A 72,089-nucleotide genomic window follows, 5' to 3' on the forward strand; every position below is an offset into this window, starting at 1 on the left:
TCCGATAAATTCTATGCTTGCAAGATGGAGGAGAACTTGTCTGACAGTGAACACGTGCTCAAAATGTCTGGGTACTCAAACCGTCTAGCTGAACTGGGGATTGAACTCCCGCAAGAGGCTATCACTGACAGAATCCTTCAATCACTGCCGCCAAGCTATAAAGGCTTTGTGTTGAACTACAACATGCAAGGGATGAAAAAGTCACCCGACGAGTTGTTTGCGATGCTGAAAGTCGCAGAGTTTGAACTCCGTAAAGAGCATCAAGTGTTGATGGTGAATAAGACCACTAGTTTCAAGAGAAACAGCAAAGGCAAGAAGGGTAATTCAAAGAAGAGCGGCAAGCCTGTTGCCAATCCGACGAAGAAACCCAAAGCTGGACCTAAGCCTGAAACAGAGTGTTACTATTGCAAGGGTATGGGTCACTGGAAGCGCAACTGCCCCAAGTATCTGGGTGATAAGAAGGCGGCCAAAGAAAAATCAGGTATATTTGATATACATGTTATTGATGTGTACTTAACCGGCTCTCGTAGTAGTGCCTGGGTATTCGATACCGGTTCTATTGCTCATATTTGCAACTCGAAACAGGAACTCCGGAATAGACGAAGGCTGGCGAAAGATGAAGTGACGATGCGCGTAGGAAATGGTTCTAAGGTTGATGCAATCGTCGTCGGCACAGTTTCACTTCAGTTACCATCAGGATTAGTTATGAACTTGAATCATTGTTATTTAGTGCCTGCGTTGAGCATGAACATTATATCTGGATCTTGTTTATTGCGAGACGGTTACTCTTTTAAGTCAGAGAATAATGGTTGTTCTATTTCTATGAGTAACATCTTTTATGGTCATGCACCCAATGTAAGAGGATTGTTCATATTGAATCTTGATAGTGATACACACATACATAACATTGAGACCAAAAGAGTTAGAGTTAACAATGATAGCGCCATATTTTTGTGGCACTGCCGCTTAGGTCATATTGGTGTAAAGCGCATGAAGAAACTCCATGCCGATGGACTTTTGGAGTCACTTGACTTTGATTCACTTGACACGTGCGAACCATGCCTCATGGGCAAGATTGTTGGAATTATGCCCTAGAGGCAATAATAAATGTATAGTTATTATTATAATTCATGTATCAAGATAATAGTTTATTATCCATGCTATAATTGTATTGAATGAAGACTCATTTACATGTGTGGATACATAGATAAAACACCGTCCCTAGCATGCCTCTAGTTGGCTAGCCAGTTGATCGATAATAGTCAGTGTCTTCTGATTATGAACAAGGTGTTGTTGCTTGATAACTGGATCACGTCATTGGGAGAATCACGTGATGGACTAGACCCAAACTAATAGACGTAGCATGTTGATCGTGTCATTTTGTTGCTACTGTTTTCTGCGTGTCAAGTATTTATTCCTATGACCATGAGATCATATAACTCACTGACACCGGAGGAATGCTTTGTGTGTATCAAACGTCGCAACGTAACTGGGTGACTATAAAGATGCTCTACAGGTATCTCCGAAGGTGTTAGTTGAGTTAGTATGGATCAAGACTGGGATTTGTCACTCCGTGTGACGGAGAGGTATCTCGGGGCCCACTCGGTAATACAACATCACACACAAGCCTTGCAAGCAATGTAACTTAGTGTAAGTTGCGGGATCTTGTGTTACGGAACGAGTAAAGAGACTTGCCGGTAAACGAGATTGAAATAGGTATGCGGATACTGACGATCGAATCTCGGGCAAGTAACATACCGAAGGACAAAGGGAATGACATACGGGATTATACGAATCCTTGGCACTGAGGTTCAAACGATAAGATCTTCGTAGAATGTGTAGGATCCAATATGGGCATCCAGGTCCCGCTATTGGATATTGACCGAGGAGTCTCTCGGGTCATGTCTACATAGTTCTCGAACCCGCAGGGTCTGCACACTTAAGGTTCGACGTTGTTTTATGCGTATTTGAGTTATATGGTTGGTTACCGAATGTTGTTCGGAGTCCCGGATGAGATCACGGACGTCACGAGGGTTTCCGGAATGGTCCGGAAACGAAGATTGATATATAGGATGACCTCATTTGATTACCGGAAGGTTTTCGGAGTTACCGGGAATGACGAATGGGTTCCGGGAGTTCACCGAGGGGGGGGGGGCAACCCACCCCGAGGAAGCCCATAGGCATTGGGGGAGCCACACCAGCCCTTAGTGGGCTGGTGGGACAGCCCACAAGTGCCCTATGCGCCAAGGAGAAGAAAATCAAGAGAGAAAGAAAAAAAAAAGAGGGAAGAAGTGGGAAGGGAGGGGGACTCCTCCCACCAAACCAAGTCCAACTCGGTTTGGGGGGGGGGGAGTCCTCCCCCCCTTGGCTCGGCCGACCCCTTGGGAGTCCCTTGGACCCCAAGGCAAGGTCCCCCTCCCTCCTCCTATATATATGGGGCTTTTAGGGCAGATTTGAGACGACTTTCTCACGGCTGCCCGACCACATACCTCCATAGTTTTTCCTCTAGATCGCGTTTCTGCGGAGCTCGGGCGGAGCCCTGCTGAGACGAGATCATCACCAACCTCCGGAGCGCCGTCACGCTGCCGGAGAACTCTTCTACCTCTTCATCTCTCTTGCTGGATCAAGAAGGCCGAGATCATCGTCGAGCTGTACGTGTGCTGAACGCGGAGGTGCCGTCCGTTCGGTACTAGATCGTGGGACTGATCGCGGGATTGTTCGCGGGGCGGATCGAGGGACGTGAGGACGTTCCACTACATCAACCGCGTTCTCTAACGCTTCTGCTATACGATCTACAAGGGTACGTAGATCACTCATCCCCTCTCGTAGATGGACATCACCATGATAGGTCTTCGTGCGCGTAGGAAAAATTTTGTTTCCCATGCGACGTTCCCCAACAGTGGCATCATGAGCTAGGTTCATGCGTAGATGTCTTCTCGAGTAGAACACAAAAGGTTTTGTGGGCGGTGATGTGCGTTTTGCTGCCCTCCTTAATCTTTTCTTGATTCCGCGGTATTGTTGGATTGAAGCGGCTTGGACCGACATTACTCGTACGCTTACGAGAGACTGGTTTCATCGTTACGAGTAACCCCCTTTGCTCAAAGATGACTGGCAAGTGACGGTTTCTCCAACTTTAGTTGAATCGGATTTGACCGAGGAGGTCCTTGTATGAGGTTAAATAGCAACTCATATATCTCCGTTGTGGTGTTTGCGTAAGTAAGATGCGATCCTACTAGATACCCTTGGTCACCACGTAAAACATGCAACAACAAAATTAGAGGACGTCTAACTTGTTTTTGCAGGGTATGATTGTGATGTGATATGGCCAACGATGTGATGTGATATATTGGATGTATGAGATGATCATGTTGTAATAAAAATATCGACTTGCATGTCGATGGTACGACAACCGACAGGAGCCATAGGGTTGTCTTTATACTAACGTTTGTGCTTGCAGATGCGTTTACTATTTTGCTAGGATGTAGCTTTAGTAGTAATAGCATAAGTAGCACGACAACCCCGATGGCAACACGTTGATGGATGATCATGGTGTGGCGCCGGTGACAAGAAGATCATGCCGGTGCTTTGGTGATGGAGATCAAGAAGCATGTGATGATGGCCATATCATGTCACTTATGAATTGCATGTGATGTTAATCCTTTTATGCACCTTATTTTGCTTAGAACGACGGTAGCATTATGAGGTGATCTCTCACTAAAATTTCAAGACGAAATTGTGTTCTCCCCGACTGTGCACCGTTGCTACAGTTCGTCGTTTCGAGACACCACGTGATGATCGGGTGTGATAGACTCAACGTTCACATACAACGGGTGCAAAACAGTTGCGCACGCGGAACACTCGGGTTAAGCTTGACGAGCCTAGCATGTGCAGACATGGCCTCGGAACACATGAGACCGAAAGGTCGATCATGAATCATATAGTTGATATGATTAGCATAGGGATGCTTACCACTGAAACTATACTCAACTCACGTGATGATCGGACTTGGGATAGTGTAAGTGGATCATGAACCACTCAAATGACTAGAGAGATGTACTTTTTGGGTGGGAGTTTAGCATATAATTTGATTAAGTTGAACTCTAATTATCTTGAACATAGTCTAAGTCCACTTTGAATATATTTGTGTTGTAGATCATGGCTCACGCAAGTGTCATCCAGAATTTTAATACGTTCCTAGAGAAAGCTAAGTTGAAAGATGATGGAAGCAACTTTGTAGACTGGGCTCGTAATCTTAAGCTAATCTTACAAGCTGGAAAGAAGGATTATGTCCTTAATGCTGCGCTAGGAGATGAACCACCCGCTACGGCTGATCAGGATGTTAAGAACGCTTGGTTAGCGCGTAAGGAGGACTACTCAATAGTTCAATGTGCAGTCTTGTATGGCTTAGAACCGGGACTTCAACGTCGCTTTGAGCGTCATGGAGCATTTGAGATGTTCCAGGAGTTGAAGTTTATCTTTCAGAAGAACGCCCGGATCGAGAGGTATGAGACCTCCGATAAATTCTATGCTTGCAAGATGGAGGAAAACTCGTCTGTCAGTGAACATGTGCTCAAAATGTCTGGGTACTCAAACCGTCTAGCTGAACTGGGGATTGAACTCCCGCAAGAAGCTATCACTGACAGAATCCTTCAATCACTGCCGCCAAGCTATAAAGGCTTTGTGTTGAACTACAACATGCAAGGGATGAACAAGTCTCCCGGCGAATTGTTTGCGATGCTGAAAGTCGCAGAGTCTGAACTCCGTAAAGAGCATCAAGTGTTGATGGTGAGCAAGACCACTAGTTTCAAGAGAAACGGCAAAGGCAAGAAGGGCAATTCGAAGAAGAGCGGCAAGCCTGTTGCCAATCCGCCGAAGAAACCCAAGGCTGGACCTAAGCCTGAAACAGAGTGCTTCTATTGCAAGGGTATGGGTCACTGGAAGCGCAATTGCCCCAAGTATCTGGCAGATAAGAAGGCGGGCAAAGAAAAATCATGTATATTTGATATACATGTTATTGATGTGTACTTAACCGGCTCTCGTAGTAGTGCCTGGGTATTCGATACCGGTTCTGTTGCTCACATTTGCAACTCGAAGCAGGAACTGCGGAATAGACGAAGGCTGGCGAAAGACGAAGTGACGATGCGCGTAGGAAACGGTTCCAAGGTTGATGCAATCGCCGTCGGCACAGTGTCACTTCAACTACCATCGGGATTAGTGATGAACTTAAATCATTGTTATTTAGTGCCTGCGTGGAGCATGAACATTATATCTGGATCTTGTTTATTGCGAGACGGTTACTCTTTTAAGTCTGAGAATAATGGTTGTTCTATTTTTATGAGTAGCATCTTTTATGGTCATGCACCGAATGTGAGAGGATTGTTCATATTGAATCTTGATAGCGATACGCATATACATAAAATTGAGACCAAAAGAGTTAGAGTAAACAATGATAGCGCCATATTTTTGTGGCACTGCCGCTTGGGTCATATTGGTGTAAAGCGCATGAAGAAACTCCATGCTGATGGACTTTTGGAGTCACTTGACTTTGATTCACTTGACACGTGCGAACCATGCCTCATGGGCAAGATGACTAAGACTCCGTTCTCCGGATCAATGGAGCGTGCAAGTGACTTGTTGGAAATCATACATACCGATGTATGTGGTCCAATGAGTGTGGAGGCACGCGGCGGATATCGTTATTTTCTCACATTCACTCACGATTTAAGTAGATATGGTTATGTCTACTTGATGAAGCACAAGTGTGAAACATTTGAAAAGTTCAAGCAATTTCAGAGTGAAGTGGAAAATCATCGTAACAAAAGGATCAAGTTCCTACGGTCTGATCGTGGGGGTGAATATCTGAGTTTCGAGTTTGGTACTCACTTAAGACAATGTGGAATTGTTTCGCAGTTAACACCGCCTGGAACACCACAGCGTAATGGTGTGTCCGAACGTCGTAATCGTACTTTGTTAGAGATGGTGCAATCTATGATGTCTCTTACTGATTTGCCGTTATCATTTTGGGGTTATGCATTAGAAACAGCTGCATTCACTTTAAATAGGGCACCATCGAAATCCGTTGAGACGACACCATACGAACTGTGGTATGGCAAAAGGCCAAAGTTGTCGTTTCTTAAAGTTTGTTGATGTGATGCTTATGTCAAAAAGCTTCAGCCTGAAAAGCTGGAACCCAAAGCGGAAAAGTGCGTCTTCATAGGTTACCCAAAAGAGACAGTTGGGTACACCTTCTATCTCAAATCCGAGGGCAAAGTGTTTGTTGCTAAGAACGGAACTTTTCTCGAGAAGGAGTTTCTCTCGAGAGAATTGAGTGGGAGGAAGATAGAACTTGACGAGGTTGTCGAACCTCTCATCCCTCTGAATGGTGGCGCAGGGCAAGGGGAAACCTCTGTCGTTGCGACGCCGGTTGAGGAGGAAGTTAATGATGATGATCATGAAACTCCAGTTCAAGTTTCTGTTGAACCACGCAGGTCGACGAGATCACGCGCTGCTCCAGAGTGGTACGGTAATCCCGTCTTGTCAATCATGTTGTTAGACAACAATGAACCTGCAAATTATGAAGAAGCAATGGTGGGCCCAGATTCCAACAAATGGCTAGAAGCCATGAAATCCGAGATAGGATCCATGTATGAGAACAAAGTGTGGACTTTGGAGATACTACCTGAGGGCCGCAAGGCTATTCAGAACAAATGGATCTTTAAGAAGAAGACGGACGCTGATGGTAATGTGACCGTTTATAAAGCTCGACTTGTGGCAAAGGGTTTTTCACAAGTTCCAGGAGTTGACTACGATGAGACCTTCTCACCCGTAGCGATGCTTAAGTCCGTCAGAATCATGTTAGCAATAGCTGCATTTTTCGATTATGAAATTGGGCAGATGGATGTCAAAACGGCGTTCCTTAACGGTTTCCTTAAGGAAGAGTTGTATATGATGCAACCCGAAGGTTTTGTCGATCCTAAAAATGCTGACAAGGTGTGCAAGCTCCAGCGATCCATTTATGGACTGGTGCAAGCATCTCGGAGTTGGAACAAACGCTTTGATGAGGTGATCAAAGCATTTGGGTTTATACAAGTGGTTGGAGAATCTTGTATTTACAAGGAAGTGAGTGGGAGCTCTGTGGCGTTTCTAATATTATATGTGGATTACATATTACTGATTGGAAACAACGTAGAGCTTTTGGAGAGCATAAAAGGTTACTTGAATAAAAGTTTCTCTATGAAGGACCTAGGAGAAGCTGCTTACATTCTAGGCATTAAGATCTATAGGGATAGATCAAAACGCCTGATAGGACTTTCACAAAGCACATACCTTGATAAAGTTTTGAAGAGGTTCAAAATGGAACAGTCCAAGAAAGGGTTCTTGCCAGTGTTACAAGGTACGAGATTGAGTAAGACTCAGTGCCCAGCAAATGATGAAGATAGAGAGCATATGCGCTCCGTCCCCTATGCTTCAGCCATAGGCTCTATCATGTATGCAATGCTGTGCACTAGACCGGATGTTAGCCTGGCCATAAGTATGGCAGGTAGGTTCTAGAGTAATCCAGGAGTGGATCACTGGACGACGGTCAAGAATATCCTGAAGTACCTGAAAAGGACTAAGGAGATGTTTCTCGTGTATGGAGGTGACGAAGAGCTCGCCGTAAAAGGTTACGTCGATGCAAGCTTTGACACAGATCCGGACGACTCTAAGTCGCAAACCGGATACGTATTTATTCTTAATGGGGGTGCAGTAAGCTGGTGCAGTTCCAATCAAAGCATCGTAGCAGATTCTACATGTGAAGCGGAGTACATGGCTGCCTCGGAGGCGGCTAAGGAGGGTGTCTGGATGAAGCAGTTCATGACGGATCTTGGAGTGGTGCCAAGTGCACTGGATCCAATAACCTTGTTCTGTGACAACACTGGTGCCATTGCCTTAGCAAAGGAACCAAGGTTTCACAAGAAGACCAGACACATCAAACGACGCTTCAACCTCATCCGCGACTACGTCGAGGAGGAGGACGTAAATATATGCAAAGTGCACACGGATCTGAATGTAGCAGACCCGCTGACTAAACCTCTTCCACGGCCAAAACATGATCGACACCAGAACTGTATGGGTGTTAGATTTATTGCAATGTAATTCACATGGTGATGTGAGGGCTGGATTATTGACTCTAGTGCAAGTGGGAGACTGTTGGAATTATGCCCTAGAGGCAATAATAAATGTATAGTTATTATTATAATTCCTGTATCAAGATAATAGTTTATTATCCATGCTATAATTGTATTGAATGAAGACTCATTTACATGTGTGGATACATAGACAAAACACCGTCCCTAGCATGCCTCTAGTTGGCTAGCCAGTTGATCGATGATAGTCAGTGTCTTTTGATTATGAACAAGGTGTTGTTGCTTGATAACTGGATCACGTCATTGGGAGAATCACGTGATGGACTAGACCCAAACTAATAGACGTAGCATGTTGATCGTGTCATTTTGTTGCTACTGTTTTCTGCGTGTCAAGTATTTATTCCTATGACCATGAGATCATATAACTCACTGACACCGGAGGAATGCTTTGTGTGTATCAAACGTCGCAACGTAACTGGGTGACTATAAAGATGCTCTACAGGTATCTCCGAAGGTGTTAGTTGAGTTAGTATGGATCAAGACTGGGATTTGTCACTCCGTGTGACGGAGAGGTATCTCGGGGCCCACTCGGTAATACAACATCACACACAAGCCTTGCAAGCAATGTAACTTAGTGTAAGTTGCGGGATCTTGTGTTACGGAACGAGTAAAGAGACTTGCCGGTAAACGAGATTGAAATAGGTATGCGGATACTGACGATCGAATCTCGGGCAAGTAACATACCGAAGGACAAAGGGAATGACATACGGGATTATACGAATCCTTGGCACTGAGGTTCAAACGATAAGATCTTCGTAGAATGTGTAGGATCCAATATGGGCATCCAGGTCCCGCTATTGGATATTGACCGAGGAGTCTCTCGGGTCATGTCTACATAGTTCTCGAACCCGCAGGGTCTGCACACTTAAGGTTCGACGTTGTTTTATGCGTATTTGAGTTATATGGTTGGTTACCGAATGTTGTTCGGAGTCCCGGATGAGATCACGGACGTCACGAGGGTTTCCGGAATGGTCCGGAAACGAAGATTGATATATAGGATGACCTCATTTGATTACCGGAAGGTTTTCGGAGTTACCGGGAATGTACCGGGAATGACGAATGGGTTCCGGGAGTTCACCGGGGGGGGGGGGGCAACCCACCCCGGGGAAGCCCATAGGCTTTGGGGAGACACACCAGCCCTTAGTGGGCTGGTGGGACAGCCCCAAGGGGGCCTATGCGCCAAGAGAAGGAAATCAAAGGAAAAGAAAAAAAAAGAGGGAAGAAGTGGGAAGGGAGGGGGACTCCTCCCACCAAACCAAGTCCAACTCGGTTTGGGGGGGGGGGGGGAGTCCTCCCCCCCTTGGCTCGGCCGACCCCTTGGGAGTCCCTTGGACCCCAAGGCAAGGTCCCCTCCCTCCTCCTATATATATGGGGCTTTTAGGGCAGATTTGAGACGACTTTCTCACGGCTGCCCGACCACATACCTCCATAGTTTTTCCTCTAGATCGCGTTTCTGCGGAGCTCGGGCGGAGCCCTGCTGAGACGAGATCATCACCAACCTCCGGAGCGCCTTCACGCTGCCGGAGAACTCTTCTACCTCTCCGTCTCTCTTGCTGGATCAAGAAGGCCGAGATCATCGTCGAGCTGTACATGTGCTGAACGCGGAGGTGCCGTCCGTTCGGTACTAGATCGTGGGACTGATCGCGGGATTGTTCGCGGGGCGGATAGAGGGACGTGAGGACGTTCCACTACATCAACCGCGTTCTCTAACGCTTCTGCTGTACGATCTACAAGGGTACGTAGATCACTCATCCCCTCTCGTAGATGGACATCACCATGATAGGTCTTCGTGCGCGTAGGAAAAATTTTGTTTCCCATGCGACGTTCCCCAACAAAGATGACTAAAACTCCGTTCTCTGGAACAATGGAGCGTGCAAGTGACTTGTTGGAAATCATACATACCGATGTGTGCGGTCCGATGAGCGTAGAGGCACGCGACGGATATCGTTATTTTCTCACCTTCACTAACGATTTGAGTAGATATGGTTATGTCTACTTAATGAAGCACAAGTCTGAAACATTTGAAAAGTTCAAGCAATTTCAAAGTGAAGTTGAAAATCATCGTAACAAGAAGATCAAGTTCCTATGGTCTGACCGTGGGGGTGAATATCTGAGTTTCGAGTTTGGTGCTCACTTAAGACAATGTGGAATTGTTTCAAAGTTGACACCGTCTGGAACACCACAGCGTAATGGTGTGTCCGAACGTCGTAATCGTACTTTATTAGAGATGGTGTGATCTATGATGTCTCTTACCGATTTGTCATTATCGTTTTGGGGTTATGCATTAGACACAGCTGCATTCACTTTAAATAGGGCACCATCAAAATTCGTTGAGACGACACCATACGAACTGTGGTATGGCAAAATGCCAAAGTTGTCGTTTCTTAAAGTTTGGGGATGTGATGCTTATGTCAAAAAGCTTCAACCTGAAAAGCTGGAACCCAAAGCAGAAAAGTGCATCTTCATAGGTTACCCAAAAGAGACAGTTGGGTACACCTTCTATCTCAAATCCGAGGGCAAAGTGTTTGTTGCTAAAAACGGAGCTTTTCTCGAGAAGGAGTTTCTCTCAAGAGAATTGAGTGGGAGGAAGATAGAACTTGATGAGGTTGTCGAACCTCTCATACCTCTAGATGGTGTCGCAGGGCAAGGGGAAACCTCTGTCATTGCGACGCCGGTTGAGGAGGAAGTTAATGATGATGATCATGAAACTCCGGTTCAAGTTCCTGTTGAACCACGCAGGTCGACGAGACCACGTGCTGCTCCAGAGTGGTACGGTAATCCCGTCATGTCAATCATGTTGTTAGACAACAATGAACCTGCAAATTATGAAGAAGCAATGATGGGCCCAGATTCCAACAAATGGCTAGAGGCCATGAAGTCCGAGATAGGATCCATGTATGAGAACAAAGTATGGACTTTGGAAGTACTACCTGAGGGCCGCAAGGCTATTCAGAACAAATGGATCTTTAAGAAGAAGACAGACGCTGACGGCAATGTGACCGTTTATAAAGCTCGACTTGTGGCAAAGGGTTTTTCACAACTTCAAGGAGTTGACTACGATGAGACATTCTCACCCGTAGCGGTGCTTAAGTCCGTCAGAATCATGTTAGCAATAGCTGCATTTTTCGATTATGAAATCTGGCAGATGGATGTCAAAACGGCGTTCCTTAACGGTTTCCTTAAGGAAGAGTTGTATATGATGCAACCCGAAGGTTTTGTCGATCCTAAGAATGCTAACAAGGTGTGCAAGCTCCAGCGATCCATTTATGGGGTGGTGCAAGCATCTCGGAGTTGGAACAAACGCTTTGATGAGGTGATCAAAGCATTTGGGTTTATACAAGTGGTTGGAGAATCTTGTATTTACAAGAAAGTGAGTGGGAGCTCTGTGGCGTTTCTAATATTATATGTGGATGACATATTGCTGATTGGAAACAACGTAGAGTTTTTGAAGAGCGTAAAGGATTACTTGAATAAAAGTTTCTCTGTGAAGGACCTAGGAGAAGTTGCTTACATTCTAGGCATTAAGATCTACATGGATAGATCGAAACGCCTGATAGGACTTTCACAAAGCACATACCTTTATAAAGTTTTTGAAGAGGTTCAAAATGGAATAGTCCAAGAAAGGGTTCTTGCCAGTTTTACAAGGTACGAGATTGAGTAAGACTCAGTGCCTAACAACTGATGAGGATAGAGAGCATATGAGCACCGTCCCCTATGCTTCAGCCATAGGTTCTATCATGTATGCAATGCTGTGCACTAGACCAGACGTAAGCTTGGCCAAAAGTATGGCAGGCAGGTTCCAGAGTAATCCAGGAGTGGATCACTGGACGGCGGTCAAGAATATCCTGAAGTACCTGAAAAGGACTAAGGAGATGTTTCTCGTGTATGGAGGTGATGAAGAGCTCGCCGTAAAGGGTTACGTCGATGCAAGATCCGGACGACTCTAAGTCGCAGACCGGATACATATTTATTCTTAATGGGGGTGCGGTAAGCTGGTGCAGTTCCAAGCAAAGCGTCGTAGCAGATTCTACATGTGAAGCGGAGTACATGGCATCCTCTAAGGCGGCTAAGGAGGGTGTCTGGATGAAGCAGTTCATGACGGATCTTGGAGTAGTGCCAAGCGCACTGAATCCAATAACCTTGTTCTGTGACAACACGGGTGCCATTGCCCTAGCAAAGGAACCACGGTTTCACAAGAAGTCCAGACACATCAAACGACGCTTCAACCTCGTCCGCGACTACGTCGAAGGGGAGGATGTAAATATATGCAAAGTGCACACGGATCTGAATGTAGCAGACCCGCTAACTAAACCTCTTCCACGGGCAAAGCAGGATCAACACCAGAACTGTATGGGTGTTAGATTTATTACAATGTAATTCGCATGATGATGTGAGGGCTAGATTATTGACTCTAGTGCAAGTGGGAGACTATTGGAATTATGCCCTAGAGGCAATAATAAATATAGTTATTATTATAATTCCTGTATCAAGATAATCGTTTATTATCCATGCTATAATTGTATTGAATGAAGACTTATATACATGTGTGGATACATAGACAAAACACTGTCCCTGGCAAGCCTCTAGTTGGCTAGCCAGTTGATCAAAGATAGTCAGGGTCTTCTGATTATGAACAAGGTGTTGTTGCTTGATAACTGGATCACCTCATTAGGAGAATCACGTGATGGACTAGACCCAAACTAATAGACGTAGCATATTGATCGTGTCATTTTGTTGCTACTGTTTTCTGCGTGTCAAGTATTTGTTCCTATGACCATGAGATCATATAACTCACTGACACCGGAGGAATGCTTTGTGTGTATCAAACGTCGCAACGTAACTGGGTGACTATAAAGATGCTCTACAGGTATCTCCGAAGGTGTTCGTTGAGTTAGTATGGATCGAGACTGGGATTTGTCACTCCGTGTGATGGAGAGGTATCTCGGGGCCCACTCGGTAATACAACATCACACACAAGCCTTGCAAGCAATGTGACTTAGTGTAAGTTGCGGGATCTTGTATTACGAAACGAGTAAAGAGACTTGTCGGTAAACGAGATTGAAATAGGTATGCGGATACTGACGATCGAATCTCGGGCAAGTAACATACCGAAGGACAAAGGGAATGACATACGGGATTATATGAATCCTTGGCACTGAGGTTCAGACGATAAGATCTTCGTAGAATATGTGGGATCCAATATGGGCATCCAGGTCCCGCTATTGGATATTGACCGAGGAGTCACTCGGGTCATGTCTACATAGTTCTCGAACCCGAAGGGTCTGCACACTTAAGGTTCGACGTTGTTTTATGCGTATTTGAGTTATATGGTTGGTTACCGAATGTTGTTCGGAGTCCCGGATGACATCACGGACGTCACGAGGGTTTCCGTAATGGTCCGGAAACGAAGATTGATATATAGGATGACCTCATTTGATTACCGGAAGGTTTTCGGAGTTACCGGGAATGTATCGGGAATGACGAATGGGTTCCGGGTGTTCACCGGGGGGGGGGGGCAACCCACCCCGGGGAAGCCCATAGGCCTTGGGGTGACGCACCAGCCCTTAGTGGGCTGGTGGGACAGCCCAAGAAGTCCCTATGTGCCATAGGAAGAAAATCAAAGAGAAAAAAAAGAGGAGGTGGGAAAAGGGGGAAGGACTCATCCTTCCAAACCTAGTTGGATTCGGTTTGGAAGGGGAGGACTCCCCCCTTAGCTCGGCCGAACACCTTGAGGGTCCTTGGACCCCAAGGAAAGGCTCCCCCTCTTCCCTCTATATATACGGAGGTTTTAGGGCTGATTTGAGACAACTTTGCCACAGCAGCCCGACCACATATCTCCACGGTTTTACCTCTATATCGCGTTTCTGCGGAGCTCGGGCGGAGCCCTGCTGAGATTAGGTCACCACCAACCTCCGGAGCGCCGTCACGCTGCCGGAGAACTCATCTACCTCTCGTCTCTCTTGCTGGATCAAGAAGGCCGAGATCATCGTCGAGCTGTACGTGTGCTGAACGCGGAGGTGCCGTTCGTTCGGCACTAGATCGTGGGACTGATCGCGGGACGGTTTGCGGGGCGGATCGAGGGACATGAGGACGTTCCACTACATCAACCGCGTTCACTAACGCTTCAGCTGTGCGATCTACAAGGGTACGTAGATCGAATATCCCCTCTCGTAGATGGACATCACCATGATAGGTCTTCGTGTGCGTAGGAATTTTTTTGTTTCCCATGCGACGTTCCCCAACATTTTCTACTATTTTATCATTGGTTATCGTGCGTGTAATTTTACTAGTTTCCTTGGTCTGAAAGCCTTACCATCATTTTGTTCTTGCATACGGCAATGGTAAGAGCATATTGTGCAGAGGAAGAGGATGAGAAGAAAGTTGTGGTTCTCATCCAATCTTTGTGAAACTCTCTTTATGTGCGATTATGCACTTGTTCGGTCCTTTTTTCTTGCACTTGCAGAAATATTCTGTTGTGCACATGTAAAATTATTTTGATGTGCCCTTGTTAGGCGTTGAACCTTAATGCTTGGAGTCGGTGGATGATGTTTTGTATTTATGTGATATGCTACTGAAATGAAATATATATTTTATTTGCAATCTTTTATTTTGTTATACTTATTTTTAATGGGCCTATCCTGAGATATGCGTGCTTCTAGAAAAAAAATGCTTCAACCCAAACAAATCATACATTTTCAATAGTAAAATAGGTATTGGGCCAGGATCTGAAATTTATGATGATTTCATTTGGTCACTAGCAATGCCACGTCAGCTTGGCCACGTCAGATCCTACGTGGCTCACACAAATGGGTAATGACCAAATCAAAATTTTGGTCAATAGAGACCTGCGGCCAAAATTTTAGAAATGTCATGTTTGTTCATTCTTGACGGCCAACTGTTGACGTTGTAAATTTGGTCAAAAAAGGTCAATAAACGACAACAATGACGAATCAATGACCAATATAGGGAGTCATAATTGACCTTATTTCTTGTAGTGTTACTACATCATTGCAAATGAATCATATTGAATTAAACTAAAAATATATACCCAATCTAGGTTGTATTATTCCTATATAGGGATCGACTATTCGTCACCCTGGGTGATGAATTCTTATTCCTCACCCACCTCCTCATGCATCATATGGTCACCGTAAGAACTCAAATGCATGTGAGGTAATATTACGATGTGTAGTTAAAGGCTCTTAAAATTGACCGTCGAAAAAAAATGTGTCATACATGTAAGGTAAGATTACGTCATGCATGTGTGAGGAGAGGTAAAATTATAACATGGCGATAGAGAATTCAATGCATGCGAGGTAAGATTACAACTTGACGTTGAGGTAAGATTATGATGTGTGTGAGATAAAATTACTACATCCAAAAGAAATCATGTCTTTTGTGATTTTACACTTATTCTTCACCCTGGATGACATATAGACTTTCTCTCTCTCTCTCTCTCTCTCTCTCTCTCTCTCTATATATATATATATATATATATATATATATATATATATATATATATATATATATATATATATATATATATATATATATTATCCATCATATCTTTAATCAATTGCATTTATGCATCATATCATATTCAACCTTAATCATATTAAACCACATCAATCATATTAACCAAACATCAATGAACAATTCAAAACAAAACTATAAACATGAACTAGGGTTCATCTTGTAACTAGATAGAATCAACAAACTACAAATTGAACTAGGGTTCATCTACAACGACATACATCATATTGAACCAAACTAAACAAACCTATGATCAACAAAGATAAAAACTAGTAGATGAAATAGGGTTCATCTTGTGCCAAATAATGCATCAAATGGAAAACTTGTTGACTAAAACTAATTGAAGGGATTGAGAGAGCTTACTTCTGTTGTCGTGGAGCCATCTCGATCCACAAAAAGATGGAGAAACGAAGGAGATCGGAGGGGTGAGTGGAGAGGATGAGAGAGGGGCGAGAGGAAAACCTCTCTGTTGCGGCACAACAGGGGAGAAGATGGGGTTGCGTTCGTGGGGTGGGTTCCCCCCCCCCCCCCCCAAGGTTTATAACTATTCAGACCCTACTGTCGGGGTCGACGGTAGGGTCAACCCAGAGGCCAACGACGTTTACCACCCGCTGACGTGAGGATGAGTGTTCTACTGCCAGGGTCAATGGATTTTTTGTTGCTGGCTTCCGTGACGGCAGGAAAAAACGTCAGATTTTTAATTTTTCATAAATTAGGATCATATGTAGCTAAAATTTTCAAAAAGGGTCAAAACACCAAATTTGACCAGCCCTTGTCTATCTATGCATGCTGCAATGACAACAGCAGGTCATTTACGACGCCGGCCGGCCTTGAATCAGAGAACGTTACAGGTTAGCAAGGACGCTCCCGAAGTACATGCATACGTATAGCCGCATGGCGTCCGGCAGCACCTGGCTCCTAACAACGTGCCGACTCGATTTAGAAAGAGGCGTAAAACGTGGGTGGAATCGGATCAAATGTTCAAAAGCCGGTTGTTTTCGCATCAACAACGTCAATCGCCATACATGACACATGTTATTACTCCTTCCGTTTTTGTTTACTCAGCCAAATGCGAAAAAGGAGGCAGGGGCTCCGGCCGGCGCGGGAAACCGCCACCCATCTCGACAACCGCCGGGGTCGGAGACGGGAGGCGCGGCGCGAAGGAGCCGCTCCCCATCTCGACAACCGCCGGGGTCGGAGACGGGAGGCGCGGCGCGACGGAGTCGGCAGCGGCGGCGCTGGTGGAGCCCCACTCGAAGACGGGTCCGGGCGCCTGCTCGATGGCGGCGGTGTCATCCCCATGGAGTGGGCAGATGACCCACCCATGGGCAGAACACCAGAAACCCGGCGAGGAGCCGAGCATCTGCGGGGCAGGGCCGGTGAGGAGCCAGTCGATGGCCTCCCGTGCGAGCGCCAGTCGATGGAGCGGGTGCCCAGGCCGTGACGGAGCCGGTGAGGAGCCAGTTGATGGCCTCCCGTGCGAGCGCCAGTCGATGGAGCGGGTGCCCAGGCCGTGACGGAGCGCTCGGTAGCCGCCGGCGCCGTGGCGGCGGCCGATGTAGCGACCCGCTCCATGGCGTCTACCGTCGAAGCGGCGGCGCTCTCCGAACCTGCGGTGGAGAACAGCAAGTCGGCGACGACGGACGTCGTTCTGCAGCAGGCGACGAAGGTTCGTCGGCATTGAACGAGGCATCCTACCTTTTCTTTCTTGCCTGTCGATCTCGTCGAAAGTGCTCTGAAAGAGCAGTGCTGATAACGTGTTGTAATGTAAACGAGAGAGATGTAAAATGAATCAACTGTGTGTATTATTCCTTGATGATGAACACTTATATGCAAGGGAAAAGGCGGTTCGTTCAGAGTACGAAGTAAATATGCGAAGTAAATAAAAACGGACAGAGTACGTTCATTCACAGCGCGCGCGGATGAGAAGGTACAACAAGATGGACCATCAAGAAGTCAAGGACTTTCCTCAAAAGAAAAAAAAAGGTCAAGGACTCCTGAGTCGCCTCTAGCCGAGTTCCAGTGTAAGTTTCCGGCACTGACATGCACGCGCCATGCGAATGCGCGTATAGCCGTATAGGTATAGGAAAAAGAGAGGGGTCGTCCTGCAGCTATGGCGCATGCACCTCTCGCGTCTGAACAGTACGCGGTTGGCGGCTTGCACCGCCGCCCATCGGTCGAGATGCCCGAGCGAGATCGGTCCGGGGCCGTGCCCAGATTTGATCCCATCTCATCTCCGTGGGCAGGCAAGGAACCTTGGATTGGCCGTCCCCCGGCTCTCTTTGTCCGTCCTGTCGTCTTTTCAATCAGTGGCATCTGGATATTGCAGTTAATCTTCTTCGACGGTGAGGCTCAACTTCTCCCCGACGTTTTTTGTGTTTGTTTGTTTGTTTAAACGGCCGTCTCCCTGACAGGATGCTGGTTACGTTTTAAGTGTCTCAAACTTAGTAGTATATTTTATACTAACATTAATATAAAATTAAGACATTTATTTTAGAACAGAAGAAGTACTTCTTCCGTTTCATAATATAAAAACGTTTTTGACACTACATTAGCAATGACAAATCTTGACAGAAATAAAGGGACTCAAAGTTAAATGTGTGTATAAAAAATCAAATTTGATCCAAATAAGGTCAAATGTTTTATAGAATAGTAGTATTTTTTCTTTTCCAATTTTTGAAGGGGGCTCGAGCCTATCGAAACCCCTCTGCTAGATACATCATCATACACTAGTGTAAAAAACGTCTATATTATTGGACGGAGGGAGTAGCACAGTTAGCTGCATACTGCATTAGCTGAAATCGAATATATACCTTCCCCTTGGGCGGGATAAGAGCAATTGATTAGATGACAAAGCACTTTGTACTCACTCCATCCGCGCCGCGGCCAGCTCTAATAGTTGCCTAGTTGGTGCATGTTTCGTTATCCCTGGACTTTGATACAGACCTTTCCCCTGCTTTATGCCAAAAGAGTCCAAGCTATTTCCTCTGTATCGAAATACATGTGGCTGGAGTAGCTGAACTTAAGCTACTCCAGCGACATGTATTTGGGTACAGAGGGAGTAGATGTCAGCCAGCAAACCCAATCAAGATGCATGCACGCATGCCGCAAAACCCTTTATCTCAACAATATCTACCCTTTGATTCTCTCTCGGTAAACCCTTGTATCTCAATATACATTTGTCCATTGATTCTATCTTCTTCGTTGGTTTTAGGTCAGCAGTAAACATTGAGGTCGTCACTTGAAAAAGATCAGCAGCACAAGGCTTGATGCCGTTGCAGATCCCAACTACAGTACATACTAACTACATCGCGTCTCAAGCCACCACGTGCTGACAGGTCCTCCTTTTGGTCAGCACACGCCCCCGTCCCCTCCCACTACTCACTGCTTAGCTTCTTTTGCCCAAGTTTGTCTCTCACTCTCTTGCCTCAGTGTAACAGGGCAATTCCTTGCCATCTTGCTGCGTTTCACAGCTCCATGCCACCTTCTGATGATTTCCAGCATCCCATGGAGCAATTGCAAGCATTGGACTGCGTCCGGGCAGCAGCGTTCGCCGTCCTGCTGGTTTGGACCCTTGCAGAGTTCTTGAAACGGAGGAAGCGGAGGCATCAGGAAGCAGCAGCGGCAGGGCAAGGCGGCGACATGGCCTCGTGGCAGCGAGGAGGGGCAGCCAGTATAGTTGCATTCTGCAACGCTTCCATCGCGCTGTCCCATATCGGGTTCTCGGTTCTTGGGTTCTGGAAGCAGCGAGCCGTCTCCCCGGGCCTGGTATTTGAATCTGCCTCATGGCTTCTGTCTACTCTACTCTTGCTCTACTTCAAGCATGAAGATGCTGCAGGAGTAGTAGTATCGTCCAACTGGCCTCCGGTTCTTGTTTCTTGGTGGTTCTTCAGCTTCCTATCGGAATCGGTCCTCGCCACGCTGCATTTGCTTCGCCTCTTTGATTCTGCAACTGTCGTCGTCGATTTCGCTTCTCTTCCTTTCTGCACCGTCATCTGCCTGGTGGTTGTAGCTATGAGCCTTTCCAAAGCAAACCAGAAAGAGCTGGACCAGCCGCTGCTACTGAGGGAGGACGCTGATGACAGCAGCAGGGATAGGTTCTCTAGCTCGGGGTGGTGGAGTCGCCTCACATTCCGGTGGCTGAACCCAGTCTTTGAGAAGGGGCACAGGGTGAGGCTCGAGCTGGAACACATCCCGTCTGTGCCTCAGTCCGAGACGGCAGAGCAGTCATATGCCTTGCTTCAGGAGACACTCCACAAGCAGAAACCAGAGCCGATGCCACTGCGGGAAGCCATCATTTGTGCTGTCTGGACACCTTTGGTCACCAATGCAGTCTTTGCAGGTTAGTGAACAGTTCTGCTTCTTTTTTCAATAATAGAACTAGTGTTTGTCCTGGCAATCTGTTAATACAGTAACTGGCTTCCAATACCAGGGCTCAACACTTTTTCTTCTTATATGGGACCATTCTTGATCACCTACTTGGTGGAGCTACTCTCCGACAAGAACACTGAAAAGGGCCATGGCCATGGCTACATGCTTGCATGCCTCTTCTTTGCCTCCAAGACAGTTGAGTCACTCTCACAGCGGCAGTGGTACTTTGGCGCCCGCAGAATTGGATTCCAGGTGCGCGCAGCACTGATGGTGTCCATCTACAAGAAGTCCTTGCTAATGAAGAACTCGAGCACAGTTGCAGGGAAAGTTGTGAACTTCCTTGATGTTGACGTCGAGAAGGTTGGTGAGTTCTTCTGGTACATCCATGGGATTTGGTTGCTGCCCTTGCAAATTTTCTTAGCACTTGCCATCCTGTACCATAGTCTTGGTGCAATGGCCTCGCTGTCTGCAGTCCTCGTAACAGTGTTGGTGATGGTGAGCAACACGCCACTGGCAAATTCACAGCAGAACCTCAATATGAAGATAATGGAGGCGAAGGACTCGCGCATCAAGGCTATGGCTGAGGCAATGAAGAGCATGAGGATCTTGAAGCTTCATGCATGGGAGACAGCCTACTTGGACAAGCTCCTGAAGCTCAGGGATGTGGAAAGGGGGTGGCTCAGGAAGTATCTCTATACGTGCTCAGCAATAGCTTTCCTGTTCTGGGCCTCACCAACGTTGGTTTCGGTCGTTACCTTTGGTGTCTGCATTCTTGTGGAGATACCATTGTCAGCTGGAACAGTCTTATCAGCCCTTGCCACGTTTAGAATCCTCCAAGACCCAATCTACAACCTCCCTGAGCTTGTGTCAATGGTCACACAAACCAAGGTGTCCTTGGATAGAATAGAGGAGTTCATCAAAGAAGACTACCAGGGGAAGCCAAGTTTTTATGGCAACATAACTGGAACGAAGGACTTGGCAATGACTGGTGAAATAGTAATTGAACCAGGAGAGTACAGTTGGGAAGCTGACAATAGCTCGAAGAAAACAAAGGTAACACTCAAGATCAACAGCAAGGTGAGCATCGGGAAGGGTCTCAAGGTTGCGGTGTGCGGGCCAGTTGGTTCAGGCAAATCAAGCCTCCTTTACAGCATCATGGGAGAGATTCCAAGGGTTAGCGGTGCAGAACCAACAGTTGTCGGGTCAAGGGCATATGTCCCACAGAGTGCGTGGATTCAAACTGGGACAATTCAAGACAATGTGCTCTTTGGTAAAGCTATGGACAGAAGCTTATACGAAGAGGTGCTACAAGGGTGTGCTTTGGATAGAGATTTGGAGTTATGGTCCAATGGAGATATGACTGTAGTTGGGGAAAGAGGTGTGAACCTAAGTGGAGGCCAGAAGCAGAGGATCCAACTTGCGAGGGCATTGTACAGCGATTCTGATGTTTATTTCTTGGATGATCCCTTCAGTGCTGTGGATGCACATACTAGTGCACATCTCTTCAAGGTAATTACACATGAGCAATCTGCAATACATAAGCAACACATGAGCTTCAAGGGCAATCACTACAATTTACAGGCCTACAGCATAAGACGTGGAACATAAGTAAACAAGTAAACACAGCGTTTACAGTACTAATCTGTATAGCCATTAAATAATCTATAAGCTAGAGTATTTTCATCGAGTATTTATATTCTTGATCTGGTCAGCATCAACTTCTTGAAATGAATTAATTGATCAATTTGTATTTGCAGGAATGCTTACTGAGGCTAATGTCCTCTAAGACAGTCATGTATGTTACTCATCAGCTAGAGTTCTTGCGAGATTCAGACCTCGTTCTGGTAAGGTGTCAACCCAGTTTTCCACGCGTAACTAGTTTTTACCCGAGTTAAAGAAAAGTTGTGCATTTCAAACTTGGTTCAAACAGAAAAATAAAACATTGTAGATATCTTAAAATAGAGCAAAAATGTAGAGTTATAATGTCATGCGGGCATGGCAACATCTAATTCTAACAGATGGCTGTGAATGGTCACTTGAAGGTTATGAACGATGGAAGGATTGTTCAGTCTGGGAAATATGATGATCTGATAGCTGACAAAGATGGAGAGCTCTCGGAGCAAATGGCTGCACATGATCAATCCCTTAGTCAGGTCAACCCAGCAAAAGCACATGGCTTGGCCGAAATCAAACAACAGAAGAAGCAGATTTTGACCACAGAAATAGAATCAGATGGCCATGCCATAGGGAGGGAATGTGAAGAAGAGCGTGAATCTGGAAGAGTCAAATGGGATGTTTACCGCAAGTTCGTCACCTCTGCGTATGGTGGAGGTCTCATCCCTGTTGTTCTTCTATGCCAAATATTTTTCCAGGGACTGCAGATATGTAGCAACTACTGGATTGCATGGGCAGCAGAGAGAGAGGATCAAGTAAGCAAGAAGAAGATGATTGGTATATTTGTGCTGTTGTCTGCAGGAAGCTCGGTATTTATATTGGGAAGAGCTGTCTTCCTTTCAACAATTGCCATTAAAACTGCCCAACAGCTCTTCTTAGGCATGATTAGAAATATTTTCCGAGCACCAATGAGCTTCTTTGATTCCACTCCATCAAGTCGGATACTCAATAGGGTGAGCCAACAACCGTACCTCTCCACTAGGGAAATTGTACAAGATACTCTCTGTTTTTTCAGTTCTCATGGCTTAGCTTGTCCATTTTGCAGGCTTCAACAGATCAAGCCACAGTTGACACAGATATTCCCTACAGGCTAGCAGGGCTGATATTCGCAATGATTCAGCTCCTCAGCATTATTTTCATCATGTCCCAAATTGCTTGGCCAATATTCATGCTATTCATAATAATAATTGCAATCTCCACTTGGTATCAGGTACAGCTTCATTCATTGTAACCTACTTCCCTAAGTTCTAAAAATGCACACTAGTAAGTAGTAGCTTATACTTAATGCAGAGCTATTACATCAGTTCGGCTAGAGAGCTAGCAAGGATGGTTGGCATCAGAAAAGCTCCAGTCCTCCACCATTTTTCAGAGACTGTATCAGGAGCTGCAACTATTAGATGCTTTAATCAGGGAGAGAAGTTCTTGACAAAGAGTCTTGCGCTAATTGATGACTATACCCGCATTACTTTCCATAATTCAGCAACAGTTGAATGGCTATGCATCCGTATCAACTTCCTCTTCAACCTTGTGTTTTTCGTGATGCTAGTCATACTTGTCTCCTTGCCACGGGATACAATTGATCCAAGTAAGTTTTTTTGTAAAACAGGATTTTCAGTTACATGGACTGTATGTTCTAGGGCGTTTTAGAGTCGAAAGGCATTATTCTATACAGCTTTAATTTTTTTAAATCACATTGCTAGAAACAATAAATCATTTTTCTTTCTCCTTCTTTAGGTCTTGCAGGGCTTGCAGCTACCTATGGCCTTAACCTTAATGTGTTACAAGCATGGGTTATATGGAATCTGTGCAATGTTGAAAACAAGATGATCTCGGTAGAGAGGATTTTCCAGTTCACAAACATACCGAGTGAATCTCCTTTAGTGATTGAGAACTGTAGACCAATGGAAACATGGCCATGGTGCGGAACCATTCAGATCGAGGCTCTCCAAATTCAGTACAGCCCTGACATGCCCATGGTTCTCAAAGGCATGAACTGCACATTTCCAGGAGAAAAGAAAATTGGGGTGGTAGGGCGGACAGGGAGTGGGAAGTCTACTCTCATCCAGGCTTTATTTCGGGTCGTTGAACCATCTGCAGGACGGATATTCATAGATGGAGTGGACATATCGCTTTTGGGAGTGCATGATTTGCGGTGTAGATTGAGTATTATACCACAAGAACCAACTCTCTTCCAAGGGACTGTCAGAACAAACCTGGATCCTCTACAACAACATCTGGACACTGAAATATGGGAGGTAAACAATATACAGTGCAGAAAAAGGTGCTTTATTGTCTATATGATGCAAATGTTCTTTGCACAGCAATTACACTAGTAATATTTTACCAGTTCATGAACCAGCAGCTCGCTAGTAGATTCCTACTTTGTCAAGTCTAACTTTTAGGAATTTTCATCTATCAGGTTCTGCGTAAGTGCCGTCTTGAGGAGATTGTCAGAGAAGACAATAGGTTGTTAGATGCACCAGGTAAGATTAAATAGTTAGAGTTCTCACATTCGATCCAAATTCATCTTTCAAGATGGCCCGGTTACATGGTTATAGTTTATCTAACAGTAGTTGAAGATGGCGAAAACTGGAGTGTGGGGCAGAGGCAACTTGTGTGCTTGGCCAGGGTATTGCTGATGAAAAGGAAAATACTTGTTTTAGATGAAGCTACAGCATCAGTTGATACTGCGACTGATAATATCATCCAAAAGACGATAAGGCAAGAAACGGACAATTGCACAGTTATTACAATTGCACATAGGATCCCCACCGTGATTGACAGCGACCTTGTTCTTGTACTCGGAGAAGGTAAAGAACACTAAAAGCACTTGCAGTATTTTGGTTTCTGCATATATTTTGGGGTGTTATAAGTTGGCACTTTCAATAAATTGTGTTATATGACAAGTATTATCATTTTTTACCAATTTGTGCTGCAGGTAGGATACTAGAGTTTGATTCACCGGGAAATCTACTTAGAGATGAATCATCAGCTTTCTCAAAGCTGGTGATGGAATTCATGGGAAGGTCAGAGGGCCGACATCAACCAGAGCTAATGCAGAGGCATCAAGTAATTACCAACCTAGCTGACCTCACTTAGGCTTGTGTATACATATAAGCTCTGACGGAGCATAAGGAATGAAAGCACAGGGAAACAAGGAAAATTTGGTTTAGAGGTGAAGATTATACCAGTGGCATATGGACACTTGAACTACTGTAGAAATCTAATTTATCTTCTTGTTCTAGCCTTTTTTTCTCCTAGTGTTTGTTCATATTGTATAGCCAATCTAAGTGATGTTAGGTATATGCTACTCCCTCCATTCACTATAATAAGATGGTCTAACTTTCTTCTGATTCAGATGTACATAGACGAATTTTAGTGCGTTCGTTCACTCATTTCAGTCCGTATGTAGTCCATATTGAAATATCCAAAACATATGATATTTGTGAACGGAGGGAGTATTTCTTTTCTACCAACCATTGAAAAGTGAATAAATAGTCACCCTAGTATTTTCAAACAGAATGTTGCCATCCATAATTCGTTCTTATCATGCTACATTTTGAGAGGGACATTCTACATTTAACCTTTCCAGGACAACAGAGACCCACGGGCCCTTGGCCCTGCCCCATTCTACTGAAGATGAAGCAGGCATCAGTATTCGCAAGCAGAGCTCATCTTGTGCCGCGCGCAGTTGCAGAGCATGTAATTATAACTTGCTAAAGAGAGTAAAAGCATGCCAGCACGACAAATCGGCGGAGGAACTGGCAATGCAGACACCGACGAGTAATCCGCGGTTGCCGAGAGGCAGTAGCGAGAGGGGAGCGGGTCCTTACCGTCTGGAGCAAAAGAGCGAACAGCTGGCGGGCACTAGTGATCCCCGGTGGGGCAAACGGCGACTTGAACGACTGCTTAGCTGGTCCCGCGCGGCCGCGCCGCCGCCGCCGGTCGCCGTATTCGCGCACGAGCGCTGGCTCCCGCGCCGCCGCCCGCAGGCGCGTGGCTCCCGCCCGGGGCGTTGCCACGGTGCGCGCAGAGCACATCTTTTTTTTATCTCTCCGACGAAGTGAAACGGGCTACAAGCTGCGGCAGAGCACAGAGTTTATTTCAGGAAGAGAACAGTAAAAGAAAAGAGTAAAATGCACTGCTAGTCCGTAAACTCGAGCAATTTTGGTTAGGTATATAACCAGTTGGGCTGTTCTTGTGATAAAATACGGAACCGCAGCCTTTAGAATCGGAAAGGAAGGGCCGAATCAAAGTCCAAAAAATGAATCGTTTTTGTCACTTACGGGTGACATTGGTGGGTAATTTTGGCAAACTTTAGGGACAAATTTAATGACGTACCACACAAGCAATATGTGCTTTATTAGTAGGTAAAGATATCCGTGGATTTACTCTCTTTATTTCATTTTACCTTGCATATAAAATTTGTTTGAAATTAAACACAATTTTTTTGAACATATTTATATTAAAAATTATCAAGAAACTGTACTAAAGTTATAGAGTACGAAAATTATTTCTATGATGCATCTAATTATATTGATTTCGTATAGTCATTATTGATATTTGTTTTTATAAAATTTGTCAAACTTTACAAAGTTTGATTTGAAACAAATTTTTATATACAGACTAATAGAACAGGAGATGTATTTTTCACCCAGCTCTCCCTCCCTATCTCTCTTCTCATGTCCTCCGTGTTCCAAAATAATTAAAGCTATGAGTTTGTCTTAAGTCAAACTTGTTTAGGTTTGACCATGTTTAAAAAAACATATTAACATAAAAACACCAAGTTAGTCTTACAAGATTCTTTATGAAATATACTCCCTCCGTCTCAAAATAAGTGTCTTAAGCTTAGTACAACTTTATACTAGAGCTAATATAAAGTTAAGACAGTTATTTTGGAACGGAGGGAATATTTTGTACTATATGTATTTGGTTTAGTACATCTTGAGACATTTTTATATACGGTTGATCAAACTTAAGTTGGTTTCACTTAGAACAAAACATAAAGGTTCAATTATTTTGAAACGGAAGAGTAACATAGTTAAATATTGATGTTATAAAAAATGTTATCACACTCAATATTAAGTGAAGACATCCAACATAGCTTGTGTATATGTAGAGGGGTCGTTGTTGCCGTTGAAATATATTGCCCATCTCTTGATAGAACACACTTCTGATAGGTATTTTGCATTCAATTTATTTATCTGAATGTTTTGGATGCTCAGTAACAAAACCTCCACACACTTCAATATATTTTCTAATCAAGAAACAAATTCATATGTCGGCCGTTAGAACCAATTAGGGTTTTGATCATAATTCGACTGAGTATCGTGTAAATGTATACAGAGGTTTTGTACATGGTTTGTCTACCCACATGTAAATGTAGAGAGAAGAACGAGAAAGATTACATACCACATAATGTGTCCTCAACTAATCGTGAGATTTAGGTCGGGTCAGCCAACACAATATGATCCTATCCTACCTCGGGCCAAGTCGGGCATGAGCCACATGGCCCGGACACCCCATCATATCGTGTCATGCCGGTTCGTGCGACCCTTAAGTTGTCGAAGGAAGGAGAAGACACCAACAACACCGTCTTTGTAGGGCAACATGATACATTCCCACGTCCTGCCATGAACTGATGGGCCTCAACACGATGTCGACATCTATGCATGACCTTCAGCCGCCCCAGGGAAGGTAGTTAGTGAACTCCATGAGGGCTCAACGCAACAGCAAGCGCTCGTTCGTCTGGCCCGAGCGCGATGGCACACAACAATGGTGGCTACCTAGAGAGGAGAGAGGAGCGAGCGACAACGACTGAGAGATAGAAGGAGTAGGTGGTTGCAAGTAGGGTAGTGCGCAAGAAGCAACGATTGCGGCCAAGGAACGAGGAGAGCAAGGGGGTTTCAGAGTGAACAAGCGAAACCAATAAAGGGGATAGTGGTGATTCGGTGGGCCTTTTCTTATGTTTACTCGGTTTTCGATGATTGTGACTGTTTCATATCGAGCTATCCTCATGTCAGCCCACCTACTTATGTTGGACCGTTCCATCCGTCTAAATTACTTGTCATAGGATATTGGATCAGGCCGGCCCTGTATGCTAACAATTGGACCGGGTTGTGTCTTAAGATCGGGCCTCATTGTTGGAGCATATATCTCCATATGTGGTTTTGGTACTTGATGACAATTCCTATGGACTAATGGTTGCCTTAAGTTACATTTATAGGATTTGTCCATAGGCACTTCTTGAAGTCCATCTGTTGGGTTCAAGGAGTTTATATGATGACCAAGATGGTGTTCAAGGTATTATCCAAAGAATGGTCATAGAGACACATGGTTGATCAAGATCTCAGACAAAGAGTAAATCAAGATGATCAACACACAAAGCGTACAAGATGTACCGAGAGGGGTCAAGTGATCCCATGGTATGGATTTGTCCATAGGCACTTCTTGAAGTCCATCAGTTGGGTTCAAGGAGTTTATATGATGACCAAGATGGTATTCAAGGTATTATCCAAAGAATGGTCATAGAGACACATGGTTGATCAAGATATCAGACAAAGAGTAAATCAAGATGATCAACACACAAAGCGTACAAGATGTACCGAGAGGGGTCAAGTGATCCCATGGTATGGTAAGCATTGTCCATTACGTGTTTGTGTACTAACCCATGGTCTTCGTGAGAGTTCTATGTGGGGGTTAGGTGTGTTTACATGGGCTTGCGTCAAAGGGAAGATCTCATACAACCCATGGAGTATGACGTCAAGTTGTGATCATCATCAATGGTTGATCAAGATCTCAGACAAAGAGTAAATCAAGATGATCAACACACAAAGCGTACAAGATGTATCGAGAGGGATCAAGTGATCCCATGGTATGGTAAGCATTGTCCATTACGTGTTTGTGTACTAACCCATGGTCTTCGTGAGAGTTCTATGTGGGGGTTAGGTGTGTTTCCATGGGCTTGCGTCAAAGGGAAGATCTCATACAACCCATGGAGTATGACGTCAAGTTGTGATCGTCATCAAGATTGCGATGTGCAAGTTCAAGTGGATCAGCACGAAGATATCATGCTTGAAGCTTGCCGCCCATTATGGTGGCAATGGACTTGTGAAGATATGCTGAAGAGTGGCTCACCCATAGTGAGTATGGGGGAGCAATCAACTAGTCTTCATCAAGCCAACACAATCAAGAAAGGTGGTCCATCTTGAGGAAGCCAAGATCATCATCATCTAGCTCAAGAGGATGAGGTGCACGGTATAGGTTTGCCCTTGATAGGTTTTCTGGTTAGGATAGATTGTTGTTCTATCAAGGGGGGGCTCTCAAGTGAGTAGCTTGATCGTATCGTTCGTTGAGAGCTCAAACCATTTGCATCCTTGCATCATACTTCCTGGTTCTTATTTGGTGTTTCTCTTTGTGAGTTTTAGAGCTTATGGTCATCTTCATGACAAGCTCGAGTTCATAAAAAACGGAGTCCATATGCAACTACTATGATGTTTTCGATGTTGGAGTTTTTGTCGGTTCTTCATTCTTAGAGGACTCACATCTTTATATCATTGGCATTTTCATAACCGCATGGTCTTAAGATTTTCATAACCGCTGTTTGGATAGCCCTTGTCGTCCTGAATCCAACAAGCTTGGGTTTGCTCGATTCGGAGCTCGTATGCGAAAGTTATGGCTGTTTCAGTGGCGAGCGGTAGTACCGCTGGACCTAGTGGTAGTACCGCTAGAGTTGGCGGTAGTACCGCTGGCCCAAGCGGTAGTACCGCTGGCTGGCGGTAGTACCGCCCCTGGTCAGCGGTAGTACCACTCCAGGAGCTTAGTACCGCCTGCCTAGCGGTTGTTCGTGGACGGACCTTTTTGCGAAGACTTTCTTGGCGGTGGTAGTGCCGTTGCACTACCAGGGGCCCAGCGGTAGTACCGCTGGGGCCAGCGGTAGTACCGCTGGGGCCAGCGGTAGTACCGCTGGGGCCAGCGGTAGTACCGCTAGCTGGCGGTAGTACCGCTGGAGTGCCAGCGGTAGTACCGCTACAGCCAGCGGTAGTACCGCTGGAGCTCGGGCAGAAAGTGGGGGTAACGGTCTGATTCCTTCCCCCACTATATAAAGGGGGTCTTTTTCCCCCTTGGCCTTATCCATCTGTTGAGCTCTTGTTCTACCTCCATTGTTGACATTCTTAGAGCTTGACTACTCTCAATCCCTCCAATGATTCTTGCTTGTTCTTGAGGGAAAAGAGAGAGGAGATCTAGATCCACATCTCCACCAATCACTTTCTCCTCTATGTGAGGGGAACCCCTTGGATCTTGATCTTGGAGTTCTTTGTGAGCTCCTTGTTCTTCCTCTCATATTTCTCCATAGCTTTTGTTGTTGTGGAGGGATTTGAGTGTGAGGGACTTGACCACTTCGTGTGTTCTTGCCATTGCATTAGTTGCATCGGTTTGAGTTCTCCACGGTGATACGTGGAAGTGAGAAGTTGAGAAGCTTACTACCTTTGGTACTTAGTACCCTTGATATTGTTCTTCGTGGATGCTTTGGTGTCCTAGAAGCTTGGTGGTGTCTCGGAGCTCAATCAGTGTGGTGTGAAGCTCCGGGAAGCGTCGGGGTCTCCAATTAGGTTGTGGGGATTGCCCCGAGCAATTTGTACGGGTACCGGTAACCGCCCCCAAGGGTTGCCACGTGTACGGGTTCAGTGACCGCCCCCAAGGGTTGCCATTTGTACGGGTTCGGTGATCGCCCTCAAGGGTCCCTTAGTGGAATCACGGCATCTTGCATTGTGCGAGGGCGTGAGGAGATTACGGTGGCCTTAGTGGCATCTTGGGGAGCATTGTGCCTCCACACCGCTCTAACGGAGATTAGCATACGCAAGGGTGTGAACTTCGGGATACATCATCGTCTCCCCGTGCCTCGGTTATCTCTTACCCAAACCCTTTACTTATGCACTTTACTTTGTGATAGACATATTCTTTATTGTAATATATCTTGCTATCACTTAGTTGTTTATCTTGCTTAGCATAAGTTGTTGGTGCACATAGGTGAGCCTAGTTGTTTGTAGGTTTTGTGCTTGACATATTAAACGATTAGTTTTATTCCGCATTTGTTCAAGCCTAAACCTTAACTATTTTAAAGCGCCTATTCACCCCCCCCCGTCTAGGCGACATCCACGTCCTTTTCACTCATGCCGGGCCACGACCCAAGTCTCAGCTTTATTAACAACAACACAGTCGGATCCCTAAAAAAAACAGTCGGATTAGATGAAAAAAAACACAATCAGATCGCTAGGTTGTCAGATACGGTTTGTTATGTATTGTTACAATCTACTAGCTGGATGCCCGTGCTTTGCCACGGAATAGCAAATAATATATACACATAAATAGAACTCTTTAATAGACATTTGTATCTCCTTAACCAACATCCTTTCATAAGATACTTATATGCAAGTGAATAGTGATGCAAATGGAACTATTTAATATTAGCTTGTTTTTTGTAAACAAATAAGATGGAATCATCCTAGCTCCATTCAGAGAACAGAATATTTATATCCAAGTAAAAAATAATGGAAACTGCACCTCACAAATTTGTAAGAAATATGGAGTATAATACATTATAAGTGGTACATGCTACCTGATCAAACAATTAGAACTAATATTAAAACGATCATTAATGCTTGTTTTTCCCCTCAGTATCTTCAAAGGGAAAAGAGACAGATAGATAAACCTAATTTTGAGCTAGCTGTGTATCTCATCTCAATATAATGAGAGGTGGGAAGCAAAAAAAGAAGGCCAATTATTCTCCATGATGTAATACCATTATACCAGCTACAAAATCAACAACATAGTTTACATTCCAGGATAAAAATTGTATCGAAACCTACATTCATTATTCTGATACATCATGCGCCCATCCACCTAAAGCCATGGTTGCAAGCATGTACCCCATGGAGGTTGCAGTCGCCAGCCAGACTATGATGAATATTGGTCATTTTTACCTCATACCTAAAATACCGAGCAGCATCCCTCCAATCACAAGTTAACTATAGAAAATGAGTAGCAAAAGGGGGTTCAAAATTTTCCCTTGCCCCACGTTGTACATGACAAGGAAGTTGACATGGTGTGCAAATTTTTGCACGATACTAAATGCTGAATTTGGAACTATAACTAACTTTACGATATAGAAGTTGTCAACTATCTTTGCTCGAGTCATTTCTTTAAGAAGGAAAGGTTAAAACAAGAAGTTTAATTTCATAGAAGTTTCTAGAAATAAGTAATGTGAATATACTACCTCACTCGAACATACGAACAATGCATTTCTTTTCTTCGGATTATATTTTACAAACTTACACAAGATGGTAAGCGACAGCTCTGCTATATAATGATCATGTTGTTGCTACGTTTCACAAGTGTACCTCTGGCAATATAAACAGATTACCTTCCTTCTAAAAATAATATGACCATCACATGATATTCTATGCACGTGTCTATGAATGCAAATACGTAGATATTTGATGCCTTTGTACCTCGATGACATAAATCTGATTTTGAAAAACAAACAATGAGATTTGAGTTTTGTATGTTTTAGTTGCCATGAAACAAAGTAGCTTTCAATTAGTAAAGCTGAAATTGAATATCATGTTTCTCAAAATCACATCCATTTACAACTTGTGGAGTTCTCCTTCATTCCTATTGTTGACCCTTGTCTGCGCAAGCATCATTGAAGATTTTTCAGAAGCATGAACAAAAGAAACGAAATATGTGCTTATGCCTTATATCTTCTAGGCTGGAAGTGGGGGAAACCTGCAGATCAAACACTAAGATTATAGGAAGATAAACAAAGACATGAAGAAAAAGGGAAAGGGAAAACGAAGGTATAGAAGCTTCACATCCAGGTTTTCAAGATAGTGGCTTTGAAAAGTGTCCATTAGTATTTCAGTAGAGCAACTTGCGGTGCTCACATACGAAAACTGCTAACAATATAAAATGATAGTAATAATAAAAGTAATTAAGACATATTTTTCTTTCTCCTATCTTAATGAAAATGATGTGAAATAAGGCTCAAACTGTTGACACATATTTTAGGTGAGAAGGTAAACTCATGAGTATAGCTATCAAGAAGATGGATAGTTCTTGAAGGCAACTACAAAAAAATTAACTGTATGGTTGAATGCTTGTGCATTGCCACGAAATAACAAAGTAATCTTACTCTCATAATATGTTTGGTAGTGGTACTTGAATGTGCTTATGCATTTTATTGGATGGAAAACATGGCTTATATTAATTTAAGATGTCATAAAAAGTGTTTTGTGCTTCAAGTTTTACAAATAAAACATCCTGATTCAGGTTTTGGAAACTTTGTAAGGTTATGGTACCATATGCATATCATCGGCATGATATATTCTATCAATTTGCATATCATTTGATTCGAGATTATCCTTTGCTTTGATAAGAATAAAATCAACACATTGTTAGGTGAAAACAAGAGTGCAAAACAACAAGCAAATTAGTTTTTTCATATATATAATAAAGACACAGTCTCTGCCGCATTCACAACAACGTAAGGGTGTAGTCATGTAGGGTCCATTTTTCGTTCTACATAAACATTGAATCATTAATTAGTGGTAACATGTACTATAGTATCATTAGCACTTTAGCGTTGCTAATTGCTAGAAAGCACTTGCAACACAGGTGGCCGGACAAATCTAAACCAATGTCAACATAGATGGTGGACATTCCCTTGGAAGACCCCGTAGATACGAGGCACCTCCATGGCGAACTCCATGCTATTCCTTGGAGCATTAAACCCTACAATCAAGACCAACCACGACCGATTTAACTTGCTTCAAACCAAATCACCAACAAAAATGGCATGCAAAGGTCCCTGGAAATGATCGTATTTCAGAATTTAGAGGGTATTTATGTACATACCTTGGCCTAGCTGCCTCTTGTTGTTGGTCTACTTCTTGGAGGTACTGCCAATGGAGAAGTCCAAGTACTGCATCATGGCCCTGCCTCACAGCTACCAGAGTGCTCGAACGGTCTGTTTCGATGGCGAGGCAAGGATCTCTCAAGTCCGTATGGGATTCATGTGGCTACCCTGTAAAGTTTTGCAATAAATCATGTCACGTTCTGCTGGAAGGATATATCACACTGAATGAATAATCAGACAGAGTATCTCGTCAGTACTCCAACTTTTCTTTTCTTCTTCTCAGACAGAAATTACAGAGTAATCTAGTAGATATTTCCCATTCTGGCTTGTCACACATGAGATAGAATACTTTGAGTATCCCCATCACCTTCAGCAACAAATCATAAATTATGCTTACGGGGTTCGGCAACACATCTAGTCCTGACTTAAGGATAGCAGATATAGTCCAACAAAAAGGATAATTTAGAGCAAGCTAAACATTTTTTGCTCAATGAAGCAAATTCAAAAAAAAGACGCCTGAAAATGTTTGATGATTTTGGGGAAAACTTGAACTATCTCAATTGAGAACTTTTGCAAGGCAAGGGAGAAGGTCCGTGCTCCATTATCGGAGGCCAGACAAATCCTCTTGAAAATTTAAAGGCAACGACCGAGAGGAGGAGTGGATGGAAAGTGCTAGTAAAACATTAAACATTCACCAATTCAAGCTTAAAGAGAAAAGGAGACCATATTCAAAAAGGAGGGCAATGCTAGTAACTACAGAAACAAAAGGCATACATAAGTCTTTGTTCTTGTAAATCGTCAAACGTAGTAAACACTTCAGTTGTGGAAAAATCTAAGGAAAATGCACCATTTATTCGTAGAATGACATCTTTCTTCACATATATGTATTCCTAAATATCTTATGATACAAACAATATGTACTAAAACATCTTATAAGATACCACCATATTGGACTTGCAAAAATATTGCTTTCACTTACATATTTCTTTATATATTTCCCTATACAGCCGATTCATCACAAACATTTATGATGGTCTAGAGAAGCACAATCGCATAATTCTTCTTTCATGATCCTCGAGGGAGAGACATCAGAGGTGGCAACCTTACCATTGGACAAAGGGGGTCAGAGCAGTGCCCAAAACCCCTCGATCTAGACCCACTTCCATGCCGGGGATGAGGACGGCCACTGGATCTATCCTGACTTCGCAGATTGAGCAGATAAATTTTATTCCATGCACTTTTGGCCCAAACAAAGTTCTAACCATTACAAAGAGCTTGGCTAAAAAATAACTCCTAACTTGATTTTAAGAAATAAGACATCTGGTTAAGAAAAAATAAAAAACAATCAGATAAACACAAAGTTTAAGTGACTGGTACTTATCAAGCTAGCGGTTGTTTGAAAAATCTTTTACCTTTTTATCGTGAAGGCGACATCTTCACAGATCCTTCCACTGTCATCTACGCACAATTAACAAGTTAACATATTGAAGGCGGTAATCTAGTTTCTAAGATATATCAATGCATTATCAACTTGAATTTTTGGTGCTCCATATCAGCAATACAATATGGTATTATTGCACACAGTGGCACAAAGAAGAATGTTTACCTAGTTGTGTGATGATGACCTCGTCCTTTCATGAATTCTTCTCGAGTTCTCCATTCTCTTAGACATATGAATGCATCATGTTGCATAAAGAAGTAATTAGGTGATACACCTTAAATATGATCTGGCCGTCACAAGAAAAATATCTAAGTAAAACAAAGGGTTCGTTTTGTTGGGCTTAACTTTTGCTTTTTCATTTTGGCTCATAAAGCAAAAAAAAATGTATGCAAATTTGGCTTGTAACTGTATTTAGCTACATGGTGGTAGGTGCAGGACTGCACTTCATGTTTGATCTAATTTATTTGTTAATCTATGTTGACTGTCAATGGAGAAACCGGAGGAGTATGTGTAAGACCTTAAACATAATCAGCAAGATTCAAAATACAATCAGCAAGCTATGCAATAGTGAGGTTCTCCCAGTGTTTGATCCAGATGTCAAGTAAACCAAAAAGTCCTGAAAACAAATATAGGCACGTGCATACATGATAAGTTCTCTTGAAAATAGAAAAAGGGTTAAAATTATTGAGCTTGCATATAAAAAAATTGTAGATAAGATAAGAACTTCCATCAAACAATATAACAGCTACTAAATAGGTCATATTCTTTTTTGTGAGCATAAGTCAAACCTGGGGTTTGTTAATTTGCACATGAGAGAAGGCTTGCGTTCTTTTGTTTCCTGCAGCTAGCTCAAAAATAAAATAGAAGTTAACTTGGGTGTAAATCCTATTTTGGGCCGAGAAATGAGAATTACATCTTTATAACACATATTCTACATGGTACGATGTGTTTTCGGTTTGTTGTGGCGGCTCCGATTATCTCCTGCTGTTCATACAGGTGTGTCAATTTGTAGCCTACAGCGCCAAGATGGTCAACAACGTTGACCAGGACCTTGACAACATAATCTTTTAAATTTCCCAGCACCCTAATAACACGAAGCATGTGAAAAAAGATGAGACAATCTTTGACTGCATGTTCTACTTCTTCCCGGTGATTACTTAGCATAGACTTTACATGTCTGTTTGTTCTCCAATATTTATATAAGTTTTCTTTTCTTTTGCAATGGCGTCAGATGCAAGTGATGGGCACATCCAAAACTCTGTCTTGTTGTATTCCCCTTCTTTCACGATGATAAGTCCACTCCAATTCTGAACAACACAATGCCTGAACTATTTCTTTTGATAACATAATGACTGAACTATTTCTTTTGCCAATAGTTAAGTTTACTCAATTATTTTCCTTTTAGAATTGCACATAATCCAATGGATGCTCCTCTTTTTCAACAAAAAAATATAATGACGATAATCTGATAGAGTGTATTGCCTATATGGCAAGCAAGCAAGATAATCATATCTGAATAAAAATTGTAGAGGTGAAAATCTCCTTCAATGCAATTCTAAATTGCATTAGAATTTTAGTAACATCTATAGAAAATAACCGCATATTGTAACACGCAGAGCTTAACTTGTTATTCTTTTCTCGTAAAAAATTCTGGCGCTATGTATGCTGGAGTATAAATAGTTGATTTTAGTTTAGAATGCAACAAAGAAGACATAAACCATGATGCCATAACTTGATCAAGTATTCAAAGTCAGGTCAATATAGCAATCTAGGTTCATCCATCGAGCAACAAAAACATATAGTAATCATCACCATACTTCCATCAAGGATCAATTCATCACCAAGAAACCAAATCCACCAGCCACCAGCAGGATGAACCCCCAACGACCAAACTCCAAAACTTTATAGACGGGAATAGAGCCAAAAACCAAGGTGCACACGTTCTTACCTCTTAATGTACTTCAGCGATGAGGTCATTGGAGCACTTGTCCCTGATCAGTCTCATGTGTCCGCGTCTGTCACCGACGTCAGCGGCTACCATTGTTAACCATTGGCGTCATTTACACACAGACATAACCCCCTATGTCAGTAGGGGTGGCTCGTCCCTCCCATTCAAGGTTGCTATTGAAGACATGGTTTGCCGCTGCACAACCGCTGTCCATGGAATTCAAGGGCCCGTCAGGTTCCTAACTTGATCATATGAGAATATTCAAATAACGGTTTGGATTTTTCATCCACAACCTCTTTGAATTTTCAACAAACACATTGTGAGCATATAAAATACAAACCTGCACAACCGAATATTAGAAGAAAAAAGAGGATCCAGAAATGTCAACTCGCGCCGCGGCGGTGTGGTCCGTGAGGTTGAATTTCTCGAAGACGGACGCGAAGACGACGAGGAGGAGAGGGTCGCAGGCGCCGAGGTTGGGCTTCTCTGGCACGTAGTCCACCTCTACCTGCAATACACCATGGCGTTAGGCGCCGCTTGAGCGGATTACGGGGCAGCGAAACCGGAGCTCGCCTGAGGTCGGGGGTCGAATTCGGGGCGCGCGCTCTCCTCGGAGAGCTTACCGGCTCCCGCGGCCCTTCTCTTCCTGTCCCTGTAGCGGCGGCGGAGGTGGGGGTGGCTGCGCCCGGTGTCCCGTGACTTGGGGATCTCCGTGGCGGCGACGACGGTGGGGGTGGCGGTGGGCATGATCATCGTCGACAGAAGCGAGCGAGGCGACCCCCTCATCCTTGGTCCCTCCGCTGCGCTCCTTCCTTTCTCTGGCGCAACAATATTTGGCACGGGAGAGATGAGATCGGGAGCGAGGGGTGGAGGAGAGATGGGTGAGGTACGTGTATGTGCTTGCCGGCAGTTTAATCTCTCTCTGTTTTTTTTTAGCGATGATGGGTGGGAAAGTGGGCTGGTTTTTCGGGATTCTAGGGCGAGCTGGATCAAACGATTTTTTTACCCCGTGCCATCGAGGAGGTGGGGATGAGGACCGATAGATGGTTGATCCGGTTGAACCATCACGACGTTCGATCCTACTTTAATAGTAGAGAAACCATCTAATAATCCTTTAAAGAAAAAACATAACCATCTACACTACGGCCTTATCCGCCGCTAACAACAGAAATTGCACGCTTAGTGCCGTATACATAACCAGTCCCTGATTAGTCTCCAACTGAACTATGGTATGAATTGTGAATTCGTGATCCATACACACGTTGCATGATCCATACATACATTGCATAAACAATCAATCAGGAATTCTCGTCGATGCCGGTTCTCGCATCGAGAAAGAAATCGAACGCTGCGTGCCCGCGCTGTACAGAGACCACGTAGAATCACGATGCTCCGATCTTGCCTTGCGGGGCGCCCGCGGTGGACGACGACGGCGCCCACTCCGCCTCGCGACCCGGATGCGGCGGCGCGCGTGGCGCAGTCACGATTTCAGCAGAGTTCTGCGGCCGGGCCGGCGCCTGGTCGGGCTTGGACGTCGACGGCTGTCGTGGATGGACCAAGGAGCACCCGTGCGGACGATCAAGCTCCGGGCCTTTCTTTCCGACGTCGCCGCGGGGGGCGAGGCTCGCGCGCCGGGGTCTCTTTCCTTGCGGCGCGCGCGCGGCAGGCGGCTTCCTCGTCATGTTTTCCCGCGCGTTCGGCGCACACAACGCTAGCACCGTGATGCGATTGAACTCGGTTTGCGGCGGCGGCGGCGGCGGTGAGCTTAGTTTATTGGCCGGCGGCTGCTGCCGTGGCTCGAAGGAGCGCGCCGCCCGGGGGCGATCCGCCTCGTCTTGCGGCTCGTAAGCGGCCTTGGCTGTCCGTATGAGCGTCGCAAAGAACAGGTTTTCCGCCGTATTCCTGTACTTGTCTATGAAGCGCTCCCACAACTCCACCTGCAGCAGCTCGTCCTTGGGCATGGCCACAAAGCCGAAACTGTCTTCGTCGCCGCCGCCGCTCGCCTTCTTCCCGTCCATGGCCGTCTGCTTTGCGCTGACCTAGCTGCAGCAGGGGGGCGGCTTAGGTGAGACTAGCTCTGTATAAAAAGACCACGAGTGCTCCGACTTGGATGGGGTTACAGTAACTGAATTGGGGAAGAAATCCTTTTTCCCTTACAAATCCGTGAAGCTCCATTAATTGTTTAATACCCGCCTGGCCACCGTGGCTGAGTGCTTTGTCTTTTATGAATTTTCTATTTCAATTCCGTGGGGCGGCGGCTGTTGGTTCTAGGCGAGGGAGAGGATTGGAGTTATCGAGGCGGGGCGGAGACGACGGAGTGGGGAGACGGGTTCTCCTCACAGGTGAGGCGAAGATGGCGCGCGGCGAGTCCCTGGGAAGGACAGCTTGTAAGCAGAATGTGTTCTCCCGGAGAGATGTCGGCCCGGAGAGGGGATCGTCGGAGCTGCCCGGTCGTGCTCGCCACCAAGCAAGCTCCAGCCGGTGGGGGCGGTAGCATTCGCCGTCGCAGGTGGGGCGCAAGGTGGTTTTATTCATCGATCTGTTGCTCTCGCTGTCCAGTTTTTGTTTCACTCTATGTGTGCCTGCCCCCTTCGTGTTTTGATTCAATTCGTCGTCATTCTCGCCGGCCATAGAGCTTCGTCGCAGGGAGGTTTAGTTTGCTGGCGATTTCTGGTAGCTTTAGTTCAACCGTGACGAGTTTTTTGAGTGATTCATGAGGAAACCGCCCCTGAATTACCTATCCGAGCGTCTCATCCTATCCCCAATTTTTCGCTCATTGTCTTTTGGATGCAGGTCTTCGTTTGTTTCTACGAAGTGTTGAGTGTAATGCACTGTGGATGGTGTGGTGAGTAGGTATATGTCTAATTATTTTGGCCTATACTGATTTAGATGGGCAGTCATAATCTGAATTTTACTTTCATATTGGTAGGTGTGTGTGTAGATTCAGGGCGTCGTAATCTGAATTTTAGTCGTAATCTGAATTTAGTTGTAATCTGATTTTTTTGGCCTCTCAGTTCATAGCTGCGGCTGGGCATAATTGTTAAGAACAAGAAGATTAACAAGGGTGGGAGCTCAAGTGAAGCCCCCAAAGTAAGAAGTAGGTTAGCAATAAGCAGAACATAGTGTTTTGCTGGGCATAATTTTCATAATTCAGTAATTTAGTCTGTCGCCTATGAACGGGAATGAGCAGCATGGTTGTCTTTTTGTTCCGTGGGTCGACGAGTTGCACGACACTATACCCGTGTTTCCTTGATCAAAATTAGCGACAATGAGCCTGTCCTTGAATGCAACCTCTTTTCATAATAATTGTTAGCTTAAAATATCCCCTGACAGTGTCAAATTTCATATTCAGTCATCTGTTTTTTTCGCCACCTGTGAACCTGATTGTGTTATAGAGAATATATATTATTAGGAGGCCAAAGCCATAATATATATGATGTATAGAGGATGTCAAAAGACAACAATACAAAAGATAAAAGGCCATCATCAATATAACTCTAACACACCTCCTCAAATTCATGATGGATCCACAACACTGAGTTTGGAGAGATGAAATTTATGGTGCACTCTAGTCTGTGACTTCGTGAAGAAGTCCGCTAACTGTAACTCAAAAGACACATACTAAAGAGCAATAACATGATCCTGCACAGCAGCGTGCACATAAAAAGCGTCAACACCAATATGCTTGGTAAGATCATGCTTCACGGGGTTCCGCGCAATACTGATAGCACTTGTACTATCGGACAAAAGGTTGTAGATGTACTAAGAGAAACACCAAAATCCTCTGGTAGCCATCGCAACCAAGTAACCTGTGCCGTTAAAAGAGACATAGCTCTCAACTCGACCTCTGCACTAGAACAAGAAACTGCAGATTGTTTCCTCGTCTTGCAGGCAATGAGGGAACCACAAAAAAAAACACAGTAAGCAGAAAGTGAATGACGATCCGAAGGATCACTGGCCCATGTAGCATCCGAATAGGCCTGGAGCTGTAACGAGCCTGAACGGGTGAAAAGGAGACAATGAGAGATGGTGCCACAAATATATCGTAGAACACAAACAAGGTGACTATAGTGGACTAAAGTGGGAGCGGAAACAAACTGGCTCAGAATATGGACATGATAGGAGATATCCGTACGAGTGACAACAAGATAGACAAGGCTCCCAACGAGATGACGATAACGCGTCGGATCAGACAAGAGATCACCATCACAAGCGCAAATGTTAACATTGAGCTCCATAGGAGTCTCAACAGTGCACTCATCGCTAAGAGCCGCACGAGAAAGAAGATCCTGTTTTTTTTGGAGAAATAGAAAAGCCATCAGAGCTGGAGGAAACCTCAACCCAAGAAAGTAACGCAGGGAACCAAGATCATACATAAGAAACTGGTCACTGAGACGGGCCTTGACAAAGGCAATATACTCAAAATCGTCGCCAGTGATGATCATGTCATCAACATATAGAAGAAGAAGAGTGTGACCATGAGCAGAAACATGGACAAACAACGTTGGATCATGAGCACTTGGCGAAAAACCAGCAGGAGTGACCATAGAGGCAAAACGCTCAAACTAAGTGTGGGGGGCCTCCTTAAGGCCATATGGAGATCAGCGAAGACGGCAAACCATGCCATCTGGAAAAGAATACCCAGGTGGTGTCTGCATATAAACTTCCTCACCCAACTCACCATTAAGAAATGCATTCTTAACATCAAGCTGAGACACACACCAATGACGAACAAAGGCCACAACAAGAAGTATGCAAACAGTGGTCATATGGGCAACGAGAGCAAAGGTCTCATCGTAATCATGACCATGCTCCTGCTAAAAGCTACGAGACACAAGATGATATTTATAACGCTCAAGAGAACCATCAGAGTGAGTCTTAATCTTATACACCCACTTACAAGTGATGGGCCAAACACGAGGAGGAAGAGAAACCATATCCCATGTGCCGATGCGCTCATGGGAAGCAATCTCCTCTGCCATGGCAAATTGCCATTCAAGATGAACTACAACATCTCGATAAGAAGTTGGCTCAACAACGGTCGAAAGACCATAGTGAGAAGGAGATTATCGGTGAGGGGGCAGGTAAGGCCGAGAACGAAGACCATAAGTCGGTTGAGAGGAAGAGGACACAACAGAAGTAGAGAGCACATCAAACGCATCCACAACACGTCGACAATGAGTATAATGGAAAGTAAAGTAGGGGAGAGGTGGAATCACTGGAGGTGGAGACGGGGAATGTACCGGTGATGAAGGTGGAGAAGAGGAATGTAACGTCCAAGATGTGATCCTATCCTTATTTTGGCACGAGGGCCTCGACAGGGATAGAAGCACATCTCGCCGTTTCGCAAGAATGGATGTCATTATAAATACATGTACAGAAGAGATGAGTATATGGAATTGGCTTACACTCGCCACAAGCTACATCATGAACACATCAATACAACAATACATACAAACACCATGTAGAAGAGCAGGGTCCGACTACGGACGAAATCAAATGATAAAAGAACGACGTCCATCCTTGCTATCCCAGGCTGCCGGCCTGGAACAAATCCTAGATCGATGAAGTAGTAATAGAAGAAGAAACTCCAAATATAACAATCATCGCGCCCACGTCAAAATATCGCTTTACATGTACCTTAAACTGTTGTTGTAGTAATCTATGAGCCATAGAGACTCAACAATCTCATTTCCAAAGGTATCAAGACTAGCAAAGCTTAATGGGTGTGGTATGGTTAAGTGGTGAGGCTGCAGCAACCGACTAAGCATTTACTTGAGTGGCTAACTTACAAATACAAGAATAAGAGGGGGGATGTTCTATGCATAAATGACGTGAACTAGAAGTGATCACGAAGTGATCCTCAACACCTACTCACGCCAAACATAACCCCACTGTGTCCTCTTCCGAATGCAGAACTCAAAAGAAGAGACAGTGACGGTTACGCACACAATTGACATATTTTAATTAAGTTTACTTAAAGTTTGCTATGAACGGGTGTTAAACAAACTTTCCAAGTTGTCACATAACCACATGCACGACTCTTAGAAAGATTTAACCCTGCACAGGTGCTCCAACTAGTCCATCACAAACTACCACAAGCTACGGCGGAAACCTCGACCACGGAAAACCCGTGATCTCCTCGGCCTCCTAGTGGAAAACCTCAACCTCGATATAGCCCAAAGTATCCTCGGAATCCCTTGCACAAGACGTTCGAGAAAGATAAAACATATCCAACAAGGCCGCCCGACGTGTTGACGATCTCGATAGGAGCCGCATATCTCGTTCTCTGGACACGACAAATGAGCGATGGTTACCACGCCAAACACCGAGTTGCCCCGGGTAGCGTTAATAAGCTGATCTAAGTTGGACCAACACTCATGCGGAGCAGTGGCCCGGGGGTTGATTAATTATCCATGGGGGTTGACGGGTCCCTATGCAATTTTATTAGTTATTAAGCAAATGTAGTACCAATGTTGGGCCTTGCCAGTTTTATCCTAAAACGAAAGTCAAGGGGGTCCCCAAAACAACCCCAAGCATGTTATGAGTGCTCAATTATGGAACATAACACCAGTACGCAAGTAACTAGGACGACAAAGATGGAACAAAACACCAGGCTAGAAGGCCAAGCCTTTCACCTTTTACCCAGTATATAGGTGCATTAAATTAAATAGCAATTATATGGTGATATAACAAGGAACCCATGTTTTCTCATGGAAGCAACTACACCTACAACTAGCAATGCTATAAGAAGGCTCAGCAAGCGGTAACATAGCCAAACAAGGGTTTGCTAGGTTGTGAAGGGGGTTAGAGGCTTTTCATGTCAATGTTGGGAGGCTTAACATGACATGTGGTAGGCAGCGGGACATAGCGATAGAAACAAGACAACTAGCATGTCAATGATAGAAATGGTATCCAGGGAGATGATCATCTTGCCTGTGATCCCGCTTGGAAGAAGAACGAATCCGTGAAGCACACGAACCAACGTAGTCAAACGGATCCTCACACTCCGAAGAGTACGAAACTCTATCAAGAAGAAACAATCCAGAAACAAACAATCAACACACGATAAACACCACAACATATTCATTACATGATGTGCAAGCAATTATGATGCATGTCCGGTTTAATTATGCAAGGCATGACGTCATACCCCAAAAATTTAATAATATTTTTCTGAAATAAAATATTGCCCAGAACAATTTTTTTGAGAAATAAAGTGCTTCATGACTCTTCTCTAAGCCTCTTTACAAAAACTTTTCCTTTCTACTGGCATTTCAAAGATCATTTAGTGCTTGAGCCCTTACTTGAGACTTTTTTTAATTCTTTACTCAAATAAATGGGGTTAGTATTTCGCCATGTCTATCTAAAATCTGAATTCTTGGGTTTTTAATCCATCTTTGAAACACTCCTTTTTCCTTTATAAAGATGCTTTCCCTAAGTAAATATTTTTGAAAATTTATGTTGGAACCTAAGTGCTTGCTTCAAAAACATTTCTTTTGTTCTGGCAAATTCATGGGATATTTTATGTTAATATTATGCTAAGATTACTTTTATTCAAAATGACTTATATTTTCCTCAAGGGCCTGTTTTGCACTACAACCCTTATATAACTTTTTCTAAAATTTATATAAAAACTTGAAGATGACCTATGATGTCCCTCAATCATATTTTTACAAAAAACTAGCCAAGTGTTTTGAAAACTTTGAGCACATTAACTTCTTTTCTAATCTGATCCAAATTTGAGTTTGTACTACAAACCCTAGAAATAATCTTTCAAAAATTCTATAAAAATATGGTATGTCAAGTATAGCACGAGATTCATTTTTACGCAAAAAACCAACCTTGTGCTTTGGAAAAATTTAGCAAAACAACCATTTTTCTGTTTTGGTCCAATGTGGTACTTTGTACTACAACCATATTCTTCCTTGCTCTGTTTGCTTTGATATTTTGCATGATTGTATGACACCATACCAAAACCTTAACTCCAGGAGTTGAGCCTCATTGGATGCTTTTAAGTGCATGTGATATTAGCTTTAAGATTCTGTCCAGAATAGGTTTTCTCCAAGAGTTGCACTAACCAATTTCTTCTTTTCTCCAACCAACCCTACCACCATTTCTAACACATAGGGAGAGTGTGATCTGGAGTTTTTGGGTTGCAGAGAAGATCATTTGGAGCCCCTGGCATTTTATCAAGCGCAATTGGAGCATGGCCAGATTTGGCATCAGTTGAGTTTACACTGGCAAATTCCTTCTCTGGCCCAACTAGCTTGTCCACTAACTTCTTCCCTTGCCCTAGCCTAACCTTGGTAAGTCCTAGCAGCTCTGGAGTACTTTGTGGGTGCCGGGCATTTCGTCGAACAGGTGTCGTGCGTGTTCTTGGCAAGTCCAGAGCACATGTTTTGCACGCGCGCGTGCCAGGCCGCCGCATCCACGCGCCCTTGCCCTCTGGTCTAGCGAAGAGCTGCGTCAACCCCCTTCCCCGACCGTTGGTAGCCGCCCCTGTGCGCGAGCAGTGCAGCGGCAGCGCGACGCCCGTGGTTTCTTCCGGCCCCTGAAGTGGCCGGTGTCGCCCGAGCCCCTCCCGAGTGCCACTTGCCCCTGGACCCTCTCCCCTGCGTTGTGTGCTAACTACCCGCTGCCCTGCTGCACCTGCTGAGCCCCTGCTTCACCCTGGTGCTGACAGAAGCTATCGCCGGCGAGCTTATCCGCAAGCGTAGGTGAGCCGCTTCGAGCAGGCTATATAAAGGACCCCCAAGCCCTTTGAGCTTCGCAGTAGCCTCCCCTAACCCGTAGCTTCCCTCCCCTCGCTTCAATTTTATCGGAGTTGCTCTCTGTGCACCCCTCTGACCGCATCGTCACCTGCCGTCTTCGGCTAAATTATGGCAGCCCGAGCCCCGTCGTTCTCCTCTACCTCCCCTGCTAGCCTCTCTGAAGCCCCAGGAACCCATTCCCGTTGCAAAAATCAGGCCATGGCCGTCGTAGGCTGAAGCCATCGTCGCCGAAACTATTTGTTGCCGTAGCGAGGAGAGGCTCATCGGAGGCCCCCGACGCTGCCCTTGCCTCCAGAGGATGGCACCCTCACTCCTGAGCATGCCGGCATGCTCAACTCCGGGAGCAGAGCCCCCTAGCATCGGCAAGCGTCGCCGGAACCGCCGTTGTCCCGTGTCCTGTGTGCATGCACGAGGTAGAAGAGGAACCCGACAGGTTTTCGTTTGAGTAAGGCGCATTCTTCTACAGCTGTCTCCGTAAATGCGTTTTCCCTGCTAAGAATCATATTCTTACTTAAACATTTTCTTTTATATTTGATTTTAAAAACAGATATAAACAAGAACTTATAATGGCTATAACTTTTTGTAGGAAACTCCAAATGGACTGATTCTTTTTCCTACCACTTTCTAATTGCCTCTAGTTTATTTACATATTTATTTCAAAATTATTCGAACAACTTTTGTGAGCCGTTTTATGTTTGTGTGTTAATTCAAATATTTTCAAATAGGATTTGGAGAGAGGAGACTCACTTCAAGTATTATGTGGTGCACAACACCCTCCTCAAACTCCAAAGGCAAGCATCTTGAATCCAAATTTTCATAAAGTGTGTGATGTTTGTGGTGGTGCATATGTCGCGTGATTTTAAATTACGTTAATAAAAAATCTTGCATGAAACAATACCTTGCATAAGAGCATGTGATAGATATTATTGTTGCTAAGTTGTGGAAGGCAAGTGGTGAGTGGTTACTTCCTCTTACTTCGTATGCTACGTTGGTCTAGACAACCTCGGAGTAAGGTGTGTCTGGTGGAAATGAGACCATAAACTGACACCTCGTGGGACGAGTGGTTAGTGAAAGCATGTCGGGGTGAGATGGTAGTAACCCTCAGATAATCTCTTCACCAAGATGATACGTCCATTTTGCATCATGCTTCTATGTTGATATTTATCGCTTTATGGGCTGTTATTACACTTTACGGTACAATACTTATGCCTTTTCTCTCTTATTTTATAAGGTTTACATGAAGAGGGAGAATGCCGACAGCTGGAATTCTGGTCTGAAAAAGGAGCAAGTTTGAGATACCTATTCTGCGCAACTCCAAAATCCATGAAAATCAACGAGGAATTATTTTGGATTTTATAAAAAATACTGGGCGGAAGAAGTACTGGAGGGGAGCCACCAGGAGGCCACAAGCCTGCGAGGCGCGGCCTACCCCCTTGGCCGCGCGTGGGTGGCTTGTGGGCCCCCTGTTGCCCCTCTGGCTCCCATCTTTTGATATAAGGAGGGTTTCGTTCCAGAAAAAATCAGGAGGAGGCTTTCGGGAGGAATCGCCGCTTCCACGAGGCGGAACTTGAGCAGAACCAATCTAGAGCTCCGGCAATGCCGTCCTGCCGGGGAAACTTCCCTCCCGGAGGGGGAAATCGTCGCCATCGTCATCACCAACACTCCTCTCATCAGAGGGGACTAATTTCCACCAACATCTTCGTCAGCACCATCTCATCTCCAAACCCTAGTTCATCTCTTGTAACCAATCTCCGTCTCGCGACTCCGATTGGTACTTGTAAGGTTGCTAGTAGTGTTAATTACTCTTTGTAGTTGATGCTAGTTGGATTACTCGATGGAAGATCATATGTTCAGATCTCTAATGCTATTCAATAACTCTCTAGTCATGAACATAATTATGTTTTGTGAGTAGTCATTTTTGTTCCAGAGGACATGGGATAAGTCTTGCTATAAGTAGTCATGTGAATTTGGTATTCATTCGATATTTTGATGCGTTGTATGTTGTCTTTCCTCTAGTGGTGTTATGTGAATGTCGACTACATAAAAATTCACCATTATTTGGGCCTAGAGGAAGGCATTGGCAAGTAATAAGTAGATGATGGGTTGCTAGAGTGACAGAATCTTAAACCCTAGTTTATGCGTTGCTTCGTAAGGGGCTGATTTGGATCCGCTAGTTTAATGCTATGGTTAGACTTAGTCTTAATTCTTCTTTCATAGTTGCGGATGCTTGCGAGAGGGGTTAATCATAAGTGGGATGTTTTTCCAATTAAGGGCAGCACCCAAGCACCGGTCCACCCACATATCAAACTATCAAAGTAGCGAACGCGAATCATATGAACATGATGAAAACTAGCTTGACAGAAATTCTCATGTGTCCTCGGGAGCGCTTTACCTCATATAAGAGTTTGTGCAGGCTTGTCCCTTGCTAAAAAAGGGATTGGGCCACTTTGCTGCACCTTTGTTACCATTGTTACTTGCTACTCGTTACGAATCATCTTATCACACAACTATCTGTTACCGATAATTTCTGTGCCTGCAGAGAATACCTTGCTGGAAACCACTTGTCAGTTCCTTCTGCTCCTCGTTGGGTTCGACACTCTTACTTATCGAAAGGACTATGATAGATCCCCTACACTTGTGGGTCTTCAAGACTCTTTTCTGGCGCCGTTGCCGGGGAGTGAAGCGCCTTTGGAAAGTGGAATTTGGTAAGGAAACATTTATATAGTGTGCTGAAATTTATTGTCACTTGTCAGTATGGAAACTAATCCTTTGAGGAGCTTGTTCGGGGTATCTTCACCTCGAACGGAAGCACAAGAAGTTGCTCCTCAACCTGCTGCACCTACTGAAAATATTTGTTATGAAATTCCTCCGGGTATGCTAGAGAAACTGTTGGCTAATCCTTTTACAGGAGATGGAACATCGCATCCCGACTTGCATCTAATCTATGTAGATGAAGTTTGTGGTTTATTTAAGCTTGCAGGTTTTCCCAACGATGAGGTCAAGAAGAAGGTCTTTCCCTTATCTTTGAGGGATAAAGCATTGACATGGTATAGGCTATGTGATGATACTGGATCATGGAACTACAACCGACTGAAATTGGAATTTCATCAAAAGTTGTATCCTATGCATCTGGTACATCGTGATTGGAATTGTATTTATAATTTTTGGCCTCGTGATAGAGATAGTATCGCTCATGCTTGGGGGAGGCTTAAGTCAATGTTATATTCATGCCCCAACCATGAGATCTCGAGAGAAATTATTATTCAGAACTTTTATGCTGGGCTTTCTCATGATAATCGCACCATGCTTGACACTTCTTGTATCGGTTCTTTTGTGAAGACAGATATTGACTTCAAATGGAATTTATTGGAAATAATTAAATGCAACTCTGAAGATTGGGAGTTTGATGAAGGTAAGGAGTCAGGTATGAATCTTAAGTTCAATTGCGTTAAATCCTTCGTTGAAACAAATACTTTTTGTGATTTTAGCGCTAAACATGGACTTGACTGTGAGATAGTAGCTTCATTATGTGAATCATTTGCTGCTCATATTGATCTTCCTAAAGAGAAGTGGTTTAAATATCATCTTCCCTTAGAAGTCAATGTGGTTAAACCCAATCCAGTTGAAGAGAAAATCATTGCTTATAATGATCCTATTGTTCCTAGTGCTTACATTGAGAGACCACCTTTCCCTGTTAGAATAAAGGATAATTCTAAAGCTTCAACTGTGATACGTAGGGGCTACATTAGAACACCTACACCCCGTGAGCCAATTAAAGTTGAACCTAGCATTGCTATTATCAAAGATCTCATGTCCGACAATGTTGATGGCCATGATATTCACTTCTGTGAAGATGCTGCTAGAATTGCTAAACCTCATGCTAGAGACAAACACAGACCTGTTGTTGGCACGCTGTTGTTTCTGTTAAGATAGGACATCATTGTTATCATGGTTTATGTAACGTGGGTGCTAGTGTTAGTGCAATACCTCAATCTTTATATGATGAAATTAAAGACGAGATTGCACCTGTCGAGATGGAACCTATTGATGTCACTATTCAGCTTGCCAATAGAGATATGATACGTCTTCAACGTATCTATAATTTCTGATGGTTTCATGCTATTATCTTGTCAAACTTTGGATGTTTTGTATGCCTTTTATATCTTTTTTTGAGACTAACTTATTAACTCAGTGCCAAGTGCCAGTTCCTGTTTTTTCCATGTTTTTGACCCCTTTCAGAGGAGGATTTTGAACGGAGTCCAAACGGAATCAAACTGCCAAAAAGATTTTTTCCGAAACAGAAAAAGATCGGGAAGCCGGAGAATCAGGGCAGGGGGCCTTCACGGACCCCACAAGCCCTCATGGCACGTCTAGGGGGGCCCGCGCCTCCCTGGCTTGTGGGCTCCCGGGCCACCTCTGCCCTAGGTTTTGCGCCTATATATTCCCTAAAATCCCAGACAAAATCAAGAGATCATTGAAAGTACTTTTCCGCCGCCGCAAGCTTCTGTCTCCGCAAGATTCCATCTGGGACACGTTCTGGTGCCCTGCCGGAGGGGGGATTCAGACACGGAGGGCTTCTTCATCAACACCATGACCTCTCCGATGATGCATGAGTAGTTCACCATAGACCTACGGGTCCATAGCTAGTAGCTAGATGGCTTCTTCTCTCTCTTGGATCTTCAACACAAAGTTCTCCATGATCTTCATGGAGATCTATCCGGTGTAATCTTCTTTTGCGGTGTCTTTGTCGAGATCCGATGAATTGTGGATTTATGATCAGATTATCTATGAATCTTATTTGACTTTCTTTTGATCTCTCTTATGCATGATTTCATATCCTTGTAATTCTCTTCGAGTTGTGGGTTTTGTCTGGCCAACTAGATCTATGATTCTTGCAATGGGAGAAGTGCTTGGTTTTGGGTTCATACCGTGCGGTGACCTCACCAGTGACAGAAGGGGTAGCGAGTCACCCATCGTGTTGTTGCCATCAAGGGTAAAAAGATGGGGTTTTCATCATTGGTTTGAGATTATCCCTCTACATCATGTCATCTTTCTTAAGGCGTTACTCTGTTCGTCATGAACTCAATACACTAGATGCATGCTGGATAGCGGTCGATGTGTGGAGTAATAGTAGTAGATGCAGAAAGTATCGGTCTACTTGTCTCCGACGTGATGCCTATATGTATGATCATTGCCTTAGATATCGTCATGACTTTGCGCGGTTCTATCAATTGCTCGACAGTAATTTGTTCACCCACCGTAACATTTGCTATTTTGAGAGAAGCCTCTAGTGAACACTATGGCCCCCGGGTCTACTCCACACCATATTTTCAGCCTTACACTTTTTCTTCGTTGCACTTTCCGCTTTCAGATCTCACTTTGCAATCAATCTTGAAGGGATTGACAACCCCTTTATAGCGTTGGGTGTAAACTCTTTTGTGTTTGCGCAGGTACTCTGGACTTGACGAGATTCTCCTACTGGATTGATACCTTGGTTCTCAAACTGAGGGAAATACTTACTGCTCCTGTGCTGCATCACCCTTTCCTCTTCAAGGGAAAAACCAACGCAAGCTCAAGAGACGACAGAAGGTTCTCTGGCACCATTGCGAGGGAAGGACTTTTGTTGCCGTAGCAAGATACTATCTGCCCTTTGGGAATTGTTAGAGATGTTGAAGTCTTGTGTGGTAAAACTAAGTATCCTGCTGATTTTCTCGTTCTTCCTACCACACAAGATAGCTTTTGTCCCATCATATTTGACAGACCTTTCCTCAATACTGTGAATGCTCATATTGACTGTGAGAAGCAAACTGTCACTATTGGCTTTGAAGGTGTGTCACATGAATTCAATTTCTCCAAGTTCGGTAGACAACCTCATGAAAAAGAATTGTCTAGTAAGGATGAAATTATTGCCCTAGCTTCTATTGTTGTGCCTCCTACTGACCCTTTAGAGCAATACTTGCTTGAGCATGAAAATGATATGCATATGGATGAAAGGAATGAGATAGATAGAGTTATCTTTGAACAACATCATATCCTTAAGAATAATTTGCCTGTTGAACTGCTTGGAGATCCACCCCCACCAAAGGGTGATCCTGTATTTGAGCTTAAACAGTTACTTGATACTCTTAAGTATGCTTATCTTGATGAAAAAGAGATATATCCTGTTATTATTAGTGCTAGCCTTTCAGAGCATGAAGAAAAGAAATTATTGAAAACTCCGAGGAGGCACCGTGCTGCTATTGGATATACTCTTGATGATCTTAAGGGCATTAGTCCCACTCTATGCCAGCACAAAATTAAAACCGATCCTGATTCCAAACCAGTTGCCGATCATCAGCGGAGATTAAATCCTAAGATGAAAGAGGTAGTAAGAAAAGAAATACTAAAGCTCCCGGAAGCATGTATTATCTATCATGTTGCTCATAGTGATTAGGTAAGTCCAGTGCATTGAGTCCCTAAGAAGGGAGGCATTACTGTTGTCCCTAATGATAAAGATGAATTGATCCCACAGAGGATTATTACTGGCTATAGGATGGTGATTGATTTTAGGAAATTGAATAAAGCCACCAGGAAAGATCATTACCCTTTGCCTTTTATTGACCAAATTCTAGAAAGATTGTCTAAACACACACACTTCTGCGTTCTAGATGGTTATTATGGCTTCTCCCAAATATCTGTTGCACAATCTAATCAGGAGAAAACCACTTTTACCTGTCCTTTCGGTACCTTTGCTTATAGACGTATGCCTTTTGGCTTATGTAGTGCACCTGCTACCTTTCAAAGATGTATGATGGCTATATTCTCTGACTTTTGTGAAAATATTGTTGAGGTTTTCATGGATGACTTCTCCGTTTACGGGTCTTCTTTTGATGATTGCCTCAACAACCTTGATCGAGTTTTGCAGAGATGTAAATATACCAATCTTGTCTTGAATTGGGAGAAGTGCCACTTTATGGTTAATGAAGGCATCGTCTTAGGGCATAAAATTTTTGAAAGAGGTATTGAATTCGATAAGGCTAAGGTTGATGCGATCGAGAAAATGCCATGCCCTACAAACATCAAAGGTATAAGAAGTTTCCTTGGTCATGCTGGTTTCTATAGAAGGTTCATTAAAGACTTCTCTAAGATTTCTAGGCCTCTCACCAATCTCTTGCAAAATGATATTCCATTTGTTTTTTATGATGATTGTGAGGAAGCATTTGAAATACTTAAGAAGGCCTTGATAACTGCACCTATTGTTCAACCACCTGATTGGAACCTACCTTTTGAAATTATGTGTGATGCTAGTGATTATGTTGTTGGTGATGTTCTAGGACAAAGAGTTGATAAGAAATTGAATGTTATTCATTATGCTAGTAAAACTCTAGAAAATGCCCAAAGAAACTATGCTACTACCGAAAAGAAAAATTTAGCAGTCGTGTTTGCATGTGAAAACTTCAGATCTTACATTGTTGATTCCAAGGTTACTATTCACACTGATCATGCTGCTATTAAGTATCTCATGGAAAAGAAAGATGTTAAACCTAGACTTATCAGATGGGTTCTCTTGCTACAAGAATTTGATTTGCATGTTGTTGCTAGGAAGGGTGCTGAGAACCCCGTAACAGATAACTTGCCTAGGTTGGAGAATGTTCTTGATGACCCACAACCTATTGATGATAGATTTCCTGATGAGCAATTGAACATCATCAATGCTTCACGTAGTACACCGTGGTATGCTGATTATGAAAATTATATTGTTGCCAAATATATAAAACCTAGTTTCACATACCAGCAAAAGAAGAAATTCTTCTTTGATTTGAGACATTACTTTTGGGATGATCCTCACCTTTATAAGGAAGGAGTAGATGGTGTTATTAGACGTTGTGTACCTGAGCATGAATAGGGACAGATCCTACAGAAGTGTCACTCCGAGGCTTACGGAGGACACCATGCGGGAGATAGAACTGCACACAAGGTATTGCAATCCTGTTTCTATTGGACTACTCTCTTCAAGGATTCCCGTAAGTTTGTCTTGTCTTGTGATGAATGTCAAAGAATAGGTAATATCACTAAACGTCAGGAAATGCCTATGAATTATTCACTTGTCACTGAACCATTTGATGTTTGGGGTTTTGATTATATGGGACCTTTTCCAAAGTCCAACGGGTATACTCATATCCTAGTTGCTGTTGATTACGTTACTAAGTGGGTAGAAGCTATCCGAACTAGTAGTGCTGATCACAACACCTCTAGTAGGATGCTTAAAGAAGTTATTCTCCCTAGATTTGGAGTCCCTAGATATCTAATGACTGATGGTGGTTCACATTTCATTCATGGTGCTTTCCGTAAAACGCTTGCTAAGTATGATGTCAACCACAGAATTGCATCTCCCTATCGTCCTCAGTCCAGTGGTCAAGTAGAGATAAGTAATAGAGAGATTAAACTAATTCTACAAAAGACTGTTAATAGCTCTAGAAAGAATTGGTCTAAGAAGCTTGATGATGCACTGTGGGCTTATAGAACTGCTTATAAGAATCCCATGGGCATGTCTCCGTACAAAATGATTTACGGTAGAGCATGTCATTTACCTCTTGAGCTAGAGCATATGGCTTATTGGGCAATCAAGAAGCTCAACTTTGATTTCAAACTTGCTGGTGAGAAGAGGTTATTTGACATTAGCTCACTTGATGAATGGAGAGCTCAGGCATATGAAAATTCCAAGTTGTTTAAAGAAAAAGTTAAGAGGTGGCATGATAGAAGGATACAAAAACGTGAGTTCAATGTAGGTGATTATGTCTTGCTATACAATTCTTGTTTAAGATTTTTTGCAGGCAAGCTTCTCTCTAAATGGGAAGGTCCTTGCATTGTTGAGGAAGTATATCGTTCCGGTGCCATCAAGATCAACAACACGGAAGGTAATTTTCCGAGAGTGGTAAATGGGCAAAGAATCAAGCATTATATCTCAGATACTCCCATAAATGTTGAAAGCAATATTATTAATACCATAACTCCGGAGGAGTACATAAGGGATATTTATCAGCCTGTTTCAGGCTCCAAAAACGAAGAGGTATGTGATTCGGTAAGTAAACCGACTCCAAAACTTTTCCAATAGAAATTTTTCTCCATTTTGGAATTTTTAGAAAAATAGAAAAATTTAAAGTCGTCCGGAAAGCGCACGAGTAGGCGACAAGCCTGCGAGGTGCGGCCTACCCCCTGGCCGCGCCTGGGTGGCTTGTGGGCACCTCGTGTGCCTCCCGGACTCCGTTTTCTTGTGGAGTATTGCTTTTGGTCGGGAAAAATTCATTATATATTCTCCTGAAAGGTGTGACCATCGTATCACGCAAATATCCTCTGTTTTCATTTCGAGCTACTGTGCAGACAGATCTAGATCGCTATGACATCCCCAAAAGTTCCGAAGGACAAGTTCTTCGAGAAGGTCATCAATCCCTACCTCGCGGGAGTGCTGCAACACACTCAATCTATCGAGATGCATGAGGGGGTGCTCCACATCCGTGATGTTGAGGGGCCCAAGAAGACCGAAAGCGTGGAGGTGATACGTCTCCAACGTATCTATAATTTTTGATGGTTTCATGCTATTATCTTGTCAAACTTTGGATGTTTTGCATGCCTTTTATATATTTTTTGGGACTAACTTATTAACTCAGTGCCAAGTGCCAGTTCCTGTTTTTCCATGTGTTTGACCCCTTTCAGAGGAGGATTTTGTACGGAGTCCAAACGGAATGAAACTGCCAAAAATATTTTTTCCAGAACAGAAAAAGATCGGGAAGCCGGAGAATCACGGCAGGGGGCCACCAGGGACCCCACAAGCCCTCATGGCGTGGCTAGGGGGCCGCGACCCCCTGGCTTGTGGGCTCCATGAGGCTCCTTTACCCTAGGTTTTGCGCCTATATATTCCCTAAAATTTCATAAAAATCAAGAGATCATCGAAAGTACTTTTCCGCCGCCGCAAACTTCTGTCTCCGCAAGATCCTATCCGGGGCACGTTCTGGTGCCATGTCGGAGGGGGGATTCATATACGGAGGGCTTCTTCATCAACACCATGACCTCTCCGATGATGCGTGAGTAGTTCACCATAGACCTACGGGTCCATAGCTAGTAGCTAGATGGCTTCTTCTCTCTCTTGGATCTTCAATACAAAGTTCTCCATGATCTTCATGGAGATCTATCCGATGTATCTTCTTTTGCGGTGTGTTTGTCGAGATCCGATGAATTGTGGATTTATGATCAAATTATCTATGAATCTTATTTGAGTTTCTTCTGATCTCTCTTATGCATGATTTCATATCCTTGTAATTCTCTTCGAGTTGTGGGTTTTGTTTGGCCAACTAGATCTATGATTCTTGCAATGGGAGAAGTGCTTGGTTTTGGGTTCATACCGTGCGGTGACCTCACCAGTGACAGAAGGGGTAGCGAGGCACGCATCGTGTTGTTGCCATCAAGGGTAAAAAGATGGGGTTTTCATCATTGCTTTGAGATTATCCCTCTACATCATGTCATCTTGCTTAAGGCGTTACTCTGTTCGTCATGAACTCAATACACTAGATGCATGTTGGATAGCGGTTGATGTGTGGAGTAATAGTAGTAGATGCAGAAAGTATCGGTCTACTTGTCTCGGACGTGATGCCTATATGTATGATCATTGCCTTAGATATCGTCATGACTTTGCGCGGTTCTATCAATTGCTCGACAGTAATTTGTTCACCCATCGTAATACTTGCTATTTTGAGAGAAGCCTCTAGTGAACAGTATGGCCCCCGGGTCTACTCCACATCATATTTTCAGCCTTACACTTTTTACTTCGTTGCACTTTCCGCCTTCAGATCTCACTTTGCAAACAATCTTGAAGGGATTGCCAACCCCTTTACAGCGTTGGGTGCAAGCTCTTTGTGTTTGTGCAGGTACTCTGGACTTGACGAGATTCTCCTATTGGATTGATACCTTGGTTCTCAAACTTAGGGAAATTCTTACTGCTCCTGTGCTGCATCACCCTTTCCTCTTCAAGGGAAAAACCGACGCAAACAAGAGAAGTAGCAAGAAGAATTCCTGGCGTTGCCGGGGAAGGACTTTTGTTGTCGTAGAAGGAGGCGAGGCTCGAAGCAATGGAGCAGCAAGTCTTCAAGTGCCAAGGGATGGTGGAACGCAGACTCAACGCCAACCACATGATGATCACGGAGTTCACCAACAAGCACAAGATCGATGCCAATGACATCGGGAAGCACCTCTCCAGGCTCTATGACAGAATTGATCACCTCCAAGCCCAGATCTACGACCTGCAGAACCAAAACTGTGAGTATGAGTATAGATTTAAATCAATACGGTTGGATGTAGATTTGAGGATTCCGGAGACTCGATCATCTTCCCATGATGGAGCACCTATGCCTTGGAAGACGGAGAATCAACCCTAGATTGCAACAACTCCACCACCATCACCTTCGAAGGAAGACAATTAAGCATGGGTATGGGCAATCCCCTTGGCTTGTGCCAAGCTTGGGGGAGTTGCCCCAGTATCGTATCACCATCACATGTTTTGCCTTTACCTTTTTCTTAGTTCGATCCTTTATAGTTTTATCTTTCTCTAGTAGAATAAAGTTCTTAGTATGTTCCAAGCTTGAGTTTTGCTTTGTGTTACCCCCAATGTATTCAAGTTCGCGAGTCATATAATAAAGAGTGTTTTAGTTAAGGGCCTTGCTTCATGCCATGATCTAAAGAAAACAATAATAAAAGAACAAAAGCATGAAAGATCATGTAATGATCTTATGGGAAGTGATGGCTTCACATATAAAAAGAATGTTGATTGAGACCTGTTGTGGGTGGACAAACGTAGACCTTGGTCATTGTTGCAATTAATAGGAAGTAATAAAGAAGGAGAGGTTCACATATAAATGTATCATCTTTGACACCGTCTATGATTGTGAACACTCATTAAACTATTACATGCTTAGAAGTAGATGTTGGATAAGGAAGACAACATAATGAATTATGTTTGCTTGGTTCCGAACAATGTTATATGACTAGAGATCCCTTAGCATGTGACGCTTGATTCCACCTCATACCAGCCAAAACTTCTGCACTAAGTAGAGATACTACTTGTGCATCCATAAACCTTCAACCCAGTTTTGCCATGAGAGTCCACCATACCTACCTATGGATTGAATAAGATCCCTCAAGTAAGTTGTCATTGGTGGAAGCAATAAAATTTGCTCCCTAAATATGTATGATCTATTAGTGTGTGGAAAATAAGCTTTGTACGAACATGTGATGAGGAAGACATAAAAGCGACAGACAGCATAATAAAGTTCTTTATCACAGGAGGCAATATAAAGTGACGTTCCTTCACACTAAGAGGTCACACTTCCTGACCTCGAAAGCGCATGACAACCTATGCTTCCCTTTGCGATGGGCCTATCTTGTACCTTTGCTTTTTGTCCTTAAAAGAGTCATGGTGATCGACACCAATTCCTTATTTTTCCATTTTCTTGGCAAGCGTCATGTGCTAGGGAAAGATCTATATTCATATGTCAACTTGGAAGTAAGTATCCATGAATTATTGTTGTTGACATTACCCTTGAGGTAAGTAGTTGGGAGGTGAAACTATAAGCCCCTATTTTTCTCTATGTCCAACTGAAACTTTGATCTCATGAGTACCACGTGAGTTTTAGCAATTGTAGAAGACGAAAGGATGATTGAGTATGTGGATTTGCTTTACAAGCTCTTATTTGACTCTTTCCGATGTTATGATAAATGGCAATTGCTTCAATGACTAAAGGCTATTGGTTGTTAATTCTCAATAAGGTTCTTGACCCATACTTTACTTTGTGAAGGAATTATCACTTTAGTATAAGAGATTATATGACGATATTGCTGTTCTAATTATGATCATGATGCGTGCATGTCCGTATTTTGTTTTATCGACACCTCTATCTCTAAACATGTGGGCATATTTATTGATCTCGGCTTCCGCTTGAAGACAAGCGAGGTCTAAGCTTGGGGGAGTTGATACGTACATTTTGCATCATGCTTTTATGTTGATATTTATCGCTTTATGAGCTGTTATTACACTTTACGGTACAATACTTATGCCTTTTCTCTCTTATTTTATAAGGTTTACATGAAGAGGGAGAATGCCGGCAGCTGGAATTCTGGTCTGAAACAGGAGCAAGTTTGAGATACCTATTCTGCGCAACTCCAAAAGCCGTGAAAATCAACGAGGAATTATTTTGGATTTTATAAAAAATACTGGGCGGAAGAAGTACCGGAGGGGAGCCACGAGGAGGCCACAAGCCTGCCAGACGCGGCCTACCCCCGTGGCCACGGCTGGGTGTCTTGTGGGCCCCCTGTTGCCCCTCCGGCTCCCATCTTTTGCTATAAGGAGAGTTTCATTCCAGAAAAAATCAGGAGGAGTCTTTCGGGAGGAATCGCCGCCGCCACGAGGCAGAACTTGAGCAGAACCAATCTAGAGCTCCGACAGGGCCGTCATGCGGGGGAAACTTCCCTCTCGGAGGGGGAAATCGTCGCCATCGTCATCACCAACACTCCTCTCATCGGAGGGGAATCATATCCACCAACATCTTCATCAGCACCATCTCATCTCCAAACCCTAGTTCATCTCTTGTAACCAATCTCCGTCTCACGACACCGATTGGTACTTGTAAGGTTGCTAGTAGTGTTAATTACTCTTTGTAGTTGATGCTAGTTGGATTACTTGGTGGAAGATCATATGTTCAGATCTCTAATGCTATTCAATACCTCTCTGGTCATGAACATAATTATGCTTTGTGAGTAGTCACTTTTGTTCCTGAGGACATGGGATAAGTCTTGCTATAAGTAGTCATGTGAATTTGGTATTCGTTCGATATTTTGATGCATTGTATGTTGTCTTTCCTCTAGTGGTGTTATGTGAACGTCGACTACATAACACTTCACCATTATTTGGGCCTATAGGAAGGCATTGACAAGTAATAAGTAGATGATGGGTTGCTAGAGTGATAGAAGCTTAAACCCTAGTTTATGCGTTGCTTCGTAAGGGGCTGATTTGGATCCACTAGTTTAATGCTATGGTTAGACTTAGTCTTAATTCTTCTTCCATAGTTGCGGATGCTTGCGAGAGGGGTTAATCATAAGTGGGATGTTTTTCCAAGTAAGGGCAGCACCCAAGCACCGGTCCACCCACATATCAAACTATCAAAGTAGCGAACGCGAATCATATGAACATGATGAAAACTAGCTTGACAGAAATTCCCATGTGTCCTCGGGAGCGCTTTACCTCATATAAGAGTTTGTCCAGGCTTGTCCAGGCTTGTCCCTTGCTACAAAAGGGATTGGGCCACTTTGCTGCACCTTTGTTACCATTGTTACTTGCTACTCGTTACGAATCATCTTATCACACAACTATCTGTTAGCGATAATTTTAGTGCGTGCAGAGAATACCTTGCTGGAAACCACTTGTCAGTTCCTTCTGCTCCTCGTTAGGTTCGACACTCTTACTTATCGAAAGGACTACGATAGATCCCCTACACTTGTGGGTCATCACAAGATTGTGTGGTACTAACCCTTGCAGGAAAATATTAAACCTCCTAAGTCGACCGTAGATCGAGTCTCGTCTGTGTGTCACCTTACTTTACGTGCTGTCACAGGTCTTTCCGAAAGGAAATGCGGTCTAGTAAGTCATAAATCTAGTATCAGGTACACACCAAGTAGAGAGGCCGGGATGAAGGTATCCATGGCCCTGGACTAAATCCAGTCATCCGGTCAGGGGGCATGGGTGTTTCCGGTCTGGGGCCGAGAGGGAATGTCCCTTCCCTTGTAGCGCGCGGTATAAATTCGATCCCATGCTAGTCGAGGTCGGAGCCTCCCCGTCTTATGGTTTTGCCCTGGCAGCGTAGTCTGGGTGAAGCCATGCTTCGCGGGGGTAAAATGGGTGTGTGCTGGTTCTGAGAGTTTACTTCTAAAATACCGTACGCGGGATTAGTCCGAGTAACTATTGAAACCCGTGGGCTGTGGGTAAAGAGTACACCCTGTGCAGAGTCAAAACTAATTGAGTAGTCGTGTCCACAGTCAAGGACGACTGGTTGACTAGTCAAGTGTTGGTCTGAGTGTCGTTCTTTGGAGGAAGTTAATGAAATCATGAGACTAATCCGGAAATGTGGTGGATGACCATATTATTATTATTATTAGTCTGGACTAACCCCTATGATTATGTTCGTTGAATATCCCTGGGACGTTCTACCTCTTGGATATTCTTCACTTATTATTATTTCTTATAAGCCTTTTCTGTGGTGTCGCTCAAAGCCCGACCGTGGCGTGCTTATTATTATTTCTTATAAGCTCTTTCTGTGGTGCCGCTCAGACGCCCGACTGAGGCATGCTTATTATTATTTCTTATAACCTCTTTCTGTGGTGTCGCTCAGACGCCCGACTGCGACACTCATATTATTACTTATTCATTATTACCTTCCTTGCTTATACAACATTGTTGGAAACTTTCTTACCAGTATGAATACATCCATGAATTAAATTATAATGGCATGATAAAGTTATTAGTGGATTTGCATGCATCTCACTTGCTTTAACTTATTTGTTATCTTGATGTTTGCGAGTACATTCAAAGTACTCACTGGCTTATCCCTGGCTATTGTCTTGGCCAGATTGTGTATGGAGAAGAGCATGATGCCGTCAACCCTGGAACCTAGGAGTCCAGGATAGCAGCCTTGTGAGATAGGAGTTTATCCAGGTCAGCTGTTCCTGTGGGAATGGAGTCCCATGGGCACTGGAGATTCCTCGAGTCGCCTCCGCCGTCAACCTCAGACTTTTGTCCAACCCTGCAGATTTATGGTCTTGTAACCCAGATTTTGTATTTTGCTTGGATATTCTGTATCAAGTGTCTACCGGCTAACAACAATCCTGGGGCTGGTAAACAGAGAGACCTGTTTTTTGAAAATTATTTTCTGAAAAAGACGTTGCTACAACCTTGGTATCAGAGCCAGGCTGACCATTGGCTAAACTATCTTAGCCGAGTTGCTATCCCTACCCCGGATATTTCTATATCCACACTTCCAGCCTAGCCAACCCTAGTGGCCATCCAACACATTTTTGGCAGTCGGTGCCTAACCTGTCAACCTAGCCTTTAAGCTGTGTGTCTATGACCGGTACCGGAGTTGTCGCATACTCTAGCGTGCGATGAAAGACTCCCTACCCTATATAGTAAGGCCTTGCCTCAACCCAGCGAACTGCAACTTTGAGACCACTACCCTAGTAAACCCCTTGACTTGCAAGATGCCTGGCCGCATTCCTTGCAACGAGACCACCGTGTCCGAGCTTGGAGGCTTCGTAGTCATCCTCGCCGACCTCAGGCGCCAAATTTTTGGCATAGAAGAACCTCCAGTGTATGTTGTACACGAGGAGCCTACGAGTGATGCTATTTGTTACTTTTGGGCCTCGGTGCACATCTATGGAGGGAATCCCTCGTTGGAGTGCCCTCACCATTTCACTGGTAGAGCAGCCACGAGTGAAGCCCAAGCCCGTCAACTTGCAGACCGAGAGGCTATAGTCCAGCTGCGACATCTGTCGCCATGGATGAATAGCCGACCGTTCTGCTACCATCCTAGTCGTGAAGGCTATGGTAGCCTGAACCGAGTTGCCAGCGAAGACCTTGAGGCAGACCCTGCCCTGGTGCAGGTTGTGCGCTATTTGAGAGCGTAGGAGGCACTCATCGATCAGATCACCTCTGACTTGGTTATGAACCGCACGCCAACTGCTCGCCGGACCCCGGCAAGCCATGAAGTTGCAACCGCCCCCAGCAACTAGCACATCTTGGTTGGGAGACCTATTGGATCCTTAAGGTCTGCCCCACCAATCATGACCCCGACAGAGCTTCACCACAGTTTGGATGCCTTCTGCAATGAGGCTATGCCAAGAGCGCGTCATCCGAGACATCCTAGCCACCGCAACCCTGCAGCCCCATTCCATGGCCCTGTTGACTCAGGAGCCTCGACAAATGGAGGAGCCTTATTGGTTATTGAGTCTGTCAGCTCAGAGGCCAATGAAGGCGGATCGAGTTCGTCGGAGTAGCTGTCAAGCCCTAGTAACCGCGTTACCATGTAACGTTGCATTCATGTGTTTGTGATAGAACGGTTTCTAATAAAATTGCAAGATGCCTGCACGCCATCGTTTCTATAAGTAAATTTGCGTAAACCAACCCACGTGGCCTTAGATTAAATTTTGGGCGTGACCATCTAGCCACCCAGCCAGCTAACCGAGTGAGGTACCACTTGGTAGTTGATACCCGAGTTTCCACTCGATGAACTAGGCCACCCCAGTGTCATACTGTGGGTGTTCCTAAACCAGGTACTTTTTGAGACCAACCATGAACGCTCCCAGCACTTCTCACCAAGTGCGCTACCCTGAGCCAGTCCTCCCCATGAGTCACCACTGGGATTCATCCGGAAATTCTGGATGCAATCCCACAGGGTAACCATGTTGCTTCGCAACCCAGCATAGAGCAACCCTGGTGTGCCCATCCCTTGTCCTTCAGGTCATCACCAAGGGTGTTGACCCATCAATGAGTGGAATAGTTTCACACAAAGACCAGTGGAAAATTTTCAGATCTTCCATTGGTAGGTAAATGTTGTCAGACCAAAGGGGACATGTTTTCCAAAACTCCTTCTAGGAGAAGTGAAATGTGTTTTCCCCGACCGAGAATATTTTCTCGGAAAACCCCTTGCTGTATCCCGTTGACCGCCCCGGAGTGTATGTTAGTCCAGTAGTATATTTTCCTGATACTAGTTCACTAGCGGTGAACTATTTGATTGCATTGTTTGCACTTGCATATGAGTGACTATGTGCCATGTGATTGTCTTGTTTGCACGTGCATTTGAGTGATCATGTCCCATGTTTCCATGAGTGAATTATTTTCTTTCCCTAAGCAAATCTCGGGGACGAGATTTATTTTTAAGGGGGGTAGTGTCTGTCACACCCCAAAAATTTAATAATATTTTTCTGAAATAAAATATTGAATAGAACAAAAAAAATTGAGAAATAAATTGCTTCATGACTCTTCTCTAAGCCTCTTTACAAAAACTTTTCCTTTCTACTGGCATTTCAAAGATCATTTAGTGCTTGAGCCCTTACTTAAGACTTTTTTTAATTCTTTACTCAAATAAATGGGGTTAGTATTTGGCCATGTCTATCTAAAATCTGAATTCCTGGGTTTCAATCCATCTTTGAAACACTCCTTTTTTCCTTTATAAATATGCTTTCCTAAGTAAATGTTTTTGAAAATTTATGTTGGAACCAAAGTGCTTGCTTCCAAAACATTTCTTTTGTTCTGGCAAATTCATGGGATATTTTATGTTAATATTTTGCTAAGATTACTTTTATTCAAGATGACTTATATTTTCTTCAAGGGCTTGTTTTGCACTACAACCATTATATAAATTTTTCTAAAAATTCTATAAAAACTTGAAGATGACCTATGATGTCCGTGGATCATATTTTTACAAAAAAACTAGCCAAGTGTTTTGAAAACTTTGAGCACATTAACTTCTTTTCTAATCCGATCTAGATTTTTGTTTGTACTACAACCCCAAGAAATAATCTTTCAAAAATTCTATACAAACTTGGGGATGTAAAGTATAGCATGAGATTCATTTTTATGCAAAAACCCAACCTTGTGCTTTGGAACAATTTAGCAAAACAACCATTTTTCTGTTCTGGTCCAGTGTGGTACTTTGTACTACAACGGCATCCTTCCTTGCTCTGTTTGCTTTGATATTTTGCATGCTTGTATGACACCCTACCAAAACCTTAACTCCAGGAGTTGGGCCCCATTGGTGATTTTAAGTGCATGTGATATTAGCTTCAAGATTCTGTCTAGAATAGGTTTTCTCCAAGAGTTGCACTAACCAATTTCTTCTTTTCTCCAACCAACCCTACCACCATTGCTAACACATAGGGAGAGTGTGATCTGGAGTTTTTGGGTTGCAGAGAAGATCATTTGGAGCCCCTGGCATTTCAGCAAGCACAATTGGAGCATGGCCAGATTTGGCATGAGTTTGAGTTTGCATTGGCAAATTCCTTCTCTGGCCCAACTAGCTTGTCCACTAACTTCTTCCCTTGCCCTAGCCTAACCCTGGTAAGTCCTATAAGCTCTGGAGTCCTTTGTGGGTGCCGTGCATTTCGTCGAACAAGTGTCGTGCGTGCTCTGGGCAAGCTCAGAGCACACATTTTGCACGTGCGCGTGCCGAGCCGCCGCGTCCATGCACCCTCGCCCCCTGCGCAAAGAGTTGCGTCAACCCCCTTCCCCAACTGTTGGTAGCCGCCCTTGTGCGCGAGCAGTGCAGCGGAAGCTGATGTCAACTGTGCTTCCCCGGAACGACACCAGGAATACTTCTGCTACTGCAACAAAAGTCCTTCCAACGACGCCAGAAATAGGTGTGTCGATGGCACCAGGAATCCTTCTGCTACGGCTACGCCTTAAGGGACTTCCTAGGGAAATATGCAAAGGATTTCCCCCGTGGCCTTGGATCCTTGCATTGGTGTTCCCTCGAAGCGGAAAGGTGATGTAGCACAGCGATGGTAAGTATTTCCCTCAGTTTGAGAACCAAGGTACCGATCCAGTGAAGGAGTATCACAAGAGCCTGCACAAACACAAAGAACTTGCTCCTAATGCTATGAATGGTTTGTCAATCCCTTATAGATTGTTCGCCAAGTGAGAACTGAAAGTAACAAAGTAACAAAGCAAAGTAAAAGCGGAGGTCTAAACGATAGATGTGAATAGACCCAGGGGCCGTAGTGTTTACTAGTGGCTTCTCTCATGAAAGCAAGTAGACGGTGGGTGAACAAATTATTGTCGAGAAATTGATAGAACCGCGCAAAGTCGTGACGATATCTATGGCAATGATTATATCTATAGGCATCACGTCCAAAACAAGTAGACCGATACTGTTTGCATCTACTACTATTACTCCACACGTCGACCGCTATCCAGCATCCATCTAGTGTATTTAGTCCAAAAGAACAGAGTAACGCCTTAAGCAAGATGACATGATGTAGATGGACAATCTCATATCAATGACATAGCCCATCTTGTTACACTTGATGGCAACTACTCAATGTGTGCCTTGTTGCCCCTACTGTCACTAGGAAAGGTCACCACATGGTAAGAACCCAAAACCAAGCACTTCTCCCATTGCAAGAATCATAGATCTAGTTGGCAAAACAAAACCCAAGACTCGGAGAGACTTACAAGGATATCAAATCATGCATATAAGAAATCAGCAAAGACTCAAATATATATCATAGATAATCTGATCACAAATCCACAATTCATCGGATCTCGACAAACACACCGCCAAAGAAGATTACATCGGATAGATCTCCATGAAGATCATGGAGAACTTTGTATTGAAGATCCAAGAGAGAGAAGAAGCCATCTAGATACTAACTACGGACCCGTAGGTCTGAAGTGAACTACTCACGAGTCATTAGAGGGGCGATGATGATGATGAAGAAGCCCTCCTACTCCAAAGTCCCCTTCGGCAGGGCGCCGGGAAGGGTCTCCAGATGAGATCTCGCGGAAACGGAAGCTTGCGGCGGCAGAAAAGTATTTTCGAGGCTCCCCTGATTTTTTGCTGTATTTTAGGGAATATATAGGCCAAAGATCTAGGTTAGGGGGCGCCCAGGGAGGCCACAAGCCCTGCCACCGCCGCCTCCCCTGGTGGCGGATTGGGGGCTTGTGGGCTCCCTGGAGCCCTCCTGGCTTGGCCCACACGCCCCCTGATCTTCTTCCGTTCAGGAAAAAATCATTTCGGGGATTTTATTCCGTTTGGACTCCGTTCCAAAATCAGATCTAAAAAGAGCCAAAACACACAAAAAACAGGAACTGGCACTTGGCACTGAATTAATAAGTTAGTCTCAAAAAAGATATAAAAGGTACATAAAACATCCAAAGATGACAAGATAACAACATGAAACCATCAAAAATTATGGATATGTTTGAGACGTATCAGCAGCGTGACGACCGTGGCTTCTTCCGGCCCCTGCACTGGCCGATGCCGCCCGAGCCCCTCCCGAGCGCCACCTGCCCCTGGACCATCTCCCCTGCATCGTGTGCTAACTTCCCGCTGCCCTGCTGCACTTGCTGAGCACCTGCTTCGCCCTGCTACTGACAAAGGCTGTCGCTGGTGCTGCTGGCTTCGCCAATAGGGATTTCATTGTCAAATATGCAAAGGATTCCCCCGCGGCCTTGGAGCCTTGCGTTGGTGTTCCCTTGAAGAGGAAAGGGTGATGCAACACAACGGCGGTAAGTATTTCCCTCAGTTTGAGAACCAAGGTATCAATCCAGTAGGAGGATCGCGTCAAGTCACAAGTACCTGCACAAACACAAAGAGCTTGCACCCAACGCTATGAAGGGGTTGTCAATCCCTTATAGATTGTTTGCAAAGTGAGAACTGAAAGCAAAAAGTAAACAAAGCAAAGTAAAAGTAAAAGCGAAGATGATAGTTGTGAATAGACCCGGGGGCCGTAGTGTTCACTAGTGGCTTCTCTCATGAAAGCAAGTAGACGGTGGGTGAACGAATTACTGTCGAGAAATTGATAGAACCACGCAAAGTCATGACGTTATCTATGGCAATGATCATATCTATAGGCATCACGTCCAAAACAAGTAGACCGATACTTTCTGCATCTACTACTATTACTCCACACGTCAACCGCTATCCAGCATGCCTCTAGTGTATTGAGTTCATAAGAACAGAGTAACGCCTTAAGCAAGATGACATGATGTAGATGGACAATCTCAAATTTATGATGAAAGCCCATCTTGTTACCCTTGATGGCAACAACACGATGCGTGCCTTGCTGCCCCTTCTGTCACTCGGAAAGGTCACCGCACGGTATGAACCCAAAACCAAGCACTTCTCCCATTGCAAGAGTCACATATCTAGTTGGCCAAACAAAACCCAAGACTCGGAGAGACTTACAAGGATATCAAATCATGCATATAAGAAATCAACAAAGACTCAAATATAAATCATAGATAATCTGATTGTCATGCCCAAGATGCGACCCTATCCTCAATTTGGCACGAGGGCCTCGTCAGGGATAGAAGCGCATCTCGTCGTGTCACAAGAATGGATATCGTTACAAGTACATGTACTGAAAAGATGAGATATATAGAGAGTTGGCTTACACTCGCCACAAGCTACATCAGAGTCACATCAGTACATTACATAAACATCAAGAGTAAGAGCAGGGTCCGACTACGGACGAAAAACAAACGACAAAAGAAGAACGACGTCCATCCTTGCTATCCCAGGCTGCCGGCCTGGAATCCATCCTAGATCGATGAAGTAGTAGAAGAAGAAGAAGCAACTCCAAATGAACAATCAACGCGCTCGCGTCGAGTAACCTCTACCTGCACCTGCAACTGGTGTTGTAGTAATCTGTGAGCCATAGGGGACTCAGCAGTCTCATTTCCAAAGGTATCAAGAGTAGCAAAGCTTAATGGGTGAGGTATGGTTAAGTGGTGAGGTTGCAGCAGCGGCTAAGCATATATTTGGTGGCTAAACTTACGAGTACAAGAGATAAGAGGGGGAAGATCTACGCATAGCGGACGTGAGCTACGAATGATCAAATGAATGATCCTGAACACGTACCTACGTCAGACATAACCCCACCGTGTCCTCGATCGGAGAAGGAACTCAGGAAAGAAACAGTCACGGTTACGCACACAGTTGGCAAGTTTTAATTAAGTTAACTTCAAGTTATCTAGAACCAGTGTTAAACAAAGTTTCCACGTTGCCACATAACCGCGGGCACGGCTTTCCGAAAGATTTAACCCTGCAGGGGTGCTCCAACTAGTCCATCACAAATTACCACAAGCCGCATAGAAATCCTCAATCACGAAGCTCGCGATCTCGTCGGATTCCCTAGTGGAAAACCTCAACTCTGAGATTACCCAAAGCATCACCGGAATCCCGATGCACAAGATGTCTCGTCAAAGGTAAAACTAATCCAGCAAGGCCGCCCGGCGTGTCGACGATCCCGATAGGAGCCGCGTATCTCGTTCTCAGGACACGACGGATAAGCACAGCGTACGGTGGCCTGATAGAAATCTCCCGAGTTGCCCTGGGTTGGCCCCGCAAACGGCTCTAGTTTTGGACCAGCACCAACAGCACTGGCCCCCCTGTATTATGTTGAATTACTCCTCGGGTAGCGCTAACTCCCTATGCATTTCAATTTTATCAAGTTATTATGTTGGGCAAATAGTACCAATGTTGGGCCTTGCCAGACCAGCTTTAATCTAAACGAATTATCAAGGGGGTCCCCATAACAACCCTGATCGTGTTAGGAGCGCTCAATTATGGAACATAACACCGGTAGCCGAAACTAAGGGGGGCAAAGGTGGAACAAAACACCAGGCTAGAAAGGCCGAGCCTTCCACCTTTTACCAAGTATATAGGTGCATTAAATTAAATAGCATTCAATATGGTGATATAACAAGGAACCCATGCTTTCACTTGGAAGCAACTGCACCTGCAACTAGCAACGCTAACACAGGGTTAAGCAAGCAGTAACATGGCCAATCAGTGGTTTGCTAGGTCGAACAGGTTGAAGGTTTCATGGCATTCTTGAGAGGCTGATATTTAACATGTGGTAGGTAACGAGACATAACGATAGAGACGGTAAAACTAGCATGGCAATGATAGTAATGGTATCTGGGGAAATGATCATCTTGCCTGAGATCCTGCTTGGAAGAAGAATGCCTCCGTGAAGCAGACGAATCGACGTAGTCGAACGGGTCCTCACATCCGACACGCTGCGGAACTCTAACGAGACGAAGCAAACCGGAAACACAAATCAACACACGAAACTCACCACACGATGCACAACACAAAAATGATGCACGAGCAGCTGAATACATGCAAGTCACGGCATGACAAATTCACACAATCAAATCTACACATCGAGTGAAGTTCAATATGCAACGAGTTGCATATTGACGAAACTCCACGCTAATTTATTTGGTTCTATCCCGATTAGTTACACGGCAATATCAAATGTGATTAAACATGGCAAGAGGTGAAGCGCAGTTAATCTACCTATCTAGGCATTTTAAATGAGGTCGAAAATGACATATAGCACCTCCGAGACGACCTCACATGTTAATTTACAATTCTGTCCAGATCTGAACTAATGCATTTAATTGGTTGTTAAACAGCAAAACAAATAGTTTCATGTGATTCTACGCGTCATTTCAAGCAATCTACACAAAAAGAACATCTCCAATGGAGCTACGGTTCAAAAGATACAAGCATCGCAAGATATGATGGCATGAATGCAATATGTGTGCAACGACGGTCACGAGCACTTCAAAACTTACAAACATCAAGATAACATGAAACTACACGAGATTCTAAGCAAGTTTCATGTAGGACACGATCAAATCTGAGCTACGGTTCAAAAACTACGAGCTAAACAAGAAATGACTACAAACTGCCAAAAACAGCTACATAGCATATTCTACACCCCACAACTACGACTACACATCTCCGATATGCTCAAGCAAGGCATGGCATGGAAGAGGGCAAGAAGCACTACTATGAACAACTAACAACAACTAGCATGGCAGCAAGGAACACTAGGGAAAGAAGTCACAAAATGGCTTCCCACACACTATTTCAGACTTAGTGAAAATTACACCTCATGAAAGTGCAGTTTTCGATCTGAAGCCATATTTACAGCAGCAAAACCTATAGCTACATGACTCCAAATGGCATGAAAATTTACAGCATGCTAGAGAAACATAAGGGCTACAACTAACTCCATTGGACCAACCTCAAAAGAGCTACACCTCCAAAGATAGAAGCAAGACAAGACAACAACAAAATATAACAGATTCCAGACTTAGAAATATTTCAGCTCCTCCAAATCAGCACTATTTCTAGCAACTTGAGAGCAAACAAAACACACCTAAACATGCATTTCTATTGCAACTAAAAATACCAGGGGCTAAACAAGACATCCAAGATCAACTCTCTAGTTGACAACTCCGTCAAACGACGCACGGAATAAATCCTACGAATTAAACAAAAGAGCATCACGGCAAAATATCCCGTGAACTAACTTCCTCAAAAACTAAAACTAATTGCTCTACCCCGGAAACATATAAAATATGTGGGGTTTGCAACACAAAATAAAGCCACACGAAAATGCGGGAAAATAACCTATATACGGGAAAATAAACTACCGGCAAATCCCTACACGCAAAAATATCAACGACCGCTCTAAAATGCATGCAAAAATGATTCCTAAAACATGGACATTTCTATCATGGCATTCGAGCAATTCAAACACGATCGGAAAATAAATGCGGGCACTTTCCTATTGAGACAGCACGTAAATCCATGCATACGATACGTCAACAACGTTAAAAAAATATGCAAGTTAAATATTCGGATGCTACACGAAATTCTACACGTAAAACATATATTACACGTCTCGATCCGACTAACGAAAAATAAACTACGAGCATTTTAATATCGTCCTATTTTCTGGAATTTAATTAAATCACCAGAAAAAAAATCCTAAATCTAAATGGGCTGAAACTGCTAAGCGCAACAGCTAACTATCGCCGGGAGCGGGGAATAGCTCACCTTCGCGGGCCAAGGCCCAGTCGGTGGAGAGGCTGGCCAGGCCGGCTTGGGGGTGAGGCGAGGCACTAGCCTGGGCCGGGAGAAGCTGGGCCGTCGGGAGGTAGGGCGCTGGCCCAACCCGCAGGCGAGGCCCAGGCTCACGAGGCGCCGGTCGTCGTTCCTGGGGAGGCCTCCTCGTCCTCCCGTGAGGAGCCATGGCGGCGCAGGAGGGAGCCGCCGGAGGAGCTCCGGTCTCGGCAGCGAGGGGGAGCCGGTGGGGATTGGCGGCACGGGACGGATCCGCCCACCAGGGCTCCATTCCCGGTGGTGCCGGTGCGAGGAGGACGCCTGACAGGGAGATCGGCCGGCGGGGCGGCGGGCACTGGTTGCAGACACAGGCGGCGGCGGGACCGAGATCCAGGCGGCGCGGCTCGGGGACAGCAGTGTCCTGGCGCGGCCGGCGGGGAGGGCGCGGGCCCGAGGGCGGCGGGGCTCCGGCCGGCGACGGGATAGGGCGCGGGAGGCGCGCGCGGGCTGCTGCTGCGGGCACGGGCGACGGCGGCCGGATCGGCTCGGCCGGGCCCGATCTGGGCCTGGCGGGCCCGCGAGGC

General features: G+C 44.3%; 1 protein-coding gene across 1 annotated transcript; it reads left to right on the forward strand.

Moving 5' to 3' along the window:
* Nucleotides 1-17,330: 17,330 nt before the first annotated feature.
* On the forward strand, nt 17,331-25,115 carry LOC123445028 (putative ABC transporter C family member 15). The gene is made up of 10 exons (XM_045121943.1): nt 17,331-20,061; nt 20,152-21,599; nt 21,848-21,934; nt 22,133-22,717; nt 22,810-22,974; nt 23,055-23,349; nt 23,499-24,019; nt 24,184-24,247; nt 24,335-24,574; nt 24,703-25,115. The coding sequence occupies exons 1-10, from the start codon at nt 19,197-19,199 to the stop codon at nt 24,861-24,863; spliced, it is 4,431 nt and encodes a 1,476-aa protein (XP_044977878.1). The 5' UTR covers nt 17,331-19,196; the 3' UTR covers nt 24,864-25,115.
* The last annotated feature ends 46,974 nt before the right edge of the window (nt 25,116-72,089 follow it).

Source organism: Hordeum vulgare, chromosome 3H, assembly GCF_904849725.1.
Source record: "Hordeum vulgare subsp. vulgare chromosome 3H, MorexV3_pseudomolecules_assembly, whole genome shotgun sequence".
NCBI lineage: Eukaryota > Viridiplantae > Streptophyta > Magnoliopsida > Poales > Poaceae > Hordeum > Hordeum vulgare.

What these genes read in the sequence shown, in the direction of transcription:
- LOC123445028 (XM_045121943.1), top strand. Translation starts at nt 19,197, where the DNA reads ATGCCACCTTCTGATGATTTCCAGCATCCCATGGAGCAATTGCAAGCA. An exon ending in CTAGTGCACATCTCTTCAAG is followed by an intron (nt 21,600 to 21,847) that starts GTAATTACACAT and finishes TTGTATTTGCAG; the next exon opens with GAATGCTTACTGAGGCTAAT. An exon ending in GAGATTCAGACCTCGTTCTG is followed by an intron (nt 21,935 to 22,132) that starts GTAAGGTGTCAA and finishes GGTCACTTGAAG; the next exon opens with GTTATGAACGATGGAAGGAT.